General features: G+C 42.4%; 2 protein-coding genes across 2 annotated transcripts; both read right to left on the reverse strand.

Moving 5' to 3' along the window:
- Positions 1–19,527: 19,527 nt before the first annotated feature.
- On the reverse strand, positions 19,528–26,365 carry LOC124660231 (5'-nucleotidase domain-containing protein 4-like). The gene is made up of 17 exons (XM_047198024.1): positions 26,035–26,365; positions 25,728–25,825; positions 24,834–24,953; positions 24,533–24,622; positions 24,333–24,448; positions 24,157–24,256; positions 23,428–23,499; positions 23,308–23,355; positions 23,158–23,235; positions 22,944–23,063; positions 22,736–22,841; positions 22,135–22,298; positions 21,583–21,717; positions 21,202–21,332; positions 20,816–20,878; positions 20,652–20,730; positions 19,528–19,999 (listed from the first exon to the last, which is right to left on the reverse strand). The coding sequence occupies exons 1-17, from the start codon at positions 26,348–26,350 to the stop codon at positions 19,958–19,960; spliced, it is 1,878 nt and encodes a 625-aa protein (XP_047053980.1). The 5' UTR covers positions 26,351–26,365; the 3' UTR covers positions 19,528–19,957.
- Positions 26,366–35,454: 9,089 nt separating this feature from the next.
- LOC124662973 lies at positions 35,455–40,342 on the reverse strand. Its single transcript, XM_047200741.1, has 4 exons — positions 40,236–40,342; positions 40,073–40,154; positions 36,103–36,344; positions 35,455–35,891 (listed from the first exon to the last, which is right to left on the reverse strand). Exons 3-4 carry the CDS (start codon positions 36,248–36,250, stop codon positions 35,737–35,739), a joined length of 303 nt encoding a protein of 100 aa, XP_047056697.1. The 5' UTR covers positions 36,251–36,344; positions 40,073–40,154; positions 40,236–40,342; the 3' UTR covers positions 35,455–35,736.
- Positions 40,343–72,089: the final 31,747 nt, after the last annotated feature.

A 72,089-nucleotide genomic window follows, 5' to 3' on the forward strand; every position in this document is an offset into this window, starting at 1 on the left:
GATGCCTTCTACGTGCGTTATGATGTGCAGGAACAGGTTGTGGTCCCTCATTATGTGCCTTCCGAGCTATAGCTTGCTGATTTCTTCACGAAGACCCAGACCAGAGCACAGCATGGGTTCTTTCTCTCCAAACTCAGTGTTGTTGATCCACCATGAGTTTGAGGGGGGGGTGTTAGTGGTGTATAGTCCCCTGTAGTCCCCTATACTGTATATTCCCATAGTGTGAAGGGTTTCCCTGCATATTGTACCCTTGTACATGTACTGATCTTTGGCCCACTGTGAATACTAGTTGCTTCATTTACAACAGTAGCCATGGCAGCGATGCCAAAGTGTGCCACAACTTGCCGGCGACCCGGCGTGCCACTCCTTGTCAGCCACCCTGCGCAGCACCGCAACGAGCATGTTATATTGTGATCTAAATTTATACTAAAAGGATGCTAACTTCTGACGAGCAGAGCGAGGCATCCACAGACCCACATCCTCTTCCATCTGTTTTACTTATGGGATTGCTACATTCTTTCACATTATGTTGGTGTCGCCCTCCTGGAGCCAAGCGATGCGGGACCGCTGCCTAGCGATCGTCCTCTCCAACGATGCCAAGCCCAGCACCCTTCTGTTCAGATTGCTCCATAGCCAGTGCTCATCATCCGTTAGTCGCCTCATGTCCGCTTCCTTGTCCAGCTGAAGGATCACTTCATTGGCAATCAGAATCTACTCTTTCACATTGCCAACACGCCTCTGACTCCATCTCGTGAGGACTCTCACCGTCGCCTTCAGTTACAGCTGCAAGTCCAGGAACGGGTCCTGCTGTTGCTCCTCCTCGAACCATGCTGCCGCCACTGCTTCTCTAAACCCTGGGATTCTAGGCCAGAAGGATTGGAAGTGAACCTTGCCTTCCTATGCATTATTGAAACATTCGTCGACATCATTATGGGACAGTGGTCTGACATTGACGACGACAGTGCCTACAGCAGGCACTCCGGATGGCGCGCATCCCAGTCCACTGTGCAGAACCACGATGCAACATTTCATTTGCCGATGGTTGCTCAGCTGCAATTGCTCGCTTGATCTAATTGAGCGACCAAAAAACTGCTGTTTTTCTTTGAAATCCAAGCAATTGAAGCCTGGGTATTAGATTTTTTTTTCAGAACAGGTGTTGACAGCAAGCAATGGTCCATTAGAAGAAAGAATCTCATTGTGTATTCTGTTGGAGTGTACTACTGAACTAGTTCCATTACCAAGAATATTGATCATGGTTACAGATTTTTATACAAAGAAAATGCTCACTGCATAAACAAAACCAGCATGCCAGTATCACAGACACAGAACAACAACAAAAAAAGTACTACTAGTTCAACAGGTGAAAATAAATCACCCTGCAGGCTATTGCATCTGCTGCCTGGACTACTAGGCTCACATGCACCAACCACGACCAACTCTGAATAAAGATTCAACTACCCCGCTAATCGTTATCGACATCATCTTCCATGTACATGTAAGGGAATGAGGAACCCGTCGAGCCCCTGAAATATCCACATGTGGCTGGATCTTGCAGATCATCCATTCCTTGGCTACTGCAAGCAGAACACTGACCTGAAAGAAGTTAACCAGGAAGACTCTTATAAGAGAACTAGGAATATTTCACTTTTTGATTCGTAAAGACAAGGATTAGTACCATTTTCACTGTCTGATTCCAGAGGAGAGCAGAAATAATATTTTTGTCCAAACATCGCTCTTAATTCAGCAAAGAATAGTGACACTCGGGAAACACTTGTGATAGGGTTCTCAATCTTCACTCTGAAGTTGAAGTGGTGGAAAACATTGCAATAATTTTCCACATTGAAACATTGGTGACCAAGTTCCACTAGTTGGCAGTCATGTCCCTAAAGCCAAATAAGGATCCTTGTTAGTAACAAGTTAATTGGTCATTTCCTTGTTGTTTAAAAAATACAAAAATAAAAAGCTTTTACTTACCGCGAGAGTAGCACTTCTTTTTTTGTATTCTTCGAAAGCCACCATCACCTCCTTACTCATCCATTTCCTCGCATTTTGAATAATCTCTTTGTCAGAAACTCCCCGCCTGTATGCACAACCGAATTAAAACTGTAGTTTCTGAAGAAGCACAAGGTAGAGCTAGTAGAAGCCAGAATATGGTGAGTTGACGACAACATGTTCAAACATAAATTTTCCATCTTATGCATGATTATGCATCCAAGCTAAATTTTCAGCGACACAGAATAAAATGCTTAGAGAAGATTAAAGTAATGCCAGTTATCAGTAAAAGAGAGGATTGCTAACACAATAAGAATTGCAGGAGATAAAATTCATCTTGGTTGTCGACGTAGCAAAATCTTCATGGCCGCTTTCCTCCCTTGAAGCTTGTTCCCTTGCCTGAAGTTTCAATCGCCCCTTAAGGAAAGGGAGCTCGGGAAATGATATCAGCACGCCGAGCAGCTGACATTTTATCCTTCTTGGCATCTAGTCTGGCACGCTCAATGTCACACGTTTCACGAAAAGTGCTGCATGTATTCTCTTGAAAGTACTTCTCCAGTTCTCGCCGCTCCTCCTCTCTAAAGAAATGCATGCACGTATGGTTAAAAGTAGGAAATAAATCCTAAATACTTTTGAGCTAGTGAATTTGTCCCTCTGGAGTAATACAAAACACAATTACTGTAAATGAACCGAAACACTCGGGACGTGGTGCATAATTTTGTGCTTTATGACTCTATATCTAACTAGTAGGTACAGAGTGAAAACACTCAACCCATAAATTAGAATGTCAACAGTATCGTTCATGTCGCATACATTTGGTGGTTCCCACACCACACTTTTGGCATGCTGGGCTGATGCTTTCCAATTTTGGTTATATTAGCCATGTCTAAACAGGTAAAGTTTTAGCGCTTTGGGAAATCTTGCATTATTTAAATGCATTTAAGACTTAAAAGTTACAAACAACAGAATACAAGTCAAGATCATCAGACAGCAAAATCATACGTACATATCAAAATCTGATTCTTCTTTGGGCTTGCTCTCCTTAACAATTTCAGAGTCACTCTCGCTGCCGCTAGCATCATCAGCACAATAGTTTGACCTATAGCAACAGATATCAACACAATAAGAGGTTATATTGATGATTACCTACCTAGCAATTTGTTTTGGTATGAATTGTCTTAAACTATGCATGATGTGAAGAACATATGAAAGAATACTATCGGTAATAGCAAGTATCCATTTCAACAAACCCTAAGACCATGTACTATGTAGTAAAAAAAGCGGTTCATTTTGGCTTTGAAACTGGTTCCACACATAGTGGAGCACCGCACCATGCACTCTGACACCACAAGCGAACCAAATTGTTGGTTCGGCTTGTCCAAATAAAATACTCATTTCTTTGGCTGACCCACAAACAAACCAACGGCTCCAACATAACCGTTGTTTCTTCTTCTTCTTCTTCTCTCTATATAGCTAGCTGCATACAGTTCAAACCAGAGGCAAGAACACCTCCAGAACCATGGAAAATTCATCAACCCCATTCACTGACCTGCTCAACACAAATCCCACACCAAATACACAAAACAAAGAGGATATCGCACAACAGCAGATCCCAGCTTACCCACCACCCCATTTTCAGATGAATTTTCCCCCACATCACTATGGTTTCCAGCCTTACCACCCACAGAATTACATGCCTTTTTCAGGCCAAGGAAGCTACCAGCAACTCATGGCTGGGCCTCAACCAAGCTACCAACAACTCATGGCTGGGCATCAACCAAGCTACCAGCAACTCGGCGCTCCTTACCAAGGAAATGTTGGGCAGTATCCACAAGCCTTTCTCGGAGGAGGTATGCTCGGTGGTCCATCATCGCCGGTTGGTTCATCTGTCTTTTTTGGAGCTGCTGGAGGAAGCAGTTCAAGATGCGATCATTCAAGTTCTCCCAGGTCTCCTGCACCATACTCTCCAATGTCCCCTGCACAATACAACAGTCAACTGCATAGTGCTCTTGTTGATGCAAGATAAAGGAGCATAGCCCCAGCCTCTACATCCAAAGGATGCACACAGCTCTTTGCTTTATTAAATTATTCGCATTGCCTTACAAGGGGAATACAAAGATCAACTTGAAGCCTCCTTCCTAGCAACAACTCGCTATACCTACGATGAAGTGGGTGACCATGAACAAGGCCATACTCCCTAACGATACACCAACGCACATCATCCAAAAAGAAAAACCCTGAGGGTGTGCCATTGCACACGTCGCAGAGCTCACAACCGCCATCTATCTCGAACCCATCTCCAAGTGAGATCAACGCATTGACCGTGCCAGGCCTGCCGTCGATGTCACCCTAACACCAGACGGCTCCACCATCCTGCACGCGTCCAGCAGTCCTCGCGCGTCTTCGATACCCCGCAGCTCCACACCGCTGAGAATCATCGACGGCAATGTGGTAGATGAACACCACTCCACCACAAACCACCTCCATCCAGCCGCTGCTACAAAAACGATGCCCCAAGAGGTAGCATGACGCAGGGAGCGCCGTCATCGTCCGATCCTGGCTGGATCTAGGTTTTCCCCCGGAGTAGCACGAGTGAGTTCCCGCGGCCTGCGACGACGATGCCTTCAAGAAGTAAGCGACGCTTAACGCCACCATCGCCCGCCAATCGTGATACGGTTTTCACCGACAGCCGCGAGTCCCCAACTCGGCGAGAGCAAATGGAGAGCCCAGCAAAGATGATGCCTTCACAAGGGAACGACGCCAATAGCCGCCGCTGAAAGTGCATGGAGCCCCCATGTGTGCTTTTGGTAATTAATGACAATCCCTATGGACTAATGTTTGCTTTGAGTTATATTTGTAGGAGTTGTCCATAGGCAATGCTTGAACCATATGTTGGCTTCAAGGTTGCAATAAGAAGAAATTGATGAAGGATATCAAGTGTCAAGTATGTCTTGAAGATGAAGATGAAGTGAGCCCTCAAGTTATCTCAAGACATCAACATGATGAAGAATGAAGAAATGAAGTGCAAGTTCAAGATGAGACAACTCGAAGAGATCATATGCTTGAAGCTTGCCATCCATATGGTGTTCATGGATACGTGAAGATGCACCGAAGAAGTAGCTCTCCCATAGTGGAGTATGGGGGAGCATTTCGCATGACTTCATCAGCAAGCACAATCAAGAAAGGCGTTCCATCTTGTTGCGGTCAAGACCGTCATCATCAAGCTCAAGTGGAATGCGCAAGTTTAAGGTTTGCTCTTCATAGGGTTTCTTTCTCACTGGTCTCATGGTGTAGTTGGAGACCGGTTTATAGCTTAGTTGCCGTACTATCAAGGGGGCTCTCGAGTGAGTAACTTGATCGTATCCTTCGGAGAGCTCAAACCTTTGCATCCTTGCATCATCTTTCTTGATTGTTATTTGGATCTTATCCATGTGATGTTTTAGAGCTTGTGATTATTCTCATGACAATCTCTAGTTCATCAAGAATGGTTTTTGTTTGGGCAACTTGTTGCATTTTCGAGGTTGGAGGTTTTACCGGTATGTATTTCTTAGATAGGTCAAACCTTTCATCATTTGTTTCTATACTCCTTTGCTGGAATATGATGGTTCCCTGCATGATCTTGTAGAGCTTGTTACTAGCTTCGAAACGAGTCCAAGATCATCAAAATCGGAGTCCGGATACTCAAGTTATGCTTTCTCTAAGTTTACCCAAAAAGATGAGTTTGGGCTGAGCGGTAGTACCGCCCGAGCACGAGCGGTAGTACCGCCCGAGGTACCGCCCGTGGTACCGGAAATAGGCCATGCCTCACAGTATGTTTCCAGGGTATTGGGACATGCGGCCGGTACCGCGGCCGGTGGTACCGCTCCGGCCCGGCCGGAGGTAACGCTCAGCCACGGCCGGAGGTACCGCTCCCCCTCCGCGCGCTCAGCACACACGGGCGGTAGTACCACCCATTGCTGGCCGGTACTACCGGCCCCAAGTCGACTGGCCAGCCCCAACGGGCAGATTTTGGGGTCTCCTTATTTAAGCCTTATTTCCTCTCTCTCTCTTGTTTGGCACTTCTTCTTCAACCTTTGGCTCTCCACCATTGTTGCATCTTGAGAGCTCCTCCTCTCTCCCAATCCCTCCATGATTCTTGCTCAAATTTGAGGAAAAGAGAGAGGTGGTCTAGATCTATATTTGCACCAATCAAATTCCCTCTTTGTGAGGGAATCTCTAGATCTAGATCTTGGAGAGAAATTTTGTGTTGCTCTTCTTATATTGTTCTTCCTCTCTTATTCCCCCAATAGCTTTAGTAGCTTTGTTGGAATTTGAGAGTGGAGGATTTGGACATCTTTGTGGTGTTCTTGCCATTGCATTTGGTGCATCGGTTTGAGTTCTCCACGGTGATTCGTGGAGGTGAAAGCAAGAAAGTTGTTACTCTTGGGTTCTTGGAACCCTAGACGGATTGGAGGCCTTTGTGGCGATTTCTTGGGAGCCTCCAATTAAGTTGTGGATGTGTGCCCCAAGCTTTGTGTAAGGCCCGGTTTCCGCCTCGAAGGAAATCCCTTAGTGGAACCGTGACCTAGGCCTTTGTGGCGAGGGTCACCGGAGATTTAGGTGAGGCGCCTTCGTGGCGTTCGGTGTGTGGTGTGAGTACCGCATCTTGAGGTGAGGCCTTTGTGGCGTTGGTGTGCATCGAGCAACCACACCTCAAGGTGAGCCTCTTGTGGCGTTCGGGAGCACTAAGCAACCGCACCTCTCCACCGGAGATTAGCACTCGCAAGAGTGTGAACTCCGGATAAATCATCGTCTCCCGCGTGCCTCGGTTATCTCTATACCCGAGCTCTTTACTTATGCACTTTACCTTGTGATAGCCATCGTGCTTGAAGTTATATATATCTTGCTATCACATTCTTGCTTGTATTGCTTAGCATAAGTTGTTGGTGCACATAGGTGAACCATTGCTTAGAATAAGTTGTTGGTGCACATAGGTGAACAATAGTATATAGGCTTTGGGCTTGACAAAGTAAACGCTAGTTTTATTCCGCATTTGTTAAGCCCATCTCGTAAAAGTTTTTAAATCGCCTATTCACCCCCTCTAGGCGACATCCGTGTCCTTTCAATTGGTATCGAGCAAGGTCTCTCATTCTTAGGCTTCACCGCCTTGAGAGTAAAGATGTCGGTTAGGGGATTAGATCACAATAACTTGTTTATATTTGATGGCACACATTATGATCTATGGAAAATTTATGTGCTTAATATTTTGCGGGGTATTTCCCGAACATGGAGCGATTTCTTGACATGGGGTTTTCTTCTCCTAAGGATCCCCAAAATTTATCTTATGAGGAGAAGAAAAACTCTTGTCTCGATGCTCTTGCTTCTCATGTGTGTTCCATTGTTGTGAGCAATGTAGTTACTTCTTCAATCATGCCTTTTGGGAGCGCTCATGAATTATGGACAAAGCTTAAAGACAAATATGATGTGTCCAATATTATTGAGGATGATTGTATTGCTTCCACTTCCGGCCATGATGAGTTCTCATCTTCATCCACTTCACCAAAGTGTGGTAAGACACAAGGTAATGATATGGTGAGTGGTGATGAAAATTGCAATGTTGATATTGAGCTTACTATTGATGATTCATCATCTCTATCTCATTGCAATGCTTCATCTATGGACATAAACACATCTAGCACTAGAAATCATCTACATGCTTGTGTTGATAGTCCTTGCATATCATGTGCAAGTTGCTTGAATAAATCTCATGATGATATGCTTGCTTTGTCTTGTGGCCATGATAAAAATGCTTCTATTTCCTCTAGTTGTTGTGTGACTAACAATGTAGAGGAAACCAAAGATTCTATTGGTCAAGACAAGATCTCGAAAGGAGCCTCAAGTAACTCCTCATCTTTATCTCACGGTTCTCATATATGCCTTATGGCCAAGAGTTCCATGGTATCTCCTACCGTGGAACCTAATATTTCTCGTGGTGATAAGGATGAGGATGAATATGAAGAAGAGGATTGGGTTGTCTCTCTACGCGATAAAGGTGAGAATGTATTCAAGGTTCTTTATAAAGATAAAATTGCTAGCACTCACTTCTTTGAAATCTTGACTACCGCTATTGAGAGCCAAAAACTTATTTGGATGCATGAGAACACCATTGATAAAAAGGGTGATCTTGAACGAGAGTATGCCAATGATGTAGCATCCCTAAAGGATGATCTTGAAGAAGAACAAGAGACCGTAGCCTCTCTTGAGGAGCAACTTCAAACCCTTGAGGTGTCTCAAAATGAAATATTTGCTAAACTCACTAAAGAAAGAGACCATGCTAAAGCTAAATTAAAATTGCTTAAAAATGAAAAGTTCAAAGTTGGTGTTGGTCATGATAAACTTGTTAAGGATCTAGATGATCTAGACAAGGCCCACAAGGCCTTGGAGAGCGAACACTCTATCCTCACCAAGTCATATGAGCAACTACAAGCTTCATATTTAAAAGAGCATGCTATGTTACCCTCTCTTCTTGATATGTCTTGTGATGATGCTTGTGCTACTAACTCTACTTCTTGTGAAGCATCTATCTTGAAGGAGAATGTTGAGCTAAGGGCTCAACTTGATTTGCTAACTTGCAGTTATGGGAAATTGGAAGAAAATCATGGAAAGCTTTCTAGCTCCCATGAGGATCTTCTAGCCTCTCATGATAGGCTAAAGTTAGCTCATGAGGCTATCTTATCTAAGGCAACACCTTGTGAGCCTCATGTGGATACTAGCACTACTACTCAAAATGCTATATTGCCATGTGCTAGTCCTTGTAATTCATCCACTCATAGTATTGCTAAATCTTGTGATGAATTATCTTCCTTGCCTTGTTGCTCTAACAATGAAGGTTCTACTTCCTCTAGTACTTGTGTTGTTACTAACCATGTAGAGGAAATCAAAGAGCTCAAGTCCCAAGTCACTTCTTTGAAGAACGACTTGGTAAAGAGTCATGAAGGGAAATGCAAAATTGACAAGATGTTGAGTGTGCAACAATCCCCCAATGACAAGAGTGGACTTGGATTCAACTCCAACAACAAGAACAAGTCCAAGAGCAACAAGATTAAGAAGGGTCAATTACAAGTCAAAGACCCGGCGAAGATTGTTTCCTTCAAGTGCAAAATTGAAGGGCATCATGTTAGATCTTGTCCTTTGAAGAAGAAGCAAAAAGGGAAGCGTCCTCAAGCTCAAACTCATATTCAACCTCATGTTGAAGAAATGCCACTTCCCAAGAAGAATCAAGCCAATGCTCCCATTGTGGAGAAATCTAGTGAGAAGAAGGAGAAGAAAAGAACTTGCTACATATGCCGTGAGAAGGGCCACATCTCCTCCTTTTGCACTATTGGTACCTCATCCAACTCTATCACCATTGATGATGTTTATTCTCTTCTTAAGGATGAGGGTGGCAATGTGTTTGCTAAATTTGTTGGTGCTCAAAGTGGTGTCAAGAAAAAGAACCATTTGGGTTGCCAAGCCTATTGTAACTAACCTCTTAGGACCCAACTTAGTTGGGGACCAACAATACAAAACTTGATCAATAGGTGCTTGTTGGAGGGCATTGGAGACTTGGCTACATCATGAAGAATTAAGGGATCTTCATCATTTATATTATCTCAAGCCAAGTCTTTTGGTTATCTTGCTTCTATCATATATTCAATGTTCCTCCTTGCGGTAACATGTTCTCAACTCATTTATATTGAAAGTTACTCGCCCCTTTGCATGTGTTAGTTTTGTTCCTAACATTTGTTTGTATATGTTGTGCTTCCTAATTGTTTTGCTTAAGAAATCAAGTCTATGCATGTTGGGTTGCACACCATGTATTTTGTTTGTGTTGGAGCCACTTTGCATCTTGTTGTATCTTGTATGGCTCTTATGAGCGGTTAATGGACTATCCCATTATGGGGGAGTGATATTCCTTTGGGAATTTCATGATCCTAACAATGTTTGTACATGAGGAATATCACTTAGAATTGATATTGCAAGATTATCTTGTCTCTATGTGGTATGTCATCTTCATGAGAAATTCAAATTCTAATGTCCATTAATATCTCTAGTTGGATCCTATTTGCCTCTTGTGAAAATAAATTTCTTATCACATTATGGGGGAGTAATATGCTTTGTGCATATTACAAGCCTAGAAAATGTGAACATTTGAGGTTGTGTCACATAGAATTGATACCGTAATTTATCTCTCTCCTATGTGGCATGTTTGCTCAAACAAGCTCCAATTTGCTTAAATGGCTTCATTGCTAATATCTTTGTGGATCTTATTTTTGAAAGTTTTTCTTGGCATGGTTTTTCACAACGTGTCCCTCATTACATTTTTGGAAAACCATGTGCTTCAAGTCATACTATTAATTGCTTTGCATGTTGGTATGAATACTATTAATTTTGCATGTTGGTATGAATACTATTAATTGCCTTTGATGTTGGTATGACTAAATTAAGCTATCAAGAAACTTTCTTTGCATGATGTTTAACTCTTATCTTTTACCATATGCTTTGTTCGTTGTAAATATGATCTTATGTATACTTACAAACTACCACCGGGAAATATTTCCTAATACCTCTTGTCCTAGGACAATTGGTAATCAATTATGAGGTAGATATTTATTGATCATGTCTACATTGGCTCTTGTGTTTAAATTGCCTTATTTATTGCCATGAATTTGTTGTGCTTTGACTCCCATGTGTCTTCCTTGCATCTTATGGATCTAATTTGACTATTCAAACTTTCTTAGCATTTTAGTAGATATAGGTAGCGTGATGATCCTAGTTTTGTGCATTTTGTATTCATATGAAAAATCCTAGATAATGCACTAATCTTGGGGGAGCTCTTATATATTTGTTAGAATGCTTAACACCTCTTGATCATTATCAAAAATTTGGTTTTGGGAGATATAATTTTTTTTGGTACTTTGTGCCATCATAAGAAGTGTCGAGGGTTTGGTTTATTTGTTGGAACCTTGCTCTCTTGGGAGTTGGTTATCTCATTCCTTTGTGCTTAGGCTTAATTAGCTTCTTATAATGAGATAAGTCTTTGGAGTCAATCTTGTGTTGATTTGATTCTTTGATATAATTTGGGCAACCATTGTCTCTTGATTTATTTGGTGTTTTGTCCAAATTGTATCTTCCTTTGGTTCTTGAAAGTTTTGTGCATGCATATTTAATATATGTATATCTTATGGCATGTGTCACTTTCTTTGATCCAATATATAGGGTAAACTCCATCAAATCCTAATTTGGCTAAGATGTGTATGAAATTCAATTTCATATCTATATGCACATAGAATTGTGGAGTTTGTTCTATATGTTGTAGTGTGTCTAACTACTTCGGACCCAATTAGTTTGGGGACCATTTTGTACTTACCTTTGTGTTAGGTACAATGGAGATGCATTGGATGCTTGTCTCACTCTTGGAAAGAAGTGGTGACTCAATGGTAACTTGAGGCAAGCTAGGATGGTCAACGAACACATATCTACTACATCCACACCAATGTTATCTCGGTAACAAGTATCTTTTCATGCATATTTTTTTAGCATCCAACCATGTGGTTGCATCTTGGCATGAATCTCTTGATTTGCAAATGTTGTGCTTCTTGCAAAAGTCTTAATGAAACCTCTTTACTATGAATGTGAGTAATTTGAGATGAGTGCATTTGTTGGGAAGTATTTTAAATCATGCTCATGATTCATCCATCCCAACTATGCCTATCTAGCAATTTTATTGCATATCAATTCCTCAAGGCTCTCACATGTGCAATATAGATGAAAGTGCAAATTTAGTTACTTCTTTTGGTATCCTCGTTTGTGATACTTGTTGCCTTTTCTCAAATGCATCCCAACTATCTTCTATCCCTTGTTGATATTTGTGATGTATTTTAGTTGTTTGTGGTTGAAGTTCATGAATGTACAATAAGATAAAATTGAGCCTTTGGCCATGCTATTAAGCAAAAATTCTTATTGGTATATTTCATGACTTCGTCTTGGATATCATACTTTATTTCTTGCGTATCTATTTTGTGTGTGCATGTTTCTTTGTGGATAAATATCTTTGTGATATTGCCCACTTAGAGAAACTTATACACATAAGAGATGATACATCTACTTTTGATATCTTATTTATTTATTGCGTGTTGATTGGTCATGCTAAGCAATATAATTCATTGAAGACTATGATGATGCTTTTTGCTCATCCTTGTAATAGTCTTATATTATGCTTTATCATGTCTTTCACATATCCTCTTGGTTGAGCCTTTTTATTATGGTGCCTCTTACTTGTTGCTCAACTATTTGTTTGTTGCAAGTGTTAAGCTTATTTTTCTATCTATGATCTATTGCAAATGTTTGTGTTTTAAATGGTAATGAGGGAGTGAGGATTCCATGTTATGCATATTGTATTCAAATACAACATTTTAATTTATGCATGTACCTTGGGGAGCTTCCTCATTTGATTTAGAGCACTATCTTTTGGTGATCATTAGAGTTTGATTCACTTGGCATCTTTTGTTTTTGAATGATATTATGGGAGTGATGATTCCATGTTTGTGCACTTTATACTCCAATGCAAGTTGTCTAGTTTTGTGCACAAACCTTGGGGAGCTTCCTCATATTATTTAGAGTAATCTTCTTGATCTTATCATAATATCTATCTTTCTTTTGGTATCTTCTTTGTGGTTCATTTGGTTGCTTGCTTCATTTGTTGAAGCTTCTAGACTTTGTTATCGTTTTGCAATCTTTGATCTTATCTATAGTGTGATTCCTTCCGAATATTCGTCATTGGATACGTGCATTTGATTCCACTCAAATTATGAGAAATGCACACACTATGGAGGAACTCTCACTATATTGACCTTCTAAATTTTTTCACCCATTTCGGCAATTGGTGCCAATGGGGGAGAAGTTTGGAGGGTTTAAGGGAATTTGGTTATGTCTTTGCTTTGTGCTTAAGCATGTGCCTTTATTGCATTGCATCTTGTTGCTTTGCATAGTTGAATAGTTAGAGGAAACTCCACTAGGCTTTGAATGCCAATATATGCAATGAAAGTCAATATCATTCACACACGCATATATTATGGGAGAGTTTGCTCTATATATTCAACTTGCTTGCTACTTAAATTCCTTATATAAACCCTCTCAAAGAGATTGTCATCAATTACCAAAATGGGGGAGATTGAAAGTGCATGGAGCCCCCATGTGTGCTTTTGGTAATTAATGACAATCCCTATGGACTAATGTTTGCTTTGAGTTATATTTGTAGGAGTTGTCCATAGGCAATGCTTGAACCATATGTTGGCTTCAAGGTTGCAATAAGAAGAAATTGATGAAGGATATCAAGTGTCAAGTATGTCTTGAAGATGAAGATGAAGTGAGCCCTCAAGTTATCTCAAGACATCAACATGATGAAGAATGAAGAAATGAAGTGCAAGTTCAAGATGAGCCAACTCGAAGAGATCATATGCTTGAAGCTTGCCATCCATATGGTGTTCATGGATACGTGAAGATGCACCGAAGAAGTAGCTCTCCCATAGTGGAGTATGGGGGAGCATTTCGCATGACTTCATCAGCAAGCACGATCAAGAAAGGCGTTCCATCTTGTTGCGGTCAAGACCGTCATCATCAAGCTCAAGTGGAATGCGCAAGGTTAAGGTTTGCTCTTGATAGGGTTTCTTTCTCACCGGTCTCATGGTGTAGTTGGAGACCGGTTTATAGTTTAGTTGCCGTACTATCAAGGGGGCTCTCGAGTGAGTAACTTGATCGTATCCTTCGGAGAGCTCAAACCTTTGCATCCTTGCATCATCTTTCTTGGTTGTTATTTGGATCTTATCCATGTGATGTTTTAGAGCTTGTGATTATTCTCATGACAAGCTCTAGTTCATCAAGAATGGTTTTTGTTTGGGCAACTTGTTGCATTTTCGAGGTTGGAGGTTTTACCGGTATGTCTTTCTTAGATAGGTCAAACCTTTCATCATTTGTTTCTATACTCCTTTGCTGGAATATGATGGTTCCCTGCATGATCTTGTAGAGCTTGTTACTAGCTTCGAAACGAGTCCAAGATCATCAAAATCGGAGTCCGGATACTCAAGTTATGCTTTCTCTAAGTTTGCCCAAAAAGATGAGTTTGGGCTGAGCGGTAGTACCGCTCGAGCACGAGCGGTAGTACCGCCCGAGGTACCGCCCGTGGTACCGGAAATAGGCCATGCCTCACAGTATGTTTCCAGGGTATTGGGACATGCGGCCGGTACCGCGGCCGGTGGTACCGCTCCGGCCCGGCCGGAGGTAACGCTCAGCCACGGCCGGAGGTACCGCTCCCCTCCGCGCGCTCAGCACACACGGGCGGTAGTACCGCCCCTTGCTGGCCGGTACTACCGGCCCCAAGTCGACTGGCCAGCCCCAACGGGCAGATTTTGGGGTCTCCTTATTTAAGCCTTATTTCCTCTCTCTCTCTTGTTTGGCACTTCTTCTTCAACCTTTGGCTCTCCACCATTGTTGCATCTTGAGAGCTCCTCCTCTCCCCCAATCCCTCCATGATTCTTGCTCAAATTTGAGGAAAAGAGAGAGGTGGTCTAGATCTATATTTGCACCAATCAAATTCCCCTCTTTGTGAGGGAATCTCTAGATCTAGATCTTGGAGAGAAATTTTGTGTTGCTCTTCTTATATTGTTCTTCCTCTCTTATTCCCCCAATAGCTTTAGTAGCTTTGTTGGAATTTGAGAGTGGAGGATTTGGACATCTTTGTGGTGTTCTTGCCATTGCATTTGGTGCATCGGTTTGAGTTCTCCACGGTGATTCGTGGAGGTGAAAGCAAGAAAGTTGTTACTCTTGGGTTCTTGGAACCCTAGACGGATTGGAGGCCTTTGTGGCGATTTCTTGGGAGCCTCCAATTGAGTTGTGGATGTGTGCCCCAAGCTTTGTGTAAGGCCCGGTTTCCGCCTCGAAGGAAATCCCTTAGTGGAACCGTGACCTAGGCCTTTGTGGCGAGGGTCACCGGAGATTTAGGTGAGGCGCCTTCGTGGCGTTCGGTGTGTGGTGTGAGTACCGCATCTTGAGGTGAGGCCTTTGTGGCGTTGGTGTGCATCGAGCAACCACACCTCAAGGTGAGCCTCTTGTGGTGTTCGGGAGCACTAAGCAACCGCACCTCTCCACCGGAGATTAGCACTCGCAAGAGTGTGAACTCCGGGATAAATCATCGTCTCCCGCGTGCCTCGGTTATCTCTATACCCGAGCTCTTTACTTATGCACTTTACCTTGTGATAGCCATCGTGCTTGAAGTTATATATATCTTGCTATCACATTCTTGCTTGTATTGCTTAGCATAAGTTGTTGGTGCACATAGGTGAACCATTGCTTAGAATAAATTGTTGGTGCACATAGGTGAACAATAGTATATAGGCTTTGGGCTTGACAAAGTAAACGCTAGTTTTATTCCGCATTTGTTAAGCCCATCTCGTAAAAGTTTTTAAATCGCCTATTCACCCCCCCTCTAGGCGACATCCGTGTCCTTTCAGCCGCCATCATCCGCCAAGAACGAAGTCAAGGTGCGGTGTTCACCGGTGGCCCCTTCGCTGCTAGCTCGTCGTTGGCTAGATCTCCATCGCCGGGGTAGAGGGATCTCGTGATCCGCCACCCCAGCAACCAACCGACCTCCTCCGGCGAAGAAGACGGCCGCCTCCACCATCAAACCCAAGGATGCTGCCCCGGGCGACCTCGTACCGCGGGAGAAGCCCAAGATCATCACCCCGCACCGGCGAGGGGTGGAGGGGATGGCGCAGTCCATCCCACCACCAGCCACCACCGGCGTGCCACCGATCGACAGGAGGTGGGGAGGCCGCAACACATATCAGCTCTAGCCACAGTCGCCCCTCCATCCACGGCTGGCCTCCGCCGCCCAGCCATCCACACGGGGGGCAGGAGGGCCGCCGCCGCAGCGTCGAGGGAAGCTCCTGGCCGCCGCCGCCACGCCCCCCGGTCTTTGCCCGGTGGCGGCGGCGCAAGGCTTCTAGGGTTTGGGAGTGCGGGAGGGGGTTCTAGTGTAGAGCTCTCACTATCACTGCTGCTGACCTCACTAGCATGCTCATCAACCCTGATCGGAACATGTTTGTCGGCCAATATTCATGGTCAGATATTTAGGACATACTATTTCCTCTGTGAGAAGACCAGTGCAAATAATAGCCGAAACAAATATGATTTGAACTTCTGGTGGAATAGGCAGACATACAATACCTGAAATAACCCAGGGGACTTATGGTAGTAATTATTTTGATAATTCTCGTCCTCGGCTGCCTCCGGATCGCCTAAGAAGATTTGAATATAGAACACTTTGTCGAACACGAGTTGTGGTTCCAGCTACTGGAGTTCTAGATGACCTGTTGAGGTTAAGATTTGAAGTTACAACAAGACAGAGCCTTCCCTCCTGCTCATGGTATGATTCTCTACCTCAACTTGTTCTTTGGTTGTTTGCACATACATTTGTGATTGTATGTCTCATTTGATCTAGGTGTGGCATGCTTTGGATTACTTCAAAACGGTGAATGAAGGCAGGACCTTTGCCTTCCCTCATTGTTGGAAGGATCTCCGGGGCACCCCCAAGTTCGACGAGGGGTACGAGGTGTACATGGCAAGCTTGATTGGCAGTAAGGCCAAAGATGCCACCGCCATTGACGTTGATGGTGGCCAGCCTTGCGCAAGCTCCACTTCTCGTGCAAGCCATCCAAGAGGCCACAAGGCAACCAATGCCGACATGAAGCGTGATGCTTCGGCCATGCATTTGGTCGGCAACTTGAAGGACTTGTATGCTGGAAAAGAGGTGTCCACGGACAAGAGGGAAGAGAGGAAGCGTCGGGAGAAGGAAGAGGCCATGAAGAACTACTACGATGTTCCAAAGAGGAAGCTTGACATTGATGAGGCCAATGCCAAGACGAGGGCTAGGGAAGTGGAGCTCAAAGAGAAAGAATTGGAGCTCATTGCATCGTCAAGGGCCAAAGAGGTGGAGCTGAAGGAGAAAGAAGTTGAGCTAAAACCCCAAGCCGATGACCACATGATCATGACCGCCGACTTGACCGCCATGAACGAGGTGAAGAGAGCTTGGTTCGAGAAGAGGCAGAAGCAGATTCTAGACCGCACAAATTGAGTTAATCTTAATTTGTAATTTTTGTTTCCTTGTTCAAACTATATCGCATTTCATTTCGTGCTCATGCTACATTTTATTGATATCATTCTACATATTTTTAGATGTTATTTATAAATTTTTGTGGCCAAATGGCCTATTTCCCAAAGAAATAGACCATATCTGGGCCGCGTTGGCAAAATGGGTGGCCGCAGTGTTGGGCGCAACGCGCGACTCAAACGGTCGGGCGGACGCGGGCCTTTGTTCGCGCGCCCACCCAAACGGACGCGGACGGATGGCCCAGCGTGCTGATTTGGGTCGTCCTATTGGAGATGGCCTTACTGCTGGCCCCAACAGCATCCCCGAAGACCTGCGGCCTACACACAAGGGTTGGGTTGAGAACGTCATCCCTCCACTTCGCGTAGGATTTCGTCCGCGGGATATTTCTGGTATCCGCACGCGTCCATTTCACACTCCCTTCCCTTCCTGATCCGCATCCCACCCTGGTGGTTCACCATGTCCACCGACGCAATCGCATCCCCGTGCTCACCTCCCAACCGCCCACCCAGCATCCCCACTGCCGCCATGTTACCGCCAAGTCCGACCATCTCACGTCATAGTCCGACTGGGAACAGCTGTAGAGCAGACGTTGATGCTACGTCTACCGACGATGTCGCTTGTCCTGTCAGCGCTACCATACACCGTCGGTAGTCCCTTCTGCAACGCCCCTCGTCGAGAACCACGAATCGTTGGCACAATGCGGAGGACAAGTTGTTGCAAGAGGATGATGTAGATGTTGATGCAAGAGGAGGTTGCTACTACCGCCGATAAGAAACAACAGTTAATCTTGACCAATCTCCTCCGCCTTCGACAGCAGATAGTCGATGGCCCTCGACGCGGTGGATTGAAGGTTGGGAAGGTGAACAACAAGGACCGGCATCGGCTTGTCTGCGCAATGTTGCTTGACTCCGACTACTTCGCCGACAACGCAAGACATATCACCAAGGATTTTGGGTGGCGATATAGGATGAACAAAGAGTTGTTCATGCGGATTGTGTTCGACATCATGCAGTATGACAATTACTTCATGCGCAAGAAATATTGCATCGGGTTGTGGGGCTTCTCATTGGTATAGAAGTGCATGGGTGCGGACTCCGCAGTGTCTAGCGTATGGAGCTCCTCCAGATGCACAAGATGACTATCTGCGCATGTTAGAGTCTGCATGCTTCGAGAGTGTCACCATGTTCTGTAGAGCAGTTGTGGTAGTGTTTGGCCAGACTATTTGAGATCACAAAATGCAGAAGATATATATCGGATCCTAGCACAAAATGCAGCGAGGGGATTTTTTGGGATGCCCGGGAGCATCAACTACATGCACTGGGATGAAAGAATTGCCCATTTTCTTGGCAAGAGTTGTACAAGGGTCATACCGGCGACTGCAGTGAAGTTGTGGCAGATTATGACCTCTTGATTTGGGAAACTTTCTTTGGCATGGCAGGAAACTCACAACGACACCAGCGTGTTGCAGCCCTCTCCGGTGTTTGCAAGACTAGGTGAGATACATTCCAGCCGTCAACTATGAGATCAATGGCCACTCACACAACAAGGGGTACTCCTTAGCCAATGGTATCTATCCACCGTATGCAACATTTGTGAAGACAATCCCCAACCCTGATACAGAGAAGAGAGCTTATTTTGTGACATGCCAAGAAGCATGTCGGAAGGATGTTAAGCGGGCTTTTGTTGTGCTCCACCAGCATTCTTTTTCCATTGTTTGATACCCTGCTCTTACCTGGTCGGAGTCAACTATGTGGAAGGCGATGAATTATTGTATGATTATGCACAACATGATCATCGATAGTGTGCAAGATGAACCAGTGAATGATGACCATCCATTTAATCATGAAGGACCTCTTGCCCAACTTGACTAAGGTACCTAGCGAGTTTTCTGTTTTCCTCGCCATGCATCAGGAAATTGGAGATGCACTAGTTCATACTCAATTGCATAATGATCTAGTTAAGCATTTGTAGGAGAAGAGAGGAAACGTCACATGATTCTTGAACTAGTTGAATTTCAATTTAAGCGATTGCTTCTCCACAAGGCTCATACCAGCACTGAAGTATGTAACCGATGCCATACTCCCTGGAAAAGCTCGAATGGCCTTGAACAAAAGGCTACATGTACCCGGAACCGACACAGGTGGGTAGGTAGAGAATACCTACAGGCGCGAGATAACTCTCTCTAAGGAACTCGCCGAAATAGCCCTGTAACTTCGGGAGAAGAGGTGCCCCCTCACAAAAGGGGGTCACAGTGACCATGCCCGGGCGACTGTTTACCAAAATCACATGTCTCCGCAATATGAATAATTAATTCGTAATAAAGCTCACAGTTTCCCCAAGAAGAAGTGACATTTCATCTATGGTCACAGAGACGCAACCTTTTCATTATACATATATTTGGACAAGATTACATAATGACCCACCGGATCTCCACTTCCATCTTGTCACATTTTATATCATGCACTGCAAGTCACACTAGTCGTTATTATTCCTCAATAAACCAAAAAAAAAAATCAACCACGTTGCTTATTCTAAGTTTCTAATCGTGTTAACAATTTACACTAATGAATTACTTACATATGCCCAGACGACTATAAATTACTTACACATCGCAAGATTTCCTGAGTCAGCAGTCTTTGCAATGGTATCCAGATGCTGTTGCAGCCAGCAACCACGGCCACAGTCACAACCAGCTTCACTGCATTCCTTTACCTCTTCTTTTCCCCATCACCTAATCTATCGCATGTGAATTGAACATCGACCATGCCGTTGACACCAATGTTATTGACCGCGCGAATAGGAATGAACGTCATGTGCAAGCGTCTAGCATACATTTAAAGGATTAGCAAAATTACAGTGAAAACAACAAACAATTGAAGATGCGACACAGTAATTCATCAGTGCAAGCAATGCTCATATATCCTAGTTTTGTTTTCAAAACAATGGGCAAAAAAAAGTAGAGGCCAAACAGTTAGCATACACAAATAATGTGTTCATGTCTATGTACTTTTACTGTTTTTTTATAGAACTAGTATCAGCTATTGTTGCGCTTTCCAGGTATGCAGATCTTTTGAGGAAAACAGGTATGCCGATTCAGACATTCAGTGAACTATATTTTTAAATGAATTCTGCTGCGGTGGTGGATTCACGAGACAAGAGACATGAGAAACATTCCACCTCTGCCTACTCCTCATGGCATAACCAGCAGACTAAGAACAAAATGCTTTCGATGCCAAGGTGACAACGAAGGTCACTTCACTAGAACCGTTCTTTTTCTAAAACCATGTCTACCATTCCGTTCACATAGTCTAAGGAATTTGCAGGAGTGACTACACACATCCTATTTACTGCTGTAATGTGTCTTCACTAATAGTATTAAAGAATTGGTGCTCTAAAATCTAACCAATAAACATGAGAATCATGCAAAATTGACAGAGGTAAGAGGACACCAGATTGTATGGAGCTGTGCATATACCTGTTCTTGTGATCGGAAATACATGAATGGAGTATAGTGTAGGAAATTTGAAACCCTTGATGTGTATATATCAGCATATCTACAACAAAGGAAAAAAATAGTTGTATCACAAACAAGCTCAGGGTCTGTAAAATATGCATCACTATGAAAACATAACCACTCACTTCTCAATTTGCCTGGTTAGATGACTCTTGTCCGATAGGCCAGCACGCGACAGCCAACCCCATCTTAAAGTGGAAATAACATTTGCTTAGTTTATCTTTCTATGTGCATGCAATGCACCAGGAGATAAGTGAACTTTAGCATAAAAAAAAAATACATGAACGAGATAGGATATTGGTTCCAGAGCGAATGGAATCATGGATATTATAAATACGAAGCAAAATAAAGTTATGCTCTGAGATTCTACAGCAACCAAACTTAACGGGTATTTTTTTTTTTGCAAATTAGCAGGTATTCCTTTTGCAAGGAACACGTAGGACAATCACATTTGATTTACTTCTCACATCAAAATATTCTCATAGAAACTTTGCAGTAGTGCTCATTATACCTTTTATTGAAAAGTTCTCCATCCGATTCAAGCAATGGCGCAATCTTTTCGTCTAATCTCTGCATAACAATAAGCAACTTTTGCATACTTTCTGTAAGCTCCTGATCATTCATACAAGTTGCAGCAAGCGTCTGGAAATGAGTAAAACTGATACATTAGCACAAGCATCTTAAGAACTTGCAACAAAAAAAGTCACAGCCTGCAAACCAAAACAAAATCATGAGACTATCTTTGCTTTTGGCTTAAGTTGTAGATGTTTCTGTGCTACACAAGTGCGTTACTGAAATTTTGTTGTTAATGGGTACAATCTCAAGCTTCTGAAGCGAAAAAAAATTCAATATGTTAAATCTTGCAAAGGCATTATGGCTTCACTCTTAATACCTGTGCAGGACGTGAATTTGTGCGTCTCTGTAGAGCGAGGCGCAGTTGGTTAAAAAGGTCTCCCACAATTTCCTTTTGTTCTATAAGTGTGACAAGCTTTTCTTTCTGAGTATGGCTCTGGATCAGTGCGTTAAACTGCAAATACAAGAGAACAAAATAAAAAAAATCAGTCACTACAGAAAAATAGTAGGAGTACCTTTATCAGCAACATAACATATACATTAGAACTAAATGTGACCTCTTCTGGGTCTTGTTTCAGAGGTGTAGAGATCAAGAGATACAAAATATCAAACATGGTTAATGCCTTAAAGATAAGTTATCATCATTTGGCATCACATGTTGTACTGAATCTAGTGCAATTTATTCAATCAAGCAAAATTATGGTAAAAGAATTCTACAGCAAAGTTCCCAGTGACAGAGTTGGTAAACTTTCCACAGAAGGTTTTTTTTTACCTCATATTCCTATACCTGGAATGTGATATACTAATGCTAAATGATGCGTATACAGAACTTGGTTTTATATAAAATGGTGACGAAAGTAAGCAACCTAACCTCATCTTCCAATTCTCGGCATATTAATGCTGTCCTCCATCGTAAATGAACTTTTGATTGGCTTACATCTGTGAAAATATGGTCCCCCACATATAATATCTCATCTCCATGAATATCTAGGGACTTCTCAACCATCTGAGCACTACCACCAGAGTACAAGCCACCTAAATACCCAATTAAGAGAGGAGTAATAAGTCAGCCACAGAAAAAATAAAATCTTCCGATCAAACCAATACATCAAAAAAAGGCGCATGCACATGATAGAAACAAGACATCAAGGTTTCGTGATCTAGAAATATAAGCTTAAAATAGCCAAGGATACCCTTTTGGTAAATAGTATGCATAATATTTTTCTATTCATATAAATTTATTTATTTTTATTCCACTTGGTCAATCTGAAATATGTATTCAAATAATTATGTAATTTCCATTCAATATTTAATGTTTTCATAAATAAATAAAAACAGGAATTACAATCAAATTACCATATCAATTAGCAGCCTGAAATTCCAGGATGTTCATACAGTACAAAAACAACAGAACAAGTAGTAGAGATTTTTTAAGAGTTAGATAACATCATTAATAATGTCAAGATTTTCACCTGAATTTGCTTTAAAACAGGGACGCAATAATCCGTCGTTAGTTACAACCTCGTATAATGGATGCGAAATTTGGAAAAACTCTGGCTTCCTCGCGGAGACTATAACCTACAGTAACAAAGAATAGATTGAACTTCATGAAATCTGAAGTATGATAACAAGGAAGTACTGACAAGTATAGTCACCATTAATTAGGACATAAATACTCACCATTTCAAATAGATCTCTCCATCCCATATCATTAGGAAGAAAGCGATTGAATGCATGATTCATCATTTTGTTCGTATAGTGGTAATCTGAGTTAGTAATTAGAAGCAGCCTTTTTCCAGCCTAATGAGTTGAAAAGGGTAAATCAGTCATTCAGTACAGAGGTATAATGACTATTTCAAATGGATCATAAGCTCTTAAGATGACAGTTATTAACCTCTTTTTGATCTAGAAGAGCTAGAGGCAGTTCTGGATCAGGCTCCACAAATCGCTCTGGCTCAGCCATTATTTCGCTCTACATTTCGACCAGCTAAAGAAATTTTAAGACAAGTATCACATAAGTAATATATAAATGACCAAAAACTACCTTGAGTTGACCTTCTACATGTGCTCGAAAAAGTGCTTTGGAAACAGCCTGAAACCAAAAGGATCTAAATGTCATGACACAACGAAGGTAGTCATGTAAAAGAAGCAGTAGTGCTCTTACATCGTAGAGTCCTTTGTAATCCAGTGGCCCAAGTTCAGCAGGCACCAATCCTTGGTCCAACCTGTCAACCATCTGAAAAAAATACGAATGTCGATGTCCATATAAATATGGTTTAATTTTAACTTGAGAAAGGGTTTAGTATGATAGTTTCAAGGTTGTAACCTTGTTTTTTGTTTATTTATTTGCTACTCTCAGTATTCCTGAATTAGTCAAAGTAGGACTAATCATATTAATGTATATGAAGTAGGAACACATACTGTTCAATTGGTGAACACGGGGTAACCTAGCTACATAAGCTTTTTTAGGAAATGCTTAACCAAATCCCCACTGCAAGCCAAATACCTTGTAGTCCCAATGTCCCATTCATTACTGCTACAAACAACACTACTACCGAAAGACTGACGGTAGCTTGGTAGTTGGATCCACAGTCACATGGTATCATTTCTTCTAATTAATCTGTACATCAAATCAATGTACGCCCCATTGAGCCTATAACGTAACATATGTCAAAGTGAAAATAACTAGCAAGAAGAGCTTTAACAGGCTAGAACTTAGCATACTATTTCTTCCTGATTTTAAACCACCATTGCAATTCTTACCAAGTTTTGTAGTAATATTGACAAATACTCTGTTTCTAAAAAAAACTGTGTTTATTTCAGAGAGAAATCAAATGTCAACCATATCAAGTGAAATGACACAAAAAAAAAATTATCGGAAAGGGTAAGTAACCTGCATGAACATAACAGCTTCTGAAACAGAGAAGAGGGTATTAAGGAACTCCCATGTATTTTCTTTCCGCAGGTCCACCAATTCCCGTCCATATATTTCACTATTCACATACATTAATAAGAGTTATAATTCTCCCTGGAGTGAAAAATTTGACAAAAAGTCTCATGTATGTCTACCTCACAGCACGAGTGGGCAGCATCCGGGTACCATGCATGACCCTCTTTATGTAGCCAAAACGGTCAGCTTTTACCAAGTTTCCTTTTACTTTATCCATAATAAGACCTCTAATAACCTGTGGAAAAGTAGTCAGTTATAACTCTAAGATTAATGTATGTCTTTTGAGGTATTATGGATGAAGTAGACACAGGTACATTACCAGGTCAGGATCAAATTCAAGGTCATCAACAGGGAAACCCATGCCCTTCAGGTTGGCCATCCCATAGTCATATGCACGTCCTTCCCAGGCCTACACAAATTTCCTAAGATGTCATTACCTTATGCGCTCTAACATAATAAGCACAATGAAAATCATAAAGAACATGGTGGCACTCCTAAAAATATGTTTCAGGATTGCATGTAGTATCAGTTCAACAAATGTGTCCCGTACTTTCTACATATGCATTCCTCAGCTTCAGAACATTGAGTAGAAAAATCAAGAAAATAGGTGTTGAAGTTACCATCACATTGTAGTGAATCAAGGTATAATCCATGTCATAGCCAATGACACTGATAGATCGGAGATTCAGCGTCCTGGTGCAGAAAATTCCACGAGGAGAGTTCCTTACTGTTAAAGGATCCTGCATTTAGCAAAATAGACAGCACTCCTGTGTCATTGGAAGGCTGACTAGTTCTCCATCATCATGATGCTCGATACATATGATTGAAAAAAGAAAAAAAAACAGCCATGGGAGTTCAACAATCAAACTTTAGCAGTCAGACAATAATTGCAGATAAATATTATGTTTGCGTTGCAGAATTTATACTTTAGCATTGACCGTGCAACTTCAGATTTTAACATATTATATGCAATCATCTATTCATCATTTCTTGGAATATTTTGGTTTTTCCCTTATGATGTACCTGCTGCAGTAACGTTCCACTGAATATTGGGCACTTTCAAACAACTTTCAAATAAGACACTTGAGGTGAAATAGGAATTTATTTAAGTGAATTGAAATTAGGTATGTATTTAATTACTCAAGAAACATCTGGGCTTAGTTAAGGATCTTCCGAAAAACAACCTTTTTGCCACTGTGGACACTCCAATTGAATAGCATATAAATGAAAATACTTCCTGTATTATTACTTCCGTGTCATTCTTTCTTGATACTCCTATTACTTTATTGGTTAATATTAGTGCTACCACAACAATGAGAAAAATCATGAAAGTTCTGTCATCAGGCTTTTGATAGTACAAACTGAGGGTGATGCTCATGCTGAAAGTCAGAAAGCAGACAGATCTTTAAGAGTTGTACAGAATAAATGTTAGGGAGCAGGACAGAAATAGAAGAAGCATACCAAACACCAGGAAGGTGAAAATCATGCTACATATAATGGGGGTAGAATATTACTGCAATTCCCAAGTCACTGAGCAACGTTTCAGCTTCTCTGGCTTCTTTCCAAGCTATCTCCTCTATAGGACCATGCAGCGTTGACTTTCCATTCCCACCTAAAATTCAAGAAGATTTCCGAGTAATTATAGTCATTTTCTAGCATAATTCTGATATTTTTACAGCATAGTTCATCGAAAAAAGAATCAATTATATGGCTGATGGTTTTGTCTAAAACATCCCGAGCGATCATCTGATGCCACCCCAATAATATCATAGACAATCATGGACTAACATGACAGAAGGAGTATCAGAGGTCGGAGCTCACCGAGCGCGTCGAGGTGCCTCCTCCGTACGTTCAAATCCCCCTTGGTGCTCTCCCCGAGGTAGTCGACCTCCGACAGTCTCGACGATGTCACTGAGAAGTAGGGTTCCTCGTCGTCGTCCTCCTCGCACTGCTCCCCCTGGACCGCCGCCGGCTTGCTGGCGTCGAGCGCGCGGCACCGGAGCGACAGGAGAGAGCCCGGGAGGCGGCCGAGGCGAGTCCTGACGACGCATCGCGGCGGTCTGGAGCGCTGCGGGGGCTGCGTCGGCGGAGGGAACCGGATGCAGAGGCGTCGCACGAGCTCGACGGGGTCCGCCATTGCTGCTTCTGGGCTGGTGGTTTGGTTGAGAGCGAGAGACAAGTCAGGGGAGTGGATTGGGATAGTGGGGAGTGGGGACGCCGGGAGAAGGTGGAAAATTTCAGAAAAAGTTCAAAAACTGGTCCATAGCTCGTCGTAGATAACTTCAAACACCTCCCGAATGCCAGATTCATGCATCATGCATCTTTCCTTGACCTGCATTTTTCCTGGTGACCCTTTGTTAATTAAAGAACAAAATACTTTTAAATCCGAAGCTGTTTTGCTTGGTCTTGAACAGCTAATTATGAAACTGTCGTCTATATTGAACTGTCAACAACAAGGATGGCAATGGGCAGGGTATGGGCAGGGTAGAGCAATACCATACCCATACCCATATAGTCCACGGGTAGAAAATTCTACCCATACCCGTACCCGCGGGTATGAAATTTTACCCACACCCATACCCGGCGGGTACCCGTACCCATTGGGTACCCGGTGGGTATATTCAAAAACATAATTTTCCCATAACTTTACTAGAGATTTGACAAACAAAAATCAATATCCTAAATCAATAATAGTTAGCTCATGCCACATATCAGATTTGGAAATGACGATCTCATATAAGCCTTAATCTCATAGTAGTAAATCAAAAGTGACATGATAATTTGACAATGGTTGACACCACGACTTAACATAGTTCAGGGCATAATAGCCAGACAAGTAACAAATAACAACGAAAGGTAAATTTCATAGTCTCAGACGAAAAGCCAACATCTAGCACCAGCATCAGCCAACGGAAATAGCTAGCGGACAACACAACGACAAGTGATGTTGGTTCTTTGGGCCATCTACACCAGCTACTAGACCAGCACAAGCAGCAGCTTGCTGGACAACATCTAGAGAGCACAAACACCAGCCGTCAACCGCCAACCCAACAGAGATAGAAGTAGTGCCGCATCTTCACTCTTGAGTGATGATTGAAGTAGACTCATCCTACAGACGCAACAAATGATAAAAAAACATTAGTAAACTATGCACATCTAATTTTATATCAACGCATTTTAGTAATTTACCATATCTTCTTCATCATCCTCAAGAACACTCTGAAATGTAGCAAAGAGAGTAGAATCCCATCCACCTGATGAAATAACCAACATTAGTAAATGGCAAGTTATCTGCAAAGTAGAGAAACAAATGCAATTGCAAAACCATATTACCTAACATATCAGCACGAGACCAAGCTTGCATGCACATGAGAGCTTCAGCCACATTCGGAGTAAGTCTACTACGATGCGCACTTAGTACTCTTCCGCTAGTACTAAATGCACATTCGGAAGCCACGAATGTTATGGGAATAGGCAATATATCACGAGCAAGTTTTTGCAAAGTAGGAAACCTCGAGCCGCTAACCTTCCACCAAGTGATGATATCCAGTTCTTGTGTTCTAGGAAGACAAGCTTCTTCCAAATACAAGTCCAATTCCGTATGGATTGATGAAGAAGGTACAGTGGGACGACTAGACATATACAGATCATACAGTTTCATGGCTTCATCTTCTTCTCCAACTGGCTCAGCAACATAAGCATCCCATGTATCCTCACCTTCAACTTCATCTTTATATTGCTTCACTAATCCAATCAGTAATTTCCTCACCTTCTCTATTTCTGTGGTTGCATGCTCTCGTCCATAGAGGGGACCATAAAGAGCATTAAGAATATTGAGTTTATACCTTGGATCAAGAACTGTTGCAACGGACATAAGACCATGGATATCTTTCCAGTACTTCTCAAACTTATCCTTCATTTCCTCGGACATTTTTTGTATAAGCTCATTGTCACTGTTACCCCATTTCCTTATGGCTAAGCGAATGGTAATCACTTTAGGAAAAAAAGATTTGCCGTGACATACTTGGTGCCCGAGAATAACTCAGTTATATCAAAAAAGAGCTTCAACCTATCACATATTTCTTTTGCAAACTTCCAATCATCTTTGGTTGGGCAACACTTAAATTTCTTTTCACGTGCCTTTAATTTTTCAAATATCTCTATGTACTGTACTTGCAATGCTAATCATGGTATAAGTTGAATTCCATCTAGTCTTACAATCAAGAGTTATCCTTTTGTTATACTCTATGTTCAAAGTTTTTGCCATCTTTTCGAACTTCTCATGCCTTTTAGGTGTGGCTGACCAAAATGCAACACTATCACGGACCCTTTCAATACCATGCTCTAAGACACTCATTCCATCTTTCACAATTAAGTTTAATATGTGAGCGGCACAACGCATATGCATTAGTTGACCATTCATCATGAGAGAGCTTGTGTCCAACTTATCTGGTAATATATCCATAGCCTTGTCATTTGATGTGCAGTTGTCCAAAGTGATGGTGGAGATCTTCCTCTCAAGGTGCCACTCAACGAGACATTCATACAAGGCTTCACATATAACTTCAGCTGAATGTGGACATGGCACATAAGCAAACCTATTTAACAAAATAAAACATAAACAAACCATTAGTACAATATAAACATGGATTGGTACTTGTTAATAGTTATCAGTGTGCTATGTTCAGATTTTACCTCATAAGAAAGCTCTTGAGGTTCCAAGAATCATCTATATAGTGTGCAGTCACAGCCATGTAACCTCTCTTTTGATAGCCTGATGTCCACAAATCTGTAGTGATAGCCACTCGGTGTTTGAAAGTTGCAAAGAAATTCACCATCTTCTCCCTTTGAAGCAGAATGCATAGCCACAATATCATTCCTAATAGTATTTCTGCACACCATCTTAAACAATGGCTGCAAAGAAGAACAAAATCTGCGAAACCCACTATGATCTACAATAGATAAAGGGTACTCATGTTCACATATCATCAATGCAAGATCTTTCCTAGCCTTCTCTTGGTCAAAAATGATATTTTCTACATTCACTTTGCCACCTTCACCTTTTGTCAACCTTAATTTTTGTTGCTTTGGGCCCATAGGCGCATGCCTAGCAGGACAAGAATCCAAATGCGATGTTAGCTTCCTCTTAGAACCAGCTCTACCAGATGTAACCTGAGATGTCGGAGTAGCAGCTTCAGATGTCGGAGTAGCAGCTTGAGATATTGGAGTAGCAGCTTGCGATATTGGAGTAGCATGTTGAGACACTGAAGGATCGACGGAGTTTCCATTCCCTGAACCAGCCACAGCTGAACCTTCTGCTCCATCTTGAGAAGCCAATGATCTATGCATCATAATTCATACAGAGCAATTAACAAATAAGTTCCTGAATTGCAAAAAAAATATGACAGTCCTATCCGAAAATAGCATAACACAATTTTGGGCAAAGTTAATATTATATGGTGCAAGGATAGCTAATACTTATTGATCTGGTAAAGGATTCAACCTACAGCGTTGGAGAATCTACAATATATTAAGACTAGTACACATCAGACTATTTTACGTTTTCCTGTAGAGTCTAGACAACGATATTTTAGATGATTCAAAGCTTCTAATACATGGCCCGACTGAAAAATTATTTCGCTCATTTACAAGCGTTGGAGGAGAAGTTGTAGTTGACTACGTGATTCAAAGATTCTCTAGATGGCCTGACTGAAAAACAAATCGCTAAATTACAGGGAGTCACATGACTTACCGGCCAGGATTGCTAGTACTGGAGCGGAGAGTTGGAGCCATTGGGCTTGATCGCTGTTGCCGATTTGCCGTCGATTTGCCGTGCTAATCCAGTATTGACCGCACCACAGCCTGCCGCGATTGCTAGTTTGAAGGAAACTTGGGGAGGGCTGGGCGGAGATCAGATTGATTGATTCCGGCTAGGCCACAGCCTGCGATTGCCTGCGTGAAGGAAATTTGGGGAGCGCCGAGCGGAGATCAAATTGATTCCGGCTAGGTTCTCGCCAGCTCCATGGTGTCCCGTGGCGGAGCGATGGGGATTGGGGAGCTGGTGAGGGACGCGGAGGGAGTGAGGCCATGAGGATATCGATGGCGATTAAGACGAGCGCCGGTGAGCAGCGGCGATTGACGAGAACGATGGGATTGGGCCGATTCGGGAGACGAGGCAACTAGGAATTAATTTGGGCGTCGGGGTCTGCATTTGGCTGCTTGGCTACTGTGCCCTTCTTAATTGTTTGGTTACCGATCTTGGGTCCACATGTCAGGTATTACGGGCAGGGTATGGGTATACCCGCGGGTATGGAGTCATACCCATGCCCTACCCACAACTTGACGGGCAGGGTATGGGTACCACCCATGGGTACAAAAACGTGCCCATACCCTCCCCATACGGGCAGGATACCCGCGGGTACCCGTACCCATGGGTAAAATTGCCAACCTTGGTCAACAACTCTTATAAACATTTTAAGATGAGCCCTACACTATTGGTCCTTAAAAGTTCAGGTCTTCAAAACAATATGGATTCTCTTTTATGGATGTATGTAAAGATAATAATATGGAAAAAAAACATTGACAATACAACGTATCTCCTGCACACACAAAATGTTGGGAGAAATGTGGTGTCTCTTTTGTGTTTCTTTTGTACGGAAAAAACAGACTAAAAACCATGTCAATGTACCAGAGTCCAGAGGCCACAATTCAAAGAGCTGGACGACATTTCGTCTATTGATGAACAGGACCAAGACACCATTGGCTTCCCTTTGTCAAATGCAGGTTCAAATAAAGGGCACACAAATTTTATTTTATATGGACTAATTTGCGTACCTCAAAAAAAAGATGAGTTGTTTGAAATTCACGGAGAAAACAAGAAAGGCCCCCAAGGGTTTTCTCCGTTCCTAATTTTGGCAATTCCTATACACCGACCAGGTCGGTCGTTACCGCGCGCCGCACACCCCCCCGCGCGCGGTATGGGCCGGCCTGGTCGACCCGTTTCACGTTTTTTCGTTTTCGTTTTCTGTTTCTTTTTCGTTTTTTTCTTTTCTTTTCCTTTTCCTTTTTATTTTCTTTTCTGTCTCTTTTTTTCTTTTTTTCTTTTCTGTTTATTTTTTTTGTTCAAACTTAGAAAGTTCAATCTAAAATTTGTTCAAATTTGAAAATTGTTCAAATCTGAAAATAGTTCAAAAAATGTTCAAATCTAAAAATCGTTCAAATTTGAAATTTGTTCATAGTAAAAAAATTCAATTTTAGAAAATTGTTTGAGCTAAAAAATTGTTCATATTAAAAAAATCAGGAAATGTTCAAATTTTAAAATTGTTCAGATTTAAAAACTGTTCAAAATTTTAAACGGTTCAAATTTGAAATTGTTCAGTTACAAAATGTTCAAATTTAAAACTGTTCATTTTCAGAAAACTGTTCAAATTTTTGTGAAATAATTTTTCTTAAAAAATATTTTAAAGTTTTATATTTAAAAAATGAAAATATAAACAGAAAAGAAAAATACAGAAAACAAGGAAGAAAAAAGATAAAAAAAAGCTCACCTGATGCGATGGGCCGCGGCCCACTAACGTGGGGGCTGTGCGGTGTGTTGCACCCACCGACCTGGTCGGTGTAAAGCAGCTCCCCTAATTTTGACACGTATGTTGATTCATCGAACTCGCTTCCTACTGTTTTCTTGATAGTTTTTAAGAGGACTTCAAGGCCCACTTTGAAACACATTAAAACAAAACATATAATAATAAGAAAAACATAGAAAAAGGAAAAGAAATCAGGAAAACATAGGAACTGATGTGACATGACTTGTGGATCGTACTGCAATGTGAAACAAATGATTTCGAAAAATTGTTGTTTTGGATGTCCTACTATTTTTTTGCACCACTCAATAATAAAATTGACCTCGCTGGTTTAAAGATACATGTACTCATTTGATCGTGAGAGCAGATTATCGGACTTGGACAATTGATTCAGTTAGGCTACTGAATCTCGATGCCGGTAAACTCGTCTATTAGGCCACTCTGATTACACATAAAAATAACTACACACAAAGGAATACTTCCTGGAAGCAAAAATACAATATAATGTTGTAAACTCGTCTATTAGGTCACTCATTACCAATGCTAGGTGTGCTAGCTATGTTAGGTGTAATGCTGCAATGCGAAGTCTATGGATCGAACAAGGTGCTCTAGAATCCAGTTCCGCCAGCTTGCCACGCTTTTCGTGGTTGTCTATGTTTGAAGCATACATTCTTCTTGCTCCGAGACGACAGACAGATCCATATCGCATCCGTCCCGATGATATACGATTGCAACATGTGCGGCGCAAGTAAAACCCTGCACGTCGAGACGCATCTGCGGCCACCAGACTCGACGTGATGAGCTCTAGCTGCTGTCCCGACGTGCCGTGCTAAGTGTCGAGACTTAGAGCAAGTCTAACAGACCCCGTATAATTTCGCCCCGTATAACGCGAGTAGAGGGCCCTGTATCGGGTTTTCGCCGGCCGAAAACTCGGACGAGCTAGCAGACCCCGTATACCCACCCCGTAAAACAGAATATTCTGTTTTACGGGGTGGTATACGGGTCTGCTAGCTCGTCCGAGTTTTCAACCCTCAAAACAGGGTTTTTTGACAAATTGCATATTAGAACCAACACACCATTCACATAAAATAAATGTTTTACATCACACAATAATCGTCATAATTATTACAATAATGTTTTTCGGAAATGTCAACAAGAATTAAACAAATAAAAAACAAATGTTTCACACATACAACAATAGGAAATGAATGTTTAACACATACAACAATAGGAAATAAATCATTGGCCATGCAACTGCCAATGGTGATCAATCAAATCTTGGGTGAGCTGGTGATGAGTCTCGGCATTTTCAATGCCTCGATGAGCTGCAAGAAAAGCTTCAATCCGATCGGGGTTCCTCTCGGGCTGCACTCGGGTGCCAACATTGTCATAGAAACACGGCAAGTTCAAACCGCGTTCATCTTCAATGATCATGTTGTGAAGAATCACACAACATGTCATGACATCAACAAGAGTTTCCTTGTCCCAAAACCTAGCAGGACCCCGGACAATTGCAAACCTTGCTTGCAAGACACCAAAAGCTCTCTCAATATCCTTGCGGCATGCCTCTTGATTTTTGGTGAAGCAAGCTTCCTTTCTTGTCAAAGCCCTGTCTTTTTCTCTTTTATGGACTTGACAAGGGTTGCATAGTTAGGGTAAATACCATCTGTGAGATAGTACCCCATGGTGTACTCATTGTTCATAACTTTGTAGTTACAAGGTGGAGATTCACCCCTAACTAGTCTTGCAAACAAAGGGGATCTATTCAAGATGTTGATGTCGTTGAGTGTCCCCGGCAATCCAAAAAAGCATGCCAAATCCATAAGTCTTGAGAGGCCACGACTTCAAGAACAATGGTAGCATCGCGGCTTTTGCCACAATACATTCCATGCCATGCTTTTGGACAATTTTTCCATGTCCAATGCATGCAATCCAAACTACCAAGCATCCCCGGCCACCCCTCTTTTCATTGATCTCCATGAGCCTTTTTGTATCATCCTCATTTGGAGCTCGGAGATACTTCTCTCCATACAACTTGATCACCATCTTGGCAAACATACGCACGCAATCCGTGGTTGTTTGCACACCAATGCGCAGGTACTCGTCGGTATAATCTGCTGGTATACCGTATGCAATAACCCTCATGGCGGCAGAAATTTTTTGATATGGGCTAAATCCCATGACTTGGGCAGCATTTCTTCTTTGCTTGAAATAATCGCAATTTGCCTCGCAATCTTTGACGATTCTCTCGAACAAAGACCTACGCATTCGGTACCGTCTACGGAAGAGGCGGGGAGGATAGGTCGGTACCTCGGCGAAGTAATCTTGCATCAGCTGTTCGTGGCCGAGCGCGCGGTTCCGCGGAATGCACATACGCCCCATCACGGATCCTTTCCGCTGATCCAGCAGCTTCAAGCGGTCCTCCATTTGCTTCAAGCCGAACAGGAGCACCATCATCTCCGTCTCGGCGTCGTTGAGCAACTCGTCGATGTCGGAATCATCCGAATCCGACGACGACCAATCGGTCGACGTCGCCTCCAAATCCGCCATGTGCACATCCTCCGAAGCCATCTACCACGGGGAACCATAGATCAGCCCGAAATCCGACCAATTTACCGGCGGCAACGAGCAAGAACGCGGCGGAATACTCACCGGTGACAAACAGCGGAGAAGACCACGGCTGGACGGCGGCGGCGCGCGCGGAGGGACGCGGAACTTCAGCCGGGGTGCGGCGGAGGTGCGGCGCAGCTCGGCGCGGCTCGGCGGACGGCGGAGGGCCGCGGATCTGACGGATTCCGGCGGCGGCGCGCGGGGGAAGAAGGATGGGGACAACTGAAATGTCCGCGCGCGCTTTCGGAATTGGGATAGTGGTTTCGCCCACTATCCCCGCTCCCACCCCGCACAAGTAGGGGGCGACGACCCGCCCCGTAGTCGAAAACAGGAAAAATCGATGCGGGAGCCGTTTTTACGGGGCGTGCTAGACGGCCGGGTAGACGCGAAACCCTCAAATCGGCGGTTATTATACGGGTTTGCCCCTTTTACGGGGTCTGTTCGCCCACGCACGACGATCTTGTTTACTCATCATCACAAGTGCCCGCAGAGCGTGACGGACATCATCACCATCCTGCAGACCGACGCGAAAGCGGTTCGCAGCCACTGTGTCGACGCTGCTCCGGCGCCGCCGCCCTTCTCCGTGATCCACGCGCCGTCGGGGTGATCATGATCAGGCAGCTGCTCCGCCGCCTCCGCGTATGCGCCCTCCTCCCATCCGTCCAGGCCCGGCGCGTCGTCCCTGCACAGCCCCTGCGGCACGTGCGGCGGCACAGACACCGGCAGCTCCTCGTAGTGGCCGGCGTCCACGCCCGGTGACTCTGGGCCCGGCGTGCACGGCGGGCAGCAGTAGCACAGCTTCAGCTCCATCGCGACGTCAGCTCTCCTTGGGTTTAGACTTTCGACGCGAGCGAAATATATATATCCTACGGGCTACGGCAATACTGGATACCAAATCCGATCCGGGCCTTGATTTGGTGGATGAAGGATCGAGAGTTTGAGACGGAATCGGGATTAGCCGGAAATCAACTCTCGGGTCCTAACCGAACTTACCTCTAATAACAGTGCACAAAATAAACAACGGTTGGGAGGAAAAGCAGAACACACGGTATAAGTAAATTTAACACATCATTTCGAAAATGTGGCACCTCGATTCCAGTACACCATACTCGATTTGCAAGCGTCGGAGAAACAACTTTGATGCTACATGCACCAGATCATCAGAGTAAAAAGTGATGGCGAGCCAGGAAATATCGAGGGAGATAGGTTTTCAGATTAAGAGCAGGCTACATTACTCATAAACATATTCCACGGAGACATAAATCGACCTCCTGAACAGAATCAGCAAAGCTCACATGGGTCTTCCTAGACTGGCCCCTGAGATTTCATGAAACTATGCAGGCCTGTGCTCAGGTCTGTCATAGGCTGCTATGTTCTGCGGTTCACACTCCGGGCTGAAGAGCCGCACAAGCACCGCCGATGTCGCGCTACAAGAGACTGCTCCGCATGATGCCCACCTGAGACTCCTTGGAACAGTTATCCTTGGACCTGCAGAATGAACTCAACATCAGCGAAATAGTTACAAAATTTCAGTTTCATTGGAAGGACTATCACCCAAAACAATATTTGTCATACTCATATAATGACAGAAAATAATCCGATTAACAAAATCGTGATAATATTAACAAATATATGTGTGAAAGATGAACAGGAACAAATATTGTTATCGAGTAAATGTAGACCGTCACAAAGAATTTACCATAGTGAAGGCGGCAGAGCACCCAGAAAGCAAGGCCGCCACCAACGGAGAAGATGCCAGCAGTGTGACGCATCAGACGGGAGCAGGGCTTTGACTCTGGCCGCATCACGTCCCCTTCTGACCATCCAAGTAGCTGTCGTAACGACATCGCGGCCCTTAGCTTGTTTGGTGATAGAAGACTCTGCTAGTTTGCTGGAGCTGACAAGAGGTTCAGCTCTTCAGACTTCAGTGCACTTCGCTTCCTGAAATCGTTTGTAGTTAAATACTTTTTCCTTCCGAAACAATCTCAAGACTGAAATGTAAAATGGAAAAACTAACAGAGAATGTTGGCAGATGTGAACATGTTTCAAATTTTTTAACATCAGCAGTCTGATAAGATAAATGTAAATAGACCTATTCTCTGATTTTTCAGTGATCAATGGTTACCATTTGTTAAACAGATAAGAACTTAGACAATTTACAGCATGCAACCAATTAAGAGTTACAATAACACACCAGAAACTAATATCCAAAGTCCATGCTCCAGAAAAAAAATATATTGGCTAAAAACTGTGTGTACCCACTGTTGTGTATTTTGGCCTTCAAAGAAAGTGAAATCTATATGTCAACGAGGTCCTATCCTGGAAAGTAAACTGTTTACCAACTCTATGATCATCCATATGTCTGTATGTGATCAAGTGAGCAGCAAGGCAAACAGGCTAAAGCACAGCAAACAAGAATAAGGTGATAGGAAAAATTAGCAGTCATGAAACAATATTGTGAAACTTTAGATACAAGAAATGAAGGCGTATGATGCAAAACTCGCCCTGGTTAATGCATATTTAGTTTACAACCATATGCAAATCAAACATATTCTGTCGTTCTGTCATTAAAGGGGACATTCTGCTGGGCTTGAGTGTGCCATGTTACCATGTTCAGAACTAAACAATACATGCAATATTTTGACCTTTATGTTCAACCCACAATCCTCAATTCTATTGATAGCCACCATTTCATCTAGGATCAGTGATAACTTTGCGATGCCAATTTACTTTGGACATTATATGTTTACCTCTTATCACAGTGTGATGTGTGTAAACCAAGATCACTCAAACGGCAGAGCAAACCAGAACACTACAAACCCCTACCAGCGACATGCCAAAACTGCACACCAGATACTCTTCCTATTGCCCAAAAGACACTAAGGTAAAGTGGAGCGGACTTAAAGTGGGGTGAGAGGTTTTGGAACTCCAGCAATATGGGAGATCAAGCTGCTAGTAACATTACAATAAAATCGCAGTAAACTGGATCGATCGGAACATCTAAAAAAGAAGATATATTTGGATTCAGTCGCTCATTTCATCGAACTAAGCACGACTCGGAACAATCCTAGCAAGCTACCTAGGGCTTTAGTAATAGCAGAAGAAAATGGTCTGGACATATCTCTCTTGCATACTCGATGAAGGGGAGAAGGGAAGAGTTCCTGCATAGTTAAGGTGGGTTGGCATAGGTGGACGGATGCCTGGACCCATCTCCAGCTCTGGCAAAGACAGGTCAGACAGTGCTGGACTTGGGAGTAGGCAGAGGAGGGGGGTTGGTATTTGTTTGGGAGTCGGCAAATACTATATTCATCACACTAATGTGAACTGATGAGCGATGGAAACTTTTTGTGTGAAAATAAATTAACATTTAGTCAGTATTGCAAATGATGCCAATCTATATGGTAGCTGACATCAAAGAAAACGAGAAATGAACCACTGGATAACTTAATACAACATAAGACTATGTGCAAAAAAACAAGAAGTAACACTATAGAGCATTTTCCCTGTCCTAGATCTGCATCATATACTTGGCGCAGCATTCTCCATGGTCATCAATTGGTGAAAAGGGTGTGCTGTGGTGAATTGGTAACGGCAATTTTTTTCGTTGAAGTCTGAAAACTGGATTCCTGGTGTTAACCTCAGTTTTACAGCTACCAGATGTCCACTTCCCGAAAACCAAACGGTCAGTCTGTTACTCGATAATGATGGCCTTAATTGGGATGATGATATAATTAGACACTTCTTCTGTGATGAGGAATCCAACCTGATTCTTGATATACCTATCAGTAGTGATAGTTGTCCTGATTTTATTTCTTGGCCTCATTTTCGTACAGGTGTCAATACAGTGTGATCGGCATATAACTTGGCTCAGTCAGAATGCCTCAGATCACTTCTGGCAAGCTTGAAGTAGCACTGCTGGGGGATCTAATCATGGTAATATGCAGAAGGTCGGAAGAGCTTGTGACAGGTACAATGTCTGAACAAAATGAAGATCCACTTATGGAGATGTGCGCAAAACTGCTTAACAACCGGGCAACAATTGCAATACAGATCAATTCTTATGGCATCAATTTGAAGCTTCAGAGTTACCATACATTCCAACACTGGATTTTGGACTGGCTATTGTCTGCTATGAGTATTGAGACTATTATGTTTGATGTCACCTTTTTGCATATATGGGAAGCACGTCATGGAACCGGAATTGATGAACCAATGCTACATCCTAAGAGAGAATCAGAGAAGATCAAGGTTTATGTGGATATGATTTTACAGCACTCCTTCGAACTGAAAAACTCCAACAGATGTGAGACCCAGTCTTTCAATTCCAAAGTGCTCTCCACCACCGGAGGAAACAGCAATGATTAATGTGGACGCTGCTATCTTTTCACAATCCAAACTTATGGGATCAGGGGTTCTTATCCGAGACCACAGCGGTGTTTGTTTGGCAGCAACACATTCTTTCTTTGAGCGGGTTTCATCTCCTGAACTGGCTGAAGCTAAAGCTGTCAAAACATGCTATTTCCTTTGCGCTGGAACTGGGGGATGGCATTGTTTTCCTTTTGTCAGATTGCCTGCCACTCATTTCAAAACTGAATAAGCCTGTTAGTGACAGAACCTCCACTGGTGCTGTGGTTTATAATATTAAGAAGCTAGCTTCTAGATTTGCTTATGTATCGTTTGTTCATGTCAGTAGACATTCTTATAGGGCGGCCCATGTCTTAGCCAGACCGTCCGAACATGCCTCAGGCGTCATGTAGATAAATGAATCGCCGGTTCATATTCGGGACATCATTTGTAAAGAATTAATTATCTGTCTTAAATTAATGAAACACCGACCATTACCTCAAAAAAAAGCACAGAACAATGAACTGAACCCTTGCATAGCTTTCAGCAGTAAAAAAACCATGCAAGCCACTCCAACACAGCCATTGCCAGTTAAAATAAGATATCATGTGAAAGACAGTAGCATAGATGCCAACATGCACATCACACACTTCAGGCACAAGTCTAAATCTACCAGGGAATTTGAGGGATTTGCCCTAAAGTTCAGAACCTATGATCATATGCCTATTTGATGAGCCACTGTGATAAAATGCCCTAAAGCAGATTGCGCCACTTGATGGGAAAATCGAGGATTTGCACAGAAGTTTGCTGGTCATATACCCAATTTGAGCAACTTCATGAGAAGATGCCCTGCATTTGAACTAGCCTCTTGATGACTTTCACTTTTTTACAAAGCCGAACCACTTAACACTTCAACAGAAGCTGCGATTTGCCTACTTTACAAAAAAAAAAGACTTGACTCTTTACTGCCCAAAGAAAAGACAAGTAAAGGAGGCCTCCATCCATCAAATGAGGCAGAGGTCAGTGACTCTACGTGCAGAGCTTACAGAATCCTCACTAAGGTCCTGAAAGCATTTTGGTCCATCCCTTCTCATCAAGTTCTCTTCCCATTTTTCACATTATTTTCTAATGGAAGCGAAAAATGGATTGTTCCATACATGAAACTGGAATTCAGAGACATAAATAAATCGCAGATGTCGACATTTGCATTAGGGTCAATGTTGCCTAACAAACCTAGAGGGCTCATACAAGCTGGCAATAAAAAACTAGGGTTCATACAAATAGGGGAAATCAAAAAGGAATGGAATTAAGGTTGAAGAATTTACGTTTCTCAAGGCCTTTCGCCTTGGTAGCCGGAATCGCCCAAGGCAGCCGGGTGGAGGGGGGTGGTGCCCAGCCGCGCACCTCCTGCGACAGACAGGATCGAGGTGAGTAGAGCGATGGAGAAATATGGACCAGCGGGAGGAGGGGGAGAGGGAGAAGTCTTACCTCAACGGAATAACGCAGCAAGCGGCCTTGGTCGCCGGAGTCGCCGTCGGTCACCCGTCACCGGCTGGATGGAGGCGCTGCTGGAGCAAACGAAGCAGAGAAGACAGGGAAGGTGAAGGACTAGGAGGCCATCCGCTGGGCTTCCTCTTTCCGGGCCTGGCCCAATGTTTATGGGTGTTAGCATCGCAATTTTTTTTTACTAGCGGAAACCTAAGTTTAGGCTCTTCTTTTCCGTTTCTAAAAGGGCCACTACCAGAAGATACCCTCCGTCTTCCCTAAAAAAAAAAAGATACACTCCGTCTAATTCTCCCAGAAACGCATCTTCCAAATTTATTAATTTTAACATAAAAAAAATAGAAGATGAGCTTCGTTGAGCAAGAGCATGGTTCTTCTAGTATGGTTAATTTAGTTCTTGAAAAAGCCGAATCATGTGTTGAATCTATTGAATCAAAAGATGCAAGCTTCATCTCGAAAGGTCAACTCTGTTAGGTCTTGGCTCCGGCGATATGGGCGACCACGCCCTTCCGCCGCCGCCATCACCATACGAGAGTCCATCGGAACACCATAGGGCGAGGAGAGAGTCTAAGCGAGGTACGCGTCGTGTAGAGAAGGAAGATCTAGGGGGAGTCCTCCCCCAATACGGAGTGAAACCGAAGGTCGGGAAGGTTTTAAAAACCGATCTGATGGGCAACCTAGATTGCCAGAACCCTGTGTTCCCCAATCGATCTAGCCCTGATACGTCTGGGTGCAGAGTCGATCGGAACCCAAGACTGACGATGGATTCAAAGGGTGGGCACAAGGGGATCACCGGAGTAGGTCCTGGACAGGATAATAGGCTTGAGGGCGTTTCTACTTCGACACCAACGCGACGAGGGGCGGCTGGCCCTGTTGCCGGCCAGACTGAGCAAGCACACGCGACGATGCATCTGATGGGACTGTTGATGGCGCCACCGGTTGGTGGGGGTGAACAAGGGGGGTCTTGTTGAAAGACCTACCCGCCCGAAGCCTTCCGTTGGTGTCTCAGCGGCACCACTGCAACGCCGCCGTGCGGTTCTAGATGCTGACGTGACGGTGGATGATGGCAACTAGGATGATGGAGACTTCACGGAGGGTTTGGGGCTCAGGCAAGGCAAGGAGTCTCAGATCAGAGGCATTGTGGACATGGAGGATGAAGTATATCTGGAATTTGATGAGGAAGAAGAGGTGAAGAAGGTTCCAACAGAGCAGACGTCCTAGCAGCTGATGGCAAGGTATATGGCTAATTTCAAACCAAACACCAAAGCTATGTTTAAGAGATTCGCTGAGGAAGTTTGGCATCTACGTACTAGGATTAGCTACTCAGAAAAGGGGAAGAACTATATTTTCACTTTGTTCTCCAAGGGTGACTATGATTTCGTCAAGAGAGGCGGCCCATGTATTCATAACCAGAACGCGCTAATAGTCGCGGATCTTGATGCCTCTGCTCAACCTTCTGAAACTGTGCTCGACTCGCTGCTAGTATGGGTGCGCATCTATGATGTGCCATGGGGAAAACAAGATGATGTATGGGGTAGAAGATACGGCGATGCTTTGGGGGAGACGATGGAGGTGGATGTGCCTGCTTCTGAACAGGATAAAAAAGAGTTCCTGCGTGTGCGCGTGAAGCTGTCGTACGACAGGCGGCTGCAAACACGGATCACTACTGGGACCAAGGGCAAGCCTACAGAGGTGAAGATCTTCAAGTTAAAATATGAGTGGATTCCATACTACTGCTCGCACTGCGGTTTCATGGGTCATAAGACGGATGAATGTGAGAAAAGGAGGCTTGGGACCCCCTCCCTGGATTATGATGCCCATGAGCTCCGTTGCAGCCCCTACAAAAAGTTTGAGCACCGCACTTACTTCGTCCCTCCCTCTGCAAAATGGAACATCAGTTTTGCTAGCTTTGGCAGCGCGGAGTCCCACCAAAGGTTTGAACAGAGGCAGGCGTTTGGATCGCGTCGCCATAGCACTACTGCCGAGCAAAATATCTCGCGGTCCGAGTCTGTCGATAATGACATGCCGCCGCTAGAAGATGATTTGGTGCCAAACTCGGCAACAACGTCAGCTCACGATGATGGATTAGAGGGAGAAGAGAAACCAGCAACAGTGGAAGCAGAATTAAACCTTGTTGCTAAGGTTGATGCGATGCAGATGTACTCAGGCCAGGGGATGCAGCATGACGCTGATCTGCGAAGTAAAGATGCCTCTCAACCGATTATACAGTTCCCTGAAGAAGATGGCCAAGCCTGAGATGAGGCGCGCTCCCGCCAAATTCACGTTGAGATGGCGACAGATATGCTTGCTAATATGCAGCGTTTTTAGCATATGCATGGGGTAGCATCTGGGAGTAGCTACAGGGAACATGGACCAAGGCCAAGTGACATGATTCCAGCTCTTCGAGACCTGTCCAATCTTCAGGTTTCTTTTGGCTCTATCACCGATGTGTCAATGCTACCTGCTGACACAGTTCTAGGCAAGAGAGGTGCAGAGGAACAGGAGGTGCAAGGTAAAAGGCTGGAACTCTCGCTCGGCCTGGATTATGGCGGGGTGCAGAAGGATGACACACAGAGAAGAGGGAAGCTGCAGAAATCTGAGTAGAAGCGCACCAAGGATGTCGTTTACACGAGAACTAAGAAGCTGGCGGCCACCTGGCATTCGCCAACCGGTAACCTGACGAGACCTTTGGTCTCGTCAGGAGCAATGAATTGCTTATCTCTCAACTGTCGGGAGCCAGGAATGCCCCGAGAGTGCGAGAGTTAGCTCTTCTTTCCCAAGTTTGGAGTCCTCGTTTATTTTTCCTTTGTGAAACTAGAAAAAATAAAAATAAGATGCGTCGTCTACGCCATAGGTTAGGTCTTAAAGGCTTTTCTGATTTTAGTAGTGATGGTTTTAGTGGAGGTTTAGCGCTCTACTGGCATGAACAAATTTCTGTAGAAGTTCAAGATATTAATGAGAGATATATTGATGTGTATGTCCGTGAGTCTCCAAATGCACCTCAATGGCGCCTTACCTGTGTCTATGATGAACCACGTGTGGAAAACCGCCACCACATGTGAAATAAATTACGCCAACTAAAATCCCGTTCTAATATTCCTTGGCTTGTGGTAGGAGATTTTAACGAAGTGATGTGGCAGGAGGAACACATATCTCACACTCCACGCTCAGTTAACCAAATGGAGGCCTTCTGTGAGGCACTCTTTGATTGTAATTTATCTGACCTCGGTTTTGCAGGCGTCCTGTACACATATGATAACAGGCGAAGCGGCAGGGCCAACGTCCGTGTGCGACTGGATCGAGTCGTAGCTTGTCCAGCTTGGCGTGATTGGTTCTATGACACACGAGTCACGCACCTTACTATGCCGGTGTCTGATCATTGCTCGGTTCTGGTGTAATTACTGAAGGAAACCAGGGAGCCAAGACGGTCTCCCAGGAGACAATACGAAATCCTATGGGAACGAGAGACAGAACTAGGTGAGAGGATTGCCACAACATGGAGTGAGGCAGGACAAAAGAACGACCTGGCTGATATCATGAAGAGCTTGGATCAGGTCATGTCGATGTTACAAGGCTGGAGCAAACGAAAATTCGGCAACGTCTTTGCGAGAACTAGACAAGGCGAGGAAGAACTTAGAACACCTACGTATAAATAATGCAGATCAAAGGGAAATTCGCCAAGCTACGGATCATATGCAAGAGCTTCTATACAGAGAGGAAATGATGTGGCTACAAAGGTCAAGAGTTACTTGGCTTAAAGAGGGAGACAGGAATACAAGATTCTTTCATCAGAAGGCTGTTTGGAGAGCCCGCAGGAACAAAATTAAAAGACTCCAAAATAATGAAGGGGTTTGGCAGGATGGTCCCTCGGATATGGAACGAATGTCTACCTCGTATTTTCAGGAGCTTTTTACTAGGGATCCATCCCTTAATGTTGATGATCTGATCTCCTTAACGCAAGGAAAGGTGACTGTGGCTATGAATGATGATCTGTGTAAGGACTTTACTGATGAGGAAATTGGTGATGCCTTGTTCCAAATAGGGCCCCTAAAAGTTCCAGGTGTGGATGGCTTTCCAGCACGGTTTTATCAACGTAATTGGGATACGATTAAGGTGGAGGTAATCAATGCGGTCAAGCTATTCTTTGCTACAGGGAACATGCCTGATGGGGTCAATGACACAGCCATCATCCTTATCCCAAAGAATGACCAGCCATAAACTCTCAAGGATTTTCGGCCAATAAGCTTATGTACAATCATCTACAAGGTAATCGCAAAGTGCATGGTGAACATACTAAGACCCATACTTGGTGATGTAGTATCTATAAACCAAAGTGCATTTATACCTGGTAGATTAATCACAGATAATGCCCTGGTAGCAATTGAATGCCTCCATTTTATTGAGCATAATGTAAATATGGATAAGAACTTCTGTGCATACAAACTAGACCTATCTAAAGCTTATGATAGGGTGGTGGGATTTTCTAAAGAAAGTGATGCAAAGGTTGGGATTCTCTCATCGATGTGTGGACTGGATAATGTCATGTGTCACATCGGTGAAATACCAAGTTAAATTCAATGGGACCCTCCTAGATTCATTTTCGCCGACTCGGGGCCTCCGACAAGGTGATCCTCTCTCTCCATTCCTGTTTCTGTTTGTGGCGGATGGTCTATCTACTTTGTTGCAAAAAGAGGTGAATGATAATAGCATCGTTCCTATTAAAATCTGCCGTCGTGCTCCTGGTATCTCTCACTTTCTTTTTGCAGACGATAGCTTGTTGTTTTTCAAGGCACAAGCGGAGCAGGCAAGCCGGATAAAAGCGATCCTGGACACTTATGCTTCAAGCACGGGAGACTCATAAACCCTGGGAATTGCTCTATAATGTTTGGGAATGCCTGACCTACTCCAATACAACAAGAGGTCAAAGGAGTCTTACAAGTTACCCAAGAAGAGTTTGAAACAAAGTATCTAGGGCTACCGACGCCAGAGGGGTGAATGGACAGTGGGAAATTTCAAAGCCTACAAGCAAAACTAGCCAAATGTCTCCTGGAGTGGGATGCTAATCACAAATCACAAGGAGGTTTTGATTAAGGCAATTGCACAATCGATCCCAGTCTATGTCATGAGTGTTTTTAAACTACCCTTTGGCCTCTATGATGAATTGACAAAAATGATAAAAAGGTACCGGTGGGGTGCAGAGAATGGTAAACGGAAAACCCATTGGGTAGCCTGGGACATTATGCTTCGATCGAAAGACTACGGCGGAGTGGGATTTCGTGACATGCGCCTCTTTAATCAAGCTCTCCTAGCTCGCCAGGCATGGAGATTGATTCAGTACCCAGATACCATGTGTGCACAACTACTCAAAGCCAAATACTATCCCAATGGGTCACTTCTTGACACAGTGTTTACTGGCAATGGATCCTCGACTTGGTATGCCATTGAATATGGCTTGGAGCTTGCCAAGCAGGGTGCTATCTGGCGTGTGGGAAATGGGGCTCAGATTCGCGCATGGCGTGACCCATGGATACCTCGAGACTCATGTCACTTGCCGCGGTCGCCACAGGGGCGTTGTCGTTATAGATGGGTAGCTGATTTCCTTCTGCGAGATGGTGCATGGAACATGACTAGGTTGTTGCTCTATTTCCAACAAGATGACATCGAGGAAATTGTGAAGATAAAAACCTCCAGACGGAATGATTGTGACTTCATAGCATGGCACCCGGAGAAAAGAGGCTCCTTTACCATCCGTAGTGCATACTGGCTTGCCCTACATGCTAGCATGCAGCAGCAGGACCGGGGTGCGTCGAGCGTACGGCCTGATGGCGCTAGGCCTAGCTGGAATATAGTCTGGAAGTGCCAGGTACCACCCAAGGTCAAGACCCTCGGCTGGAAAATTTGTAGGAATGCCATCTCGACACAAATAAACATGGCACGACATGGAATAGCTACCACCAGTATATGTCCTATTTGCGGGATAGAAAATGAGAACTCATTCCATGTATTCCTGAGATGTCCCCATGCCCAAAACCTGTGGCAAGCAATGGCAAAAGTATGGCCTGTGCCATCCAACCACCTTTTGACGAATACAGGCGATGAATGGCTACTCCAACTACTGGTGACTATACCTGATGAGCAACGGGCCCCAGTATTGATGACCATCTGGCGAATTTGGCATGCACACAACAAAATGACACACAATAAACCTTGCCCCACAATTGAAGGATCCATACGATTCTTGGTAAGCTATATGAACTCCCTTCTGATGATCAAGCAGTACCCAAATGTAGATGTGGCAAAAGGAAAGATGGTGATTGACTCAACCAAAGGCTTTAAGAGAATGAAGGAGACAGCCACCAATATGCAGGGGAGTAAGCCAACATGGATGCCACCAAAACCAGGAGAGGCCAAGCTTAATGTGGATGGCGCTTTTACCCAAGATGGTGCAGGTACAGGTATGGTGCTGTGAGATCACCAGGGACATGTTATTTTTGCGGCGTGCCGATCCATTACCTATTGTCGAGATGCTATAGAAGCTGAGCTGACGGGAATCAAGGAAGGGCTTCGTCTAGCGTTGCATTGGACAAGCTTGAACTTCACGATTGAAACAGACTGTGCTGACGCTGCCGAGTTGATCAAGGGCTCCTCACCAAATATGTCAGTTTATGCTTTTACAATCAGTGTTATCCGTGAATTATTACAGGAAAGAGATGTTAGTATAGCTAAGATTAGTCGTGGGATTAATGTAGTGAGCCACGAGCTAGCTAAGCTTAGCCGAGTTAGTGCTAGAACTGAATTACGGTCGAGGGACTTCCCTCGGGAAGTTGCTTCAGCGACGATTCTTGTTGATTGTAATTTGGCTCAAAGTTAATGAAATTTCTTTCCTCCGCAAAAAAAGATGCAAGCTTCGTTGAACAAGAGCATGGTGAATGTGAAACAACCATGCTTGATTTTTCACTACTTAAGGTAACTTACATGTTGCCCTATGAATTCTGTGCCAAAGAAACCGATGATCATAAAGAGCAACAAAATATAGCCGAACAATGTTCGGTTGATGAAGAGAATCAAAGGAAAGAGGCACGAGATCCAGAACAGCAAGAAAACAAGGCGTTGGAGAATCATCCAAATGTGGGGAAATATATTGTTCAATTCATGCAACCATCATACTCGCCCAACGTCTTCAAAGAGGTATATCCAACAAATAATTTAGTTATTTTTAGATTTCGTCAAAGCCATATTGTTGATGCATTTATTAGCAAGATTTTCATAAGAAACTTTGAAAGACCAAGGAGAATAAGTAATTTGTTTGTTAGAAATATAATTTCTACATAACATATTGGTCAACATGTTGAACCATTTCGAAAGACCGACAGTGAAAAATTATTACAACCAAGGCTTTCCACATTGTTTCATGTGCATTTTATATCCACATGGGTAGCTTTGCTTACTTCATACTTGGCTTACATTTGGTCTCAAGTGAGACATGTGTGCTATAAATATTTTGGTTTCAAAAATTTAAAGCCAAGGTTAGTGTCTTGTGAGAAAGCTAGTGATAGTATAATAACTTATTCAACCCCATTGAAAAAAGAGTGTAAAAATCAACGCATAGCTGAATGTGGTGATGTAAAATCTCAACCATTTGGTTGCTTAATTCCAAATCTATTCTCACAACAAGATCGATTGGAAGATAAAAGGTGAACCTTCAGTTTGAGCATGTGTGATCATATTTGATGTGTTGCTGAAGAATGAATATATTATGATTCTTGATCGCAATATCAAGCCATCATTGCAAGAATGAATGTACTGCAAGTTGCCTGATTCGTTTGGGCACATTATTGAGAATTGCACCATGTTCCATCAAATAGTACAATCGGTTATAGATAAAGGACGATTGAAATTTATTGGAACAGAAATAGATGACCAACCTATTTCGATTGATCTTGATGTAAGAAATCTATTGCATCGGTTACCTCTAGATGATTCATATGATGATGAGAAGGTGCACGCTGAAGATGAGAAGATAAATCCTACAAGTGAAGATATAATTCAAGAGAATGATGAATACATTCTTGAAGGCAGACATTCCACTTGAGTAACACCAATAACATCAAGCATTGGGGGGTAACAACAAAATTCAAAGATCAATGGATGCAAAACGAAACAGGACAAAGGCCACGATAAGCACAAGGGTAAGAAAACTAAATTCATCGCAAATTTATTGGAGAAATACAAGAATGAGAGTGAAGCAAAAGGTGTTTATCGGCCAAGTATTGCAAAGTCATCAAGATCACCCCCAAGTCGAAAGTCTGTTGTCAAAGGGAGAAGTTCAATGCAACAGCTTCGTATCCTTTCGTTGGGCCGCCAACACCATTATCATGGATGCCTCCTGATGATTATTATTATCCATATCCATCATGGGACAGGTTTGACCCAAGGGCATAATATCCGTCTTACTATAGATCATGGAACCCAAATTATGCGGCCCCAAAAAGATCGTCATTTGATGAACAATCACATGTCAAAGACCATTGATACGTCTCCAACGTATCGATAATTTCTTGTGTTCCATGCCACATTATTGATGTTAGCTACATGTTTTATGCACACTTTATGTCATATTCGTGCATTTTCTGGAACTAACCTATTAACAAGATGCCGAAGTGCCAGTTGTTGTTTTCTGCTGTTTTTGGTTTCAGAAATCCTAGTAAAGAAATATTCTCGGAATTGGACGAAATAAAAGCCCAGAGGCCTATTTTCTCACGAAGCTTCCGGAAGACCGAAGACGAGACGAAGAGGGGCCACGGGGTGGCCAAACCCTAGGGCGGCGCGGCCCCACCCCCGGCCGCGCCGGCCTATGGTTTGGGCCCCCGTGCCGCCTCTCGACTTGCCCTTCCGCCTACTTAAAGCCTCCGTGACGAAACCTCCAGTACCGAGAGCCACGATACGGAAAACCTTCCAGAGACGCCGTCACCGCCGATCCCATCTCGGGGGATCCTGGAGATCACCTCCGGCACCCTGCCGGAGAGGGGAATCGTCTCCCGGAGGACTCTACACCGCCATGGTCGCCTCCGGAGTGATGAGTGAGTAGTCTACCCCTGGACTATGGGTCCATAGCAGTAGCTAGATGGTTGTCTTCTCCCCATTGTGCTATCATTGTCGGATCTTGTGAGCTGCCTATCATGATCAAGATCATCTATATGTAATTCTATATGTTGCGTTTGTTGGGATCCGATGAATAGAGAATACTTGTTATGTTGATTATCAAAGTTATGCTTATGTGTTGTTTAAGATCTTGCATGCTCTCCGTTACTAGTAGATGCTCCGGCCAAGTAGATGCTTTTAACTCCAAGAGGGAGTACTTATGCTCGATAGTGGGTTCATGCCCGCATTGACACCTGGGACAGTGACGAAAAGTTCTAAGGTTGTGTTGTGTTGTTGCCACTAGGGATAAAACATTGATGCTATGTCTAAGGATGTAGTTGTTGATTACATTACGCACCATACTTAATGCAATTGTCTCGTTGCTTTGCAACTTAATACCGGAGGGGTTCGGATGATAACCCGAAGGTGGACTTTTTAGGCATAGATGCGATTGGATGGCGGTCTATGTACTTTGTCGTAATGCCCAATTAAATCTCACTATACTCATCATGATATGTATGTGCATTGTCATGCTCTCTTTATTTGTCAATTGCCCAACCGTAATTTGTTCACCCAACATGATGTTCGTCTTATGGGAGAGACACCTCTAGTGAACTGTGGACCCCGGTCCAATTCTCTTTACTTGAAATACAATCTACTGCAATACTTGTTTTTACTGTTTTCTCTGCAAACAATCATCTTCCACACAATACGGTTAATCCTTTGTTACAGCAAGCCGGTGAGATTGACAATCTCATCTGTTTCGTTGGGGCAAAGTACTTTGGTTGTGTTGTGCAGGTTCCACGTTGGCGCCGGAATCTCCGGTGTTGCGCCGCACTACATCCCGCCGCCATCAACCTTCAACGTGCTTCTTGGCTCCTCCTGGTTCGATAAACCTTGGTTTCTTTCACGAGGGAAAACTTGCTGCTGTGCTCATCATACCTTCCTCTTGGGGTTGCCCAACGAACGTGTGAAATACACGCCATCAAGCATATTTTCACGGCGCCGTTGCCGGGGAGATCAAGACACGCTGCAAGGGGAGTCTCCACTTCTCAATCTCTTTACTTTGTTTTTGTCTTGCTTTATTTTATTTACTACTTTGTTTGCTGCACTAAATCAAAATACAAAAAAATTAGTTGCTAGTTTTACTTTATTTGCTATCTTGTTTGCTATATCGAAAACACAAAAAATTAGTTTACTTGCATTTACTTTATCTAGTTTGCTTTATTTACTCGTTGCTAAAATGGCTACCCCTGAAAATACTAAGTTGTGTGACTTCACAACCACAAATAATAATGATTTCTTATGCACACCTATTGCTCCACCTCGCTACTACAGCAGAATTCTTTGAAATTAAACCCGCTTTCTTGAATCTTGTTATGAAAGATCAATTTTCCGGAATTAGTTCTGATGATGCTGCTGCCCATCTTAATAATTTTGTTGAACTATGTGAAATGCAAAAATATAAAGATGTAGATGGTGATATTATTAAACTAAAATTGTTCCCTTTCTCATTAAGAGGAAGAGCTAAAGATTGGTTGCTATCTCCGCCTAAGAATAGTATTGATTCATGGACTAAATGCAAGGATGCTTTTATTGGTAGATATTATCCCCCTGCTAAAATTATATCTTTGAGGAGTAGCATAATGAATTTCAAACAATTAGATACTGAACATGTTGCTCAAGCTTGGGAAAGAATGAAATCTCTGGTTAAAAATTGCCCAACCCATGGATCGACTACTTGGATGATCATCCAAACCTTCTATGCAGGACTAAATTTTTCTTCGCGGAATTTATTGGATTCAGCTGCTGGAGGTACCTTTATGTCCATCACTCTTGGTGAAGCAACAAAGCTTCTTGATAATATGATGATCAACTACTCCGAATGGCACACGGAAAGAGCTCCACAAGGTAAGAAGGTAAATTCTGTTGAGGAATCCTCTTCCTTGAATGATAAGGTTGATGCTATTATGTCTATGCTTGTGAATGATAGGACTAATATTGATCCTAATAATGTTCCGTTAGCTTCATTGGTTGCACAAGAAGAACATGTTGATGTAAACTTCATTAAAAATAATAATTTCAACAACAATGCTTACCGGAACAATTCTAGTAACAACTATAGGCCATATCCTTATAATAATGGCAACGGCTATGGTAATTCTTATGGAAATTCTTACAACAATAATAGGAATTCACCCCTGGACTTGAAGCCATGCTTAAAGAATTTATTAGTACACAATCCGCCTTTAACAAATCTGTTGAGGAAAAACTCAATAAAATTGATATTCTTGTTTCTAGAGTTGATAGTCTTACCTCTGATGTTGATCTTTTAAAATCGAAAGTTATGCCTAATAGGGATATTGAAAATAAAATTGTTACTACAGCAAATTCCATTCAAGTTAGAATTAATGAGAATATAAGATTAATGGCTGAACTTGCGTGCTAGGTGGGATAGAGAAGAAAATGAAAAACTAGCTAAAGAGAAGAATATAGCTAAAGTTTGGACTATTACCACCACTAGTAATGCTAATGCTACACATGTTGCTGCACCTCCTACTCATACTAATAAAAGAATTGGTGTTAGCAATGTTTCCACTTCTAATGCAAAGCGCGAAAAACTCATCCGAAACTGCTAAAGCTACTGAAACCGCTCGTGATAAAGTCTGCTGAAATTTTTTCCAACATTGGGGATGATGATCCCATTGCTTTAGATTATAATGGTTTGAATTTTGATGATTGCCACATTTCTGAAGTTATAAAGTTCTTGCAAAAACTTGCTAAAAGTCCTAATGCTAGTGCTATAAATTTGGCTTTCACGCATCATATTACAAATGCTCTCATAAAAGCTAGAGAAGAGAAACTAGAGCGCGAAGCTTCTATTCCTAGAAAGCTAGAAGATGGTTGGGAGCCCATCATTAAAATGAAAGTTAAAGATTTTGATTGTAATGCTTTATGTGATCTTGGTGCAAGTATTTACGTTATGCCTAAGAAAATTTATAATATGCTTGACTTGCCACCGCTGAAAAATTGTTATTTGGATGTTAATCTTGCTGATCATTCTACAAAGAAACCTTTGGGTAAAGTTGATAATGTTCGCATTACCGTTAACAATAATCTTGTTCCCATTGATTTTGTTGTCTTGGATATTGAATGCAATGCATCTTGTCCAATTGTATTGGGAAGACCTTTTCTTCGAACTGTTGGTGCTATTATTGATATGAGGGAAGGTAATATAAAATATCAATTTCCTCTCAAGAAAGGTATGGAACACTTCCCTAGAAAGAGAATAAAGGTACCTTATGATTCTATTATTAGAACAAACTATGATGTTGATGCTTCATCTCTCGATATTACTTGATACACACTTTCGCGCCTAGGCTGAAAGGCGTTAAGAAAAGCGCTTATGGGAGACAACCCATGTTTTTACCTACAGTACTTTGTTTTTATTTTGTGTCTTGGAAGTTGTTTACTACTGTAGCAACCTCTCCTTATCTTAGTTTTGAGTTTTGTTGTGCCAAGTTAAGCCGTTGATAGAAAAGTAAGTACTAGATTTGGATTACTGCGCAGTTCCAGATTTCTTTGCTGTCACGAATCTGGGTCTATCTCCCTGTAGGTAGCTCAGAAAATTACGCCAATTTACGAGCATGATCCTCAGATATGTACGCAACTTTCATTCAATTTGAGCATTTTCGTTTGAGCAAGTCTGGTGCCATTTTAAAATTCGTCAATACGAACTGTTCTGTTTTGACAGATTCTGCCTTTTATTTCGCATTGCCTCTTTCGCTATGTTGGATGAATTTCTTTGATCCATTAATGTCCAGTAGCATTATGCAATGTCCAGAAGTGTTAAGAATGATTGTGTCACCTCTGAATATGTCAATTTATATTGTGCACTAACCCTCTAATGAGTTGTTTCGAGTTTGGTGTGGAGGAAGTTTTCAAGGATCAAGAGAGGAGTATGATGCAACATGATTAAGGAGAGTGAAAGCTCTAAGCTTGGGGATGCACCCGGTGGTTCACCCCTGCATATATCAAGAAGACTCAAGCGTCTAAGCTTGGGGATGCCCAAGGCATCCCCTTCTTCATCGACAAATTATCGGGTTCCTCCCACGAAACTACATTTTTATTCCCACATCTTATGTGCTTTTTCTTGGAGCGTCGGTTTGTTTTTGTTTTTGTTTTGTTTGAATAAAATGGATCCTAGCATTCACTTTATGGGAGAGATACACACTCCGCTGTAGCATATGGACAAATATGTCCTTGGTTTCTACTCATAGTATTCATGGCGAAGTTTCTCCTTCGTTAAATTGTTATATGGTTGGAATTGGAAAATGATACATGTAGTAATTGCTATAAATGTCTTGGGTAATGTGATACTTGGCAATTGTTGTGCTCATGTTTAAGCTCTTGCATCATATGCTTTGCACCCATTAATGAAGAAATACATAGAGCATGCTAAAATTTGGTTTGCATATTTGGTTTCTCTAAGGTCTAGATAATTTCTAGTTTTGAGTTTGAACAACAAGGAAGACGGTGTAGAGTCTTATAATGTTTTCAATATGTCTTTTATGTGAGTTTTGCTGCACCGGTTCATCCTTGTGTTTGTTTCAAATAAGCCTTGCTAGCCTAAACCTTGTATCGAGAGGGAATACTTCTCATGCATCCAAAATACTTGAGCCAACCACTATGCCATTTGTGTCCACCATACCTACCTATACTACATGGTATTTTCCCGCCATTCCAAAGTAAACTGCTTGAGTGCTACCTTTAAAATTCCATCATTCACCTTTGCAATATATAGCTCATGGGACAAATAGCTTAAAAACTATTGTGGTATTGAATATGTAATTATGCACTTTATCTCTTATTAAGTTGCTTGTTGTGCGATAACCATGTTTACTGGGGAACGCCATCAACTCATTGTTGAATTTCATGTGAGTCGCTATGCATGTTCGTCTTGTCTGAAGTAAGGGCGGTTTTCACAATCAAATGGTTTGAGTATGCATATTGTTAGAGAAGAACATTGGGCCGCTAACTAAAGCCATGAATCATGGTGGAAGTTTCAGTTTGGACATAAAACCTCAATCTCTTATGAGAATATTAACTATTGTTGAATGCTTAAGCATTAAAAGAGGAGTCCATTATCTGTTGTCTATGTTGTCCCGGTATGGGTGTCTAAGTTGAAGAATGATCAAAAGCGAGAAATCCAATGCGAACTTTCTCCTTAGACCCTTGTACGAGCGGCATAGAGGTACCCCTTTGTGACACTTGGTTGAAACATATGTTATGCAATGATGATCGGTGTTAACCCAAGCTAATTAGGACAAGGTGCGGGCACTATTGGTACACTATGCATGAGGCTTGCAACTTATAAGATATAATTTACATGATGCATATGCTTTATTACTACCGTTGACAAAATTGTTTCATGTTTTCAAAATCAAAGCTATAGCACAAATATAGCAATCGATGCTTTTCCTCTATGAGGACCATTCTTTTACTTTCAATGTTGAGTCAGTTCACCTATTTCTCTCCACCTCAAGAAGCAAACACTTGTGTGAACTATGCATTGATTCCTACATACTTGCTTATTGCACTTATTATATTACTCTATGTTGACAATATCCATGAGATATACATGTTACAAGTTGAAAGCAACCGCTGAAACTTAATCTTCTTTTGTGTTGCTTCAATACCTTTACTTTGAATTATTGCTTTATGAGTTAACTCTTATGCAAGACTTATTGATGCTTGTCTTGAAGTGCTATTCATGAAAAGTCTTTGCTTTATGATTCACTTGTTTACTCATGTCATACACATTGTTTTGATCGCTGCATTCACTACATATGCTTTACAAATAGTATGATCAAGATTATGATGGCATGTCACTCCAGAAATTATCTTTGTTATCGTTTTACCTGCTCGGGACGAGCAGAACTAAGCTTGGGGATGCTGATACGTCTCCAACGTATCGATAATTTCTTGTGTTCCATGCCACATTATTGATGTTAGCTACATGTTTTATGCACACTTTATGTCATATTCGTGCATTTTCTGGAACTAACCTATTAACAAGATGCCGAAGTGCCGATTCTCTGTTTTCTCGCTGTTTTTGGTTTCAGAAATCCTAGTAAAGAAATATTCTCGGAATTGGACGAAATAAAAGCCCAGAGGCCTATTTTCTCACGAAGCTTCCAGAAGACCGAAGACGAGACGAAGAGGGGCCACGGGGTGGCCAAACCCTAGGGCGGCGCGGCCCCACCCCTGGCCGCGCCGGCCTATGGTTTGGGCCCCCCGTGCCGCCTCTCGACTTGCCCTTCCGCCTACTTAAAGCCTCCGTGACGAAACCTCCAGTACCGAGAGCCACGATACGGAAAACCTTCCAGAGACGCCGTCACCGCCGATCCCATCTCGGGGGATCCTGGAGATCACCTCCGGCACCCTGCCGGAGAGGGGAATCATCTCCCGGAGGACTCTACACCGCCATGGTCGCCTCCGGAGTGATGAGTGAGTAGTCTACCCCTGGACTATGGGTCCATAGCAGTAGCTAGATGGTTGTCTTCTCCCCATTGTGCTATCATTGTCGGATCTTGTGAGCTGCCTATCATGATCAAGATCATCTATATGTAATTCTATATGTTGCGTTTGTTGGGATCCGATGAATAGAGAATACTTGTTATGTTGATTATCAAAGTTATGCTTATGTGTTGTTTAAGATCTTGCATGCTCTCCGTTACTAGTAGATGCTCCGGCCAAGTAGATGCTTTTAACTCCAAGAGGGAGTACTTATGCTCGATAGTGGGTTCATGCCCGCATTGACACCGGGACAAGTGATGTAAAGTTCTAAGGTTGTGTTGTGCTGTTGCCACTAGGGATAAAACATTGATGCTATGTCTAAGGATGTAGTTGTTGATTACATTACGCACCATACTTAATGCAATTGTCTGTTGCTTTGCAACTTAATACTCGGAGGGGTTCGGATGATAACCTCGAAGGTGGACTTTTTAGGCATAGATGCAGTTGGATGGCGGTCTATGTACTTTGTCGTAATGCCCAATTAAATCTCACTATACTCATCATGATATGTATGTGCATTGTCATGCTCTCTTTATTTGTCAATTGCCCAACTGTAATTTGTTCACCCAACATGCTGTTCGTCTTATGGGAGAGACACCTCTAGTGAACTCGTGGACCCCGGTCCAATTCTCTTTACTGAAATACAATCTACTGCAATACTTGTTTTTACTGTTTTCTCTGCAAACAATCATCTTCCACACAATACGGTTAATCCTTTGTTACAGCAAGCCGGTGAGATTGACAACCTCACTGTTTCGTTGGGGAAAAGTACTTTGGTTGTGTTGTGCAGGTTCCACGTTGGCGCCGGAATCTCTGGTGTTGCGCCGCACTACATCCCGCCGCCATCAACCTTCAACGTGCTTCTTGGCTCCTCCTGGTTCGATAAACCTTGGTTTCTTTCTGAGGGAAAACTTGCTGCTGTGCTCATCATACCTTCCTCTTGGGGTTGCCCAACGAACGTGTGAAATACACGCCATCAACCATTTTAATAAAAAAAAGGAATCGGTCAGGAGCTCAAGGAAGAAGGAGGTGGTAAATCAAGTTTACCAAGTGGAAAAGAATAACCATAAGCATGATGTTTCAGATTCAATCTCAGATAAAAAAAGGGCCAGTCAAGTTAACCTTGGCTATTGAAGGCAAAAAAAGATGAAGCAAGTAATTGTTGAAGCTTGATGTGCCAAATATGAACAACTAGACTTGAAATTTCCCAAGGCCAAGGAAGCGACGCCACTATGCAAAACTAAATCACGACCGGGATGCCTACTCGGCTTAACAAGGTGGCAATAGAGAAAGCTGAAACGGCTTAGTGTCGCGAAGCTAAAGACAAAGAACATGGCGTGGGTCCCTAAGGGAGGACCTCAAAGAAAGGAGGATGTGCAAGTTCTTGTTGCAAGGATAGCAGCAAGGATGAAAGAACAAAATATCGAGGCTGGTATAAAATCAACCCCGAATATTCCGTCATATTGTAAGAAGTTTCGATCATCACGCCGTCCACATTACTCAGTTATGCCATTCTAATGTAGCATATCCCCAAAGGTTATTACCAAATATTTATTCATTTCATTAGTTGTTATTTTGTTGCTAATCCAAGAGGCCATAATATTTGGAGTGCGTAATCAGAATTTTTTTTTGCTTCTTTCGGCTATGCATACTTTGGTGGATGAATTATACATGCCCCTTGAGGGGCGAACATATGGCCGATATTTCTCTTATTGACCTGAGAGCATTAACTAATCATGGACAGTATGGCTTGGTAACATTGTCCTTAGTCCTATTGGAGAAGGAGACAAGGTATGCATTAATTTAATACTATGCTTGTGCTTTTGTGATTTGGATTTAGCAATCTTTAAATCTATGAAAGAACAAATTGTTCTAAATTTCATTGCTAGCATTGATTATGAGCATAATATGTTTATTTATTTTTTCTCTCTAGTATACCTGGAGATTGTATGATGATGTTTCAGTTTTTGAAAGCAATAGCCAATTCTTTGGTATTGTTTATTTATCTCCTAATGGTTCTGTTTTCGAAGCCTCATGCCACTTAGATTATCTTAGGCCAAATATGAAGCTATGATATTCGTGATAGAACTATTTTTTGATGTAGGTGCTACACATATTGAGGCTTCTAGTGATTCGTTGTTAGTATTATAACAAATCCAAGGTTTTCCAATGTTTAGACGAATCACTTGTTGTTTATCTTGATAAATGTCTAGTTATTCTTATCTTGAATTGCTTTATCATTGCTCATATATCTGGACATGAAAACTGAAGAGCAAATGAGTTGGCTCAACGAACATCTGGATAGTGTTTTCATGGTGTATCTCATATTCTAGAAGAGCCGATGCTTTGTTTCGCCAACACAGGTAAGGCCGAATTGGATCCCACTGCTTCGGCAACTAATAAAAAATATAGTGCAGGTAAAGATGAAGACCAGATGAAGCTCATTGTTGTTTACATGCGAAATCTTATGAAAAGGGTGAATCTTAATGTTCGTCAATGGTTGCTATGAGAGATGTACATGATGGTATTTGTGTATCCATCAATCATCAAGATAAAGTGGTTGTTCTCAAAGGCAATTATTTGAAGAAGTTCTACCAAAATAGAAGACAACCTGAACATAAATGGCCGATAAAGAATTATTGCTCTTTGAACCAATGGCCAATGGAGTGTTGACATCGTTAGCTAAAGATGGAGCAAGTTTTTTTCTGGCACGCAAGCTCTGCCAGAAAATAAGGGGGCATCTGTTAACATTCGTTTTGGGTCGATGGCTAATCAAGATAATAATTCCGCCATGACGGATGGAAATGGATAAGACACGATTGGAAAGATTCACTCGGCGAGTTTTTATTGCTCATTGAGGATACACCATGTGCACCATGCAAAGTTGTGCCATGATCTGGCTTGATAGCCAATTACTCTAGCAGTCAGATGTAATCTCGAGGATCGACATGTGAAGGTTTCCACTAGAACTCATTTAAGATGACCTCTGAAGAAGTGATAGAAACAAAAGTTACGCGTCTCATCAAAACAAGCAATTTTGGATTTTGAATCATCGCTATCCGAGTTAGTATGCAACTTGTGGATCTAAAATACTGCTGAAATCCGAATTAGCGGGGCTAGGGCACCCGGCAATAGAGGTGTATGAGGTTAGGCGTGATCAAAACTGAAGGTGAGTCTTAAACGTCGGGATTGATCTATTTTGTTGCAACTTTGATTAAGCGGTCCATATGAAATAATATGGAGAAGTGGTCAACATGAAAGTTCTTTTTTTTAGACGAACAACTTTTTGGTTTAAGAGATTTTGATTTGACATTGTTTATTGGCTCAAAGATGGTATGAAAGGTGCAGGTAAGTTTTTGACCGAATAATTATGAAAAGATCGGTCAAAACCATCCGAGTTAGACCGAAACTAGGGGTTTGGACGTGAATCCAACACTCATTATTGCACGGAAAGTCTAGGCGCTCCTTATATACTTGAGAGTGCAAGCCGATTGAGGCAACACCAATCGAACAAACACATATAATACTTTTTTTCGTGTTTATCTACTGTTATCACTCTCCTTTGTATCTTTCTTCTCGTTCTTCGTTGTTCTTCAGGATTGGAGGCTGCAAATCCACGAGGTCCTAGCTAGGGGCGGTCAGGCCGACCTAGGGCAGCCCATAGCCACCGCGCGCCCTGACGGGGTCCCTACCGGGCGAGGCGGGTTTCAGGTCTACAAAAGAGCCCGCCGGATTGTCTTGCGTACCGTGCTTCCGGCGAGCCTCCCTTGGTGCATGCTGCCGTGCATCATGCTCGGTGAACGGGAAGGAAGAGAAAAGGTACGAGAACTTGTGTAACAAACAATATCGACACCTCCTTTTATAGAGAACACATAGAGAAATTGTAACATCCCAAAAATTCAAAACAAAACAAATGAATTTCCCTAGTTCCAAATTTTGGAACCAACAAAAACTTTTCTTAAATTGAGTATGATACATAGTGATCTTGCTTAATTCTTGTGCTATTGCCATGATTGCTTGTTATAGTATTTTTGAAATAATCTTAAACTCTAAACCTCACCCCTCTTTTCACCATCTTAGTTAAAATAAAATAAAAGGAAATTAAATAAGAAAAAGGCATATGTGCCTATGGCTATTTTTACAAAACTTTACCCTAAGCTTTTCTACTTTGCTTAGAGGTTTGGAAAACCTTCATACACCTTACCTAGTACTTATCAAACCAAATCCAAAGTGAAACAAAAGAAAATAAAAAGAAACTAAAAATGCCATAGAGGCATATGAGAGTAAAATAGTAAAAATGTGAATTTAAGAATATTGACCCTAATACATGTGGTGAATGGTTGGATCACTCCTCTATACCATTTCAACACTCAACCCCACCAATTGGGTCAAACCAAGTCAAACTAAAACTCAAATGCAACATATGCATAGAGGCATATGTGGCACATAGCCATTTCACCAAACTTTGACCTATGACTTTAAACCTTGACCAAATGATGGGAAACCATCTCCAAACCTAATGTAACACTAAATTAACCCTAACCCATGCCCAAGTAAAGCAAGGGGAACAATTTACAAGTTTAATGAAATTTGACACATCACCTCTTGTGTGTTATGGCCATTTTTGCAAATCTTTGAACAAGACCATTTGAATTGGTTTCAATGGTCTTAAAATGTTTCTAAACTAATAAGAATCACATTAGAGTCAAGAAATATCGAATCTTTTGGAGAGAAATCAAATGGTGAGATAATTCCATTTTTACTCACATGCACATAACACCAATTTTGCAAATCTTCACCAAAGGCCACCATTGCTTGATCTCTTGTTTGTAAAACTCTTATATATGATAAACAAACACAATTGCATCAAAGAAACCAAAATCAAATCAAAGAAAAATTCAAAACTTACATACATGTGATAATGGTCATATGTCCCCTTTTTATTTTCTTCACCACTTTGCACCCAATTATCTTCTGATTCCTCAACCAAAATTGGTCAACCAAAGCCATATCATCCAAGACCATGTCAAGGTGAGCAACTTTCATGTTGACCTTTAGTGCTAATGTTGACCAGGTTGACCAGTAGAGATTTGACAAGTGGAGACTTTGAAACTATGTGAAGATTACCCCAAATTTGAAACTTTGCAAAACACCTCCAAATTGAACACAACCACCACCATTCCAACCCTTTAATTATATGATTGAGCTCCACCAAAAAGAAATCCAAAATTTGACAAAAAGTTTCATGCGACCATTTTCACAAACACTTGGCAGGCAACTTCTGGTTTTGGCAATGCAGGCTATTACACAATGGATTTTAGCCTAAACCCACTTTCATTCGTGATGATTAGCTTCTAACACCTCCCCTGCATCGAGCCCGTCCTTTCCCCGTTGTTTAAAGTGTGGAGAAACACCTAAACTAAGCTGGTCGTGCACCATGCCGGCCACACATGCACTCGATCGAGCTGAGCCCCTCCTCTACTCTACACCATATCTACAAGCCTCCCTGGAGCACGAGGACGAAGCCCATGCCCTGCCCAAAGGCGCCAAGCCACGGCATTGGCCAGCCCAAGCGCGCCCAGCACCATGCCAGGACGTGCCAGGCCACGCGGTGAGCGTGCACCGCGCGCGCCAGAGCGCCACGCGAACTGTCGCCCTCGTCCTCCCCCTGCATGCCTACCTCTGCCTAGCGCATCGCCAACATCTCCTCTACGCCGTAGACACACCCACTGGCTCGCGCGTGCACCATCGCCGTCGCCATCATCGAAACTCTGCCGTTCCCGTACTGCGAGGACGCCACCGTCGCTAGCACGCCACAGACCCCCATTTGACGTGCCATCACGCGCACTAGCTCTGCCTAGTCGTCGCCTACACGACGCGCATCATAGCCTGCCCCTTCACTCCCTGGAACGGCCACGCCATGAGCGACCCCTCTCAGCACCGCGGCACCACCTATCCCTCTATAAATAGAGGAGCTCTGGGCACCATTTCTTCACAACATCTCCTCCCCTCTCACCACTGGTTCTACTCGCATCAATAGCTAGTCCGATTAGCACCTCCACCGCCGGAATTTCAAGATCGAAGTCGCCGGAGTCCGCAGATCATCGCCATCGATCCGCGCCTCCCCAAGCTCCGCCACTGTACCAGGGACTCCTTCACCCTCGCCAACGACGCCTCGCACCTCGCCCTCGACCGTCGGCGGCCCAGGACGCTCCCCGACCCCCTACCTCGCCGGCGCAGCAAGCCTCCTCCCCCGTCGACGACAACGACGGTCGACCGCACGATCATCTCCTAATCCAACGGTCCAGGTTAGAGCTTACCGTTTTGGTGATTATAACCCACTGACGCATGGGACCCCCTGTCAGCAGGCCCACGCCGTTACTGGGCCAGTTCCCCTTTTTAAACCATTTCGGCCCATCTGTTTCCCGCGCAGCCCAAACAATTTAAACTTTGTATTAATCTATTTCAGCAATAATTCAATTCTGGTCTGTGCCATAAATTGAATAGTTAAAAATCTACAAACTCAAATTTAGCAAATCAAAATGTTCTGGAAAGCTTATGATTTGATCTAAATAACCTCACTGGTCTCAACCTCATATGTTGTGTAGATTATGAATAGAAAAAATAACAAAACAGAGACTTTCCAGTATTCAAATAAATCTTAAAAATCAACCAATTTGAATTTTGAAGTGAATTCAATTGCTATTTTTCACATTTAACAAACTCTAATTTACTATGTAAAAACATGGTATATGATCTGTACATGATCATGGGCTAGAACCAAAATATTGGCTATGTAGTCAATACTAGCCCATTTAAACTATATCCAAATTTTAGGATTTTGAATCTATGAGGTGTAGCACCTCATTTAAATCATGTTCTCAAGTGATATGAAGTAATGTGTTGACCTTAATTGCTTAGGCTCATACTTGCTCCCTTGTAGAATTTAAATCTAAATAGTATTTAATTTTGCAAAAGTCATTTAAATCACTTTTCTCAAATACTAAGTGTGAAGTGTTGACCTTGGTCAACGTGGGATCATCCCTGGTTATTTGAGAATATTAAAGCACCTCAATAGTAGTTTTTAAATTAGTTACAACTATGTGTTAAGTCATATGAGAGGTATTCCTCTCATTTAAATCTTGTTCTCAAGTAATTCAACATGAGGTAGTGACCATGGTCTATGTAATCTCATATTGAGTTATTTGGTGACATTAAATCACTACCATGTTAGTATTAAATTGCATGAGGTATGGAACCTCATTTAAATCATTTTCTCAAATGCTAAGTATGAAGAGGTTGACTTTGGTCAACCTAGGTCATATATTATTCATAGGAGAAATTAAATCTTAAGAAGAATTCAATGAGAGGAAATTATTTCTCCAAACCAAAGAGAAACCTTAATTCAAATTTTCAATGAGAGGAAATTATTTCTCCTAATGTTAAATAAAGAAACCCTAGCATAATTTGAGAATAAATGTTAAGTAGTGATGCTAGATCCTTTGTGTGAGCCAATAAGGCTAATTAAGACTACTTAAGTGTTGTTTGGTGATTGTATCCTCGTATTCGTTTATAGACGCTAGTACCGGGGACTATCAAGAGGAAGAGGTCTTCTACCAAGAGGAAGAGCAAGAGAACTTTGATCACATCACCAACCAAGGCAAGCTATTACCAATGCAAGCTAGACTAATGCAAACCATTTTGGTTGCAAGTTTATATTCTTGCAAAGTGCAAAGCTCTACAAGAGCAAGGCACCATTACATTTTTACCTTATGAACCTATCCCAAGTTTTTACCTTACAAGCTTTATTTGATTTTATTTATCAAAGTTACTTTTTGATTTATGATTCACTTAGTTGAGTTATAGAGTAGCACAAGAGAATCACACTTAGCCTAGCAAGCTCCAAGATACTTAGCACCCCTCATAACTAGTGGCTAGTGCTCAATATTAAAAGTGACTACTCTATTTGGGAACTTGTGAATTAAAATGACTTTGAAAACCTTGGAATGATGAGTCATTCTATTGAGATATTTTTGAAGGTGAAAATGACTGGTGAATGACTTGGTGAAATTTACAAAAACTGATGGTTGGGTTCGGATGCGATACCATTCCAATTTTACAAGTACCCCCACAATACCTGAATCTGGGTAAGGCTTAACTGGAAACTTATGTATTTTAGTATGGGTTCCCTCTGAACAAGCGTCATCGGGGTTATGCCGGAGGCTGCCTCTACAGAAGGAATGATGTGAAATGACGTGAAATGAGGTGAATGTCCGGCCCAAGCCCTGTGCAGTTCCCAGGTTGACCGCGTGTTTTCACTGGGAGGCCAAGCTCATGGGGAGAGGTGCCTATACTAGCATATGTAAATGAAAGGTTAGGATTGGTAGTTCGCGTACTGCGTACGATAAATCAGGGCCAGTTACCCCTGACGAACTATTGCAATTGTTGTGGCACAAGCGTACAACCTCTGCAGAGTTAAACCTATTCGAATAGCCGCGTCCTCGGTTATGGACATGTTGGAAAGGCCATACTGTTCCGTCATCAGAACTTTTCTAAAAATATGAATGGTGACTTGTGATTTGAATTGAAAGGTGACTTTGACTTTGAATCACAACTGAGTTGTGGGAATGACACTAATGTTCCCACTTGAGTTAGTTAAGCAAATGAAGAGGCTTTGATTATTAAAGTGTTTATGAAATAAAACTGGCTTTATGCAAATGAAACTAGAGCTTAGAACCCCCTTATTATAGTTGATAGTATTTACCTTAGTATTAGTTTGCGAGTACTTTGAAGTACTCACGGCTGTGTCCCTGGCTATTGATACGTCTCCGACGTATCGATAATTTCTTGTGTTCCATGCCACATTATTGATGATACCTACATGTTTTATGCATACTTTATGTCATATTCGTGCATTTTCTGGAACTAACCTATTAACAAGATGCCGAAGTGCCAGTTGCTGTTTTCTGCTGTTTTTGGTTTCAGAAATCCTAGTAACGAAATATTCTCGGAATCGGACGAAATCAAGACCCAGGTTCCTATTTTCACCGGAAGCATCCAGAACACCCGAGAAGGACCAGAGGGGGGCCACAGGCCACCCAGACCATAGGCCGGCGCGGCCCAGGCCCTGGCCGCGCCGCCCTATGGTGTGGCCACCCCTTCGACCCTCCTGCGCCGCCTCTTCGCCTATATAAAGCCTCTGTCGCGAAAACCCTGATGCGAAGAACCACGATACGAAAAACCTTCCAGAGCCACCGCCATCGCGAAGCCAAGATCTGGGGGACAGGAGTCTCTGTTCCGGCACCCTGCCGGAGCGGGGAAGTGCCCCCGGAAGGCTTCTCCATCGACACCGCTGCCATCTCCACCGCCATCTTCATCACCGCTGCTGCTCCCATGAGGAGGGAGTAGTTCTCCATCGAGGCTCGGGGCTGTACCTGTAGCTATGTGGTTAATCTCTCTCCTATGTGCTTCAATACAATAATCTCATGAGCTGCCTTACATGATTGAGATTCATATGATGATGCTTGTAATCTAGATGTCATTATGCTAGTCAAGTGAGTTTTACTTATGTGATCTCCGGAGACTCCTTGTCCCACGTGTGTAAAGGTGACAAGTGTGTGCACCGTGTGGGTCTCTTAGGCTATATTTCACAGAATACTTATTCACTCGTTGAATGGCATAGTGAGGTGCTTATTTATATCTCTTTATGATTGCAATGTGTTTGTATCACAATTTATCTATGTGCTACTCTAGCAATGTTATTAAAGTAGTTTTATTCCTCCCGCACGTGTGCAAAGGTGACAAGTGTGTGCACCGTGTTAGTACTTGGTTTATGCTATGATCATGATCTCTTGTAGATTGCGAAGTTAACTATTGCTATGATAATATTGATGTGATCTATTCCTCCTACATATGCATGAAGGTGACAGTGTGCATGCTATGCTAGTACTTGGTTTAGTCTTTTGATCTATCTTACACTAAAGGTTACTAAAATATGAGCATTATTGTGGAGCTTGTTAACTCCGGCATTGAGGGTTCGTGTAATCCTACGCAATGTGTTCATCATCCAACAAAAGTGTAGAGTATGCATTTATCTATTCTGTTATGTGATCAATGTTGAGAGTGTCCACTAGTGAAAGTGTAATCCCTAGGCCTCGTTCCTAAATACTGCGATCGCTGCTTGTTTACTGTTTTACTGCGTTACTACTGCTGCATTACTACTGCTTGTTTACTGTCTTGGGCAAAGCACTTTTCTGGTGCCGTTGCTACTACTTATTCATACCACCTGTATTTCACTATCTCTTCGCCGAACTAGTGCACCTATTAGGTGTGTTGGGGACACAAGAGACTTCTTGCTTTGTGGTTGCGGGGTTGCATGAGAGGGATATCTTTGATCTCTTCCTCCCTGAGTTCGATAAACCTTGGGTACCCACTTAAGGGAAACTTGCTGCTGTTCTACAAACCTCTGCTCTTGGAGGCCCAACACTGTCTACAAGAATAGAAGCTCCCGTAGACATCAAGCACTTTTCTGGCGCCGTTGCCGGGGAGGGAAGGTAAACGGCACTCACACATTGGCAAGCCCGGCAACTAAGCATTTTTCCTCCCTCGTCAACTACGCGCCAAGCACTTTTCTGGCGCCGTTGCCGGGGAGGAAAGGTAAAAAGGCACTCATACTCCGGTTCCAGGTAACAGTACTTTTCTGGCGCCATTGTGTTTGTGCTCGAAGCTATTTCCTTTAGATCCTGCAATTGGATCTTTTTGTTTCTTGTTTACACTAGTTTGACATAATGGACAACAATGAGCTTCTTATTCTATTTCCTGATTTAAAACATGGATTGTTTGATGCGAAAATTAAAAAACCTATGAAATCTTATTTGCATGCTGGTAGTAATATTAGTATGAACGCTTTGAACACCAATGTTGCTAATGATATGGAAAATTCTAAGCTTGGGGAAGCTGGCTTTGATGAGCATGATATTTTTAGTCCCCCAAGCATTGAGGAGAAAATTTACTTTCCTGATACTTTGCCTCCTATTTATGATGATATTGGTATTTTAGTGCTGCCTACTATGGAGGATAAGTTTAATTATGATTACAATATGCCTCCTATATTTGATGATGAGAATAATAATGATAGCTACTTTGTTGAATTTGCTCCCACTACAACTAATAAAATTGATTATGCCTATGTGGAGAGTAATAATTTTATGCATGAGACTCATGATAAGAATGCTTTATGTGATAGTTATATTGTTGAGTTTGCTCATGATGCTACTGAAAGTTATTATGAGAGAGGAAAATATGGTTGTAAAAATTTTCATATTACTAAAATGCCTCTCTATGTGCTGAAATTTTTGAAGCTACACTTGTTTTATCTTCCTATGCTTGTTACTTTGCTCTTCATGAACTTGTTTATTTACAAGATTCCTATGCATAGGAAGCATGTTAGACTTAAATTTGTTTTGAATTTGCCTTTTGATGTTCTCTTTTGCTTCAACTACTATTTCTTGCGAGTGCATCATTAAAACTGTTGAGCCCATCTTAACGGCTATAAAGAAAGAACTTCTTGGGAGATAACCCATGTGTTATTTTGCTACAGTACTTTGTTTTATATTTGTGTCTTGGAAGTTGTTTACTACTGTAGCAACCTCTCCTTATCTTAGTTTTATGTTTTGTTGTTCCAAGTAAAGTCTTTGATAGAAAAGTAAGTACTAGATTTGGATTACTGCGCAGAAACAGATTTCTTTGCTGTCACGAATCTGGGTCTAATTCTCTGTAGGTAACTCAGAAAATTATGCCAATTTACGTGTGTGATCCTCAGATATGTACGCAACTTTCATTCAATTTGAGCATTTTCGTTTGAGCAAGTCTGGTGGCCTAATAAAATCCATCTTTACGGACTGTTCTGTTTTGACAGATTCTGTCTTTTATTTCGCATTGCCTCTTTTGCTATGTTGGATGAATTTCTTTGATCCATTAATGTCCAGTAGCTTTATGCAATGTCCAGAAGTGTTAAGAATGATTGTGTCACCTCTGAACATGTGAATTTTTATTATGCACTAATCCTCTAATGAGTTGTCTCGAGTTTGGTGTGGAGGAAGTTTTCAAGGATCAAGAGAGGAGTATGATGCAATATGATCAAGGAGAGTGAATGCTCTAAGCTTGGGGATGCCCCGGTGGTTCACCCCTGCATATTCTAAGAAGACTCAAGCGTCTAAGCTTGGGGATGCCCAAGGCATCCCCTTCTTCATCGACAACATTATCAGGTTCCTCCCCGAAACTATATTTTTATTCCGTCACATCTTATGTACTTTACTTGGAGCGTCTCGTTTGTTTGTTTCTATTTTTGTTTGTGTTTGAATAAATTGTATTACATCATGCTTGTGTGGGAGAGAGACACGCTCCGCTGGTTCATATGAACACATGTGTTCTTAGCTCATAATATTCATGGTGAAGTTTCCTCTTCGTTAAATTGTTAATATGGTTGGAATTGGAAAATGATACATGTAGTAATTTGCTATAATGTCTTGGGTAATGTGATACTTGGCAATTGTTGTGCTCATGTTTAAGCTCTTGCATCATATACTTTGCACCCATTAATGAAGAAATACATAGAGCATGCTAAAATTTGGTTTGCATAATTGGTCTCTCTAAGGTCTAGATAATTTCTAGTAAGGTGTTTGAACAACAAGAAAGACGATGTATAGTCTTATAATCCTTGTAATATGTCTTTTATGTGAGTTTTGCTGTACTAGTTCATACTTGTGTTTGTTTCAAATAACCTTGCTAGCCTAAACCTTGTATCGAGAGGTAATACTTCTCATGCATCCAAATACTTGAGCCAACCACTATGCCATTTGTGTCCACCATACCTACCTACTACATGGTATTTCCTGCCTTTCCAAAGTAAATTGCTTGAGTGCTACCTTTAAACAATTCAAAATTTATCACCTCTGATTTGTGTCAATGTTTTATAGCTCATGAGGAAGTATGTGGTGTTTATCTTTCAATCTTGTTGGGCAACTTTCACCAATAGACTAGTGGCTTCATCCGCTTATCCAATAATTTTGCAAAAAGAGCTGGCAATGGGATTCCCAGTCCCAAATTAATTAACAAAAATAGACACTCCTCCATGGTATGTGATTGTTGGACGGCACCCGAAGGACTCGGTTAGCCATGGCTTGTGTAAGCAAAGGTTGGGAGGAGTGTCATCATAATAAAACTAAAATAAAAAGGCACTCCTTCATGGTATGAGATTGTTGGCAGGCGCCCGAGGGTTCGGTTAGCCATGGTTTGTGAAAGAAAGGTTGGAAGGAGTGCCATCCAAAAATAAAATAAAATGGGAGCCGCTCTTTGAAGGTTTGTCTCGGCAAGGGGGTTAGAGTACCCGCTACCATTCGTTGACAACAACATACACCTCTCAAAACTTTATTTTTATGCTCTGTTTATGTTTTCAAAATCAAAGCTCTAGCACAAATATAGCAATCGATGCTTTCCTCTTTGAAGGACCATTCTTTTTTACTTTTATGTTGAGTCAGTTCACCTATCTCTCTCCACCTCAAGAAGCAAACATTTGTGTGAACTATGCATTGATTCTTACATACTTGCTTATTGCATTTGTTATATTGCTTTGCATTGACAATTATCCATGAGATATATATGATATAAGTTGAAAGCAACCGCTGAAACTTCATCTTCCTTTGTGTTGCTTCAATGCCTCTACTTTGAATTATTGCTTTATGAGTTAACTCTTATGCAAGACGTATTGATGCTTGTCTTGAAAGTACTATTCATGAAAAGTCTTTGCTTTATGATTCACTTGTTTACTCATGTCATTACCATTGTTTTGATCGCTGCATTCATTACATATGTTTACAATATGATCAAGTTTATGATGGCATGTCACTCCAGAAATTATCTTTGTTATCGTTTTACCTGCTCGGGACGAGCAGAACTAAGCTTGGGGATGCTGATACGTCTCCGACGTATCGATAATTTCTTGTGTTCCATGCCACATTATTGATGATACCTACATTTTTTATGCACACTTTATGTCATATTCGTGCATTTTCTGGAACTAACCTATTAACAAGATGCCGAAGTGCCACTTGCTGTTTTCTGCTGTTTTTGGTTTCAGAAATCCTAGTAACGAAATATTCTCGGAATCGGACGAAATCAAGACCCAGGTTCCTATTTTCACCGGAAGCATCCAGAACACCCGAGAAGGACCAGAGGGGGGCCACAGGCCACCCAGACCATAGGCCGGCGCGGCCCAGGCCCTGGCCGCGCCGCCCTATGGTGTGGCCACCCCTTCGACCCTCCGCGCCGCCTCTTCGCCTATATAAAGCCTCTGTCGCGAAAACCCTGATGCGAAGAACCACGATACGGAAAACCTTCTAGAGCCGCCGCCATCGCGAAGCCAAGATCTGGGGGACAGGAGTCTCTGTTCCGGCACCCTGTCGGAGCGGGGAAGTACCCCCGGAAGGCTTCTCCATCGACACCGCTGCCATCTCCACCGCCATCTTCATCACCGCTGCTGCTCCCATGAGGAGGGAGTAGTTCTCCATCGAGGCTCGGGGCTGTACCGGTAGCTATGTGGTTAATCTCTCTCCTATGTGCTTCAATACAATAATCTCATGAGCTGCCTTACATGATTGAGATTCATATGATGATGCTTGTAATCTAGATGTCATTATGCTAGTCAAGTGAGTTTTACTTATGTGATCTCCGGAGACTCCTTGTCCCACGTGTGTAAAGGTGACGAGTGTGTGCACCGTGTGGGTCTCTTAGGCTATATTTCACAGAATACTTATTCACTGTTGAATGACATAGTGAGGTGCTTATTTATATCTCTTTATGATTGCAATGTGTTTGTATCACAATTTATCTATGTGCTACTCTAGCAATGTTATTAAAGTAGTTTTATTCCTCCCCGCACGTGTGCAAAGGTGACAGTGTGTGCACCGTGTTAGTACTTGGTTTATGCTATGATCATGATCTCTTGTAGATTGCGAAGTTAACTATTGCTATGATAATATTGATGTGATCAATTCCTCCTACATATGCATGAAGGTGACAGTGTGCATGCTATGCTAGTACTTGGTTTAGTCTTTTGATCTATCTTACACTAAAGGTTACTAAAATATGAGCATTATTGTGGAGCTTGTTAACTCCGGCATTGAGGGTTCGTGTAATCCTACGCAATGTGTTCATCATCCAACAAAAGTGTAGAGTATGCATTTATCTATTCTGTTATATGATCAATGTTGAGAGTGTCCACTAGTGAAAGTGTAATCCCTAGGCCTCGTTCCTAAATACTGCGATCGCTGCTTGTTTACTGTTTTACTGCGTTACTACTGCTGCATTACTACTGCTTGTTTACTGTCATGGGCAAAGCACTTTTCTGGTGCCGTTGCTACTACTTATTCATACCACCTGTATTTCACTATCTCTTCGCCGAACTAGTGCACCTATTAGGTGTGTTGGGGACACAAGAGACTTCTTGCTTTGTGGTTGCAGGGTTGCATGAGAGGGATATCTTTGATCTCTTCCTCCCTGAGTTCGATAAACCTTGGGTACCCACTTAAGGGAAACTTGCTGCTGTTCTACAAACCTCTGCTCTTGGAGGCCCAACACTGTCTACAAGAATAGAAGCTTTCGTAGACATCAGCTATTCAAATGGCCAGACTATGAAGATGAGTACGAGAACCCGGAAGAAGGACATCAGGACGTCTACGACAACTAGGATCACTCCTGACGTCAACAGTTGCCTGTGGAATAGATGGACTACTACTACGCTACTTTCGCTTCCGCTATGTGTTATGTAATGAATAAATAGAACTTCTATTATTGTAATGAGACTGGATCATGTGATCCTTTATTTGTAAGACGATTATGGTATGTAATGAATGATGTGTTGTGATATCAATCTATTATGTCTCGCAAAAACAATATTCCTGGAATTGCAATGAATGGCATAATAGGCACCTGGACTTAAAAATCCGGATGTTGACAGAAATGGCGGGGGAATTAGGCTGAATGCGACGAGAAATGACGGGCATGGCGAGATATGGCGAGAAAATGAGCCTGTGTAGGCTGAGCATCGCCGTATTGCATTGA

Source organism: Lolium rigidum, chromosome 6 (assembly GCF_022539505.1).
Source record: "Lolium rigidum isolate FL_2022 chromosome 6, APGP_CSIRO_Lrig_0.1, whole genome shotgun sequence".
Classification (NCBI taxonomy): domain Eukaryota; kingdom Viridiplantae; phylum Streptophyta; class Magnoliopsida; order Poales; family Poaceae; genus Lolium; species Lolium rigidum.

Coding starts and splice junctions, on each gene's coding strand:
- LOC124660231 (XM_047198024.1), bottom strand. CDS start 26,350: ATGGCGGACCCCGTCGAGCTCGTGCGACGCCTCTGCATCCGGTTCCCT. Junction 22,842..22,943: donor GGAGAGATCTATTTGAAATG/GTGAGTATTTAT, acceptor TTGTTACTGTAG/GTTATAGTCTCCGCGAGGAA. Junction 20,000..20,651: donor ATTTCCGATCACAAGAACAG/GTATATGCACAG, acceptor AATGTATGCTAG/ACGCTTGCACATGACGTTCA.
- LOC124662973 (XM_047200741.1), bottom strand. CDS start 36,250: ATGTCGTTACGACAGCTACTTGGATGGTCAGAAGGGGACGTGATGCGG. Junction 35,892..36,102: donor GCTCTGCCGCCTTCACTATG/GTAAATTCTTTG, acceptor TTCATTCTGCAG/GTCCAAGGATAACTGTTCCA.